Here is a 72,089-nt window from a genome sequence, read left to right as displayed (position 1 = left end):
AAGGACATTTTTCGTGAGAAGTGTGAGAAGGCATAAAAATTGACATGTAGGCATCATGTTTTGAACTTAGGCATGATGATGTTTTGGTTTGTTTTGGCAAGAAAAACACCAAACATAACAATTTAAAACACAACGCAACATATTATGGACGTGAAATTTAAAACACACTATTTAACACTTAAAACACACTACTTAACGTTCTTGGCATTGTGTTTTAAGTTTTAAGCCTAGAATTCATTGCACTATGTCTTAAATTGTTATGTTTAGTGTTTTTCTTGCCAAAACAACACAAAACATTATACTCAAGTCCAAAACATCTTGTCTACATATGAAATTTTATGCGTTCTCACAATTCTCACGAAAAATGTCCTTTTTATAGGATCCTAAGACATTTTGACTATTATATTTAAAGTTCGGTTTATTTTTTCTAATGATATTATGTCTTATTTTAGGAATGGATTGTTTCTTTGAAAACAAATTAGAATAGCTTGTGGGATTAGTTTGTTTTGATTTGTATGATTTAATTGTTTCATCACCTAGACCAATAGCTTCAACTTTGTAAATATGAAAACATGCATATTTTTTTTATTATCATAGAAGACTATATAGATCCTTATTTAAATGATCAGATATGATAACAAAGAATTCCAAGTCTAGAAAAGAGTATACACATGTCAACAATAACTGACTACCTCGTTTGCACATATGTTATGATTGCTATTAATAGAAGATTATCTTTATAATATCAAGGCTATCTATTTAAACCTACTATTATGTATCAAACTAACATATATTCAAATTAACCGAACATATAATCAAAGCAATACAATGTCAAACCCATAGTTATCAATTGCGACCATTGCGGACGCAATAGCGAATAGCGATGCGAATAGGTAGATGAGCGCTAAGTTGCTGTAGCGCCTGAAAAGCGGGAAAATAGCGTCATTGTAGCAGGATTCCGACCACAAATTCCGGCTCCGGTGCTGTAATTTCTGCCGGAAACCTACCGGAAGTCAGGAAGAAGAAGAGAAGAAGAATAAGAGCGGCTGCAGTCTCAAGTCAGGAAGAAGAAGAGAAGAAGAATAAGAGCGGCGCTTTTTAGGGTTAAATAATCTTTTGGATTTTAACCTTTAACCCCTCTATCTTTTCACTAGTTAACATATAGTCCCTAAAACTTGTAAAAAATTACATAAAAGTGTAAAAATACTTTGTGTATTTTAACATTTAACCCCCTCTATCATCACTAATTTACATTTGATCCTTAAACTTCAAAATCTATACATAAAAAGTATAAAATTAACATTATATATATATAAAAAAAAATTACAGTTAGCTATTTTTTATTTCTTAAATTTTTAACTACCTTATCGCTAAACACAAAATAGCGGGCGCTATTTCGTCGCTATCGCTACGTAGCATATAGGTATCTCGTCGCTATTTGTCGCTATTCGCTATCGATAACTATGGTCAAACCAATGCATAAGTAGACTGATACGTGCTAGCCACGCATGTTTCAAACACCATCCATGCTAACATACATCTGCACATGGGGTTGATCTCACACATTTGTTTACTGCATTTCTTCCATGTTTCCCAATTGCTAGCAAATTTAGAGTAGTCGGTTAGTGGCCTTGTTTGGGTTGGTTTTTTTATTATTTCTTTATTTTGTAAGCCTAAAGGGCTCGTAAGTTTTATGAAAGTAAAGAGAAAATTTGCAAAAAAAATCTGGTTTCCCTATCTTAATCTTCTATGGAGACTAACCCGCTCTAAGGGTCTTATCATTTGATTCTTTCATCACCGAACTACAATGCCTCCCCGTGCCTCACATTTTAAAGAAGGTGTCGCTGCCTTGGTTGACAAAATCGACTGACTATTGTCACCCACCAAGAAACCATTACCGCCCAATAAGCCGCCCTAGCCAAGTTTCACATTGACTCACTCACTGCCACCATGAACAATATCACTGCTAACCTTTTCACCGCCCCTAACAAAATCCCCAACACCTCCTCCACGTTGAACAAACCCAACCCAACCCAACCCACTCTTGCTTGCACCTACACCAACCTCGAAGCCGCCCCGCCACTGTAGTCACTCATTTTCCCACAACCACCACCATCGAAACTGACAACAAAACGAACCCTATCTTCTGTCTTGAATGAAACGGTGTCACTTAGTAACATGAGAGAATTTAATTACTCATCAAATAATAGTGCAGTGCACAAAATTTCCTCCATGGTTGTCATGGACAAGAAGCGTTTCTGCCGCACATGAGGTTGATCTCACACATTTGTTTACTGCATTTCTTCCATGTTTCCAATTATTAGTTAAGGCTCAATCTATTTGGACACCCTCCCTGCCTATTTGGACACTTTTTGTGCACTAGACGCCTCGTATAGGGCTATACGAGGCGTCTAAGCACTGAATTCAAGGGGGTCTCAGAGGGTGTCAGACACAAAGTTTAAGAAACCCTATACGAAGAGTAGAGCCCTATACAAGGCGTCTTAGGCTTAGGTTTTTTTTTTTTTTTTTTTTTTTTTTTTTTTTTTTTTTTTTTTGGCTGAAATAAGCACTACTAGAAAACTGCTACTATTCCTACCAAAATTTCCTACACATTCCCTACGAACGAAAATACCGACACTTTTCCCACGAAATACCGACAAACAAGAAAGGGTCTTAGTTTTGTGACAAAAAAAGCTACAAAAAAGCCACTAATTGTTATGCGTAGGAAAAGTGTCAGACATTTCCCACGGATTTTCGACGAAATTCGTTTCCATTTTAACTGTTAGTCGGAAATTTGTAGTAATCGATATGCGTAAGAAATGTGTCGGAAATTTTCGACGGAATTTGTTTTTATTTTAACGATTAGTAGGAAATGTGTAGGAATCCAATATATCATAAAAAATTAATGATATTAAAATATAAATTTTATTATTTAACAAAAATATGTTATTTTCTAAATTGATTCCGTAGGATGCGTGTTGGAAATTCCGACAGATTACTCACGGAATGGATAATTTTTTTTAATACACATATATGTTATTTTTAAAACACATTTATATATATCCGTAGGAAATGTGTAGGAAAATACCGACGCAATTACTACGAAATTCGTTTTCATTTTAATCATTAGTAGGAAATGCGTAGCAATCCAATTTATCATAAAAAATATTTATAATAAATAAATTAACGATATTAAAATATAAAGTTTTATTATTTAATAAAAATATATGTTTTTTCTAAACTAATTCCGTAGGAAGTGTGTTGGAAATTCCGACAGATTACTCACGGAATAGATAATTTTTTTTGTAATACACATATATGTTATTTTTAAAACAAAATTATATATATATATATATAGGAAATGTGTAGGAAAATACTGACGCAATTCCTACAAAATACGTTTCCTCTTAAAAATTCGTCATATATCCGTAGGAAAATAATGAATGTAATAGTTCCGTGGAAAAATCGTAGGAATCCATACAGGCCTTAATACGGTCTATTAGAGCATTATGACTCATATTCTTGGCAACCATATAATAGCACCCAATACAATGTGATGTAACCCTTCAATATCGAATGTTACATAATAAAGGTCTCAGCAGACCTTTAAGATATATTAAGGTCCAACACGTTCTATTAGGGCATGTATGACTTGTAAATCTTCGTTACGATATAATAGCACTCAATACAATGTACTGTAACCCTTCAACATCGAATGTTTCATAATAAAGGCCTGAATGATCCATTAAGATATATCGAGGTTTAGCATAGTCTATTAGGGCATGTATGACTTGTAAATCTTCGTTACGATATAATAGCACTCAATACAACGTGTTGTAACCCTTCAACATCGAATGTTTCAAAATAAAGGCCTGAATGAGCCATTAAGATATATCGAGGCTTAACACAGTCTATTAGGGCATATATGACTTGTAATTGTTCGTTACAATATAATATCACTCAATACAACATTGTATAACCCTTCAACGTCCAATTTTACACAATAAAGGCCTTAATTGGGACATTAAGATATATCAAGGCCCACACGGTCTATTAGGGCTTGTATGACCTGTTATTGTCCATTACGATACAAGATTACTCAACATGACATGATATATCTCTTCAACATCGAACGTTACATAATAAGGCCTTAACGGGCCATTAAGATATATCAAGGCCCAACACGTTCTATTAGGGCATATATGACTTGTAATTTTTCGTTACTAAATAATAGTACTCAATATAACGTGATGTAATCCTTCAACATCGAATGTTACATAATGAAGGTCTTAATGGGCTTTTAATATATATCAAGGCCCAACATTTTATTAAGGCATGCGTGACTTGTAATTCTTCGTTACTATTTAATAGCACTCAATACAACGTGATGTAATCCTTCAACATCGAATGTTACATAATGAAGGTCTTAATGGGCTTTTAAGATATATCAAGGCCCAACATGGTTTATTAGGGCATGCATGACTTGTAATTCTTTGTTACGATGTAATAACACTCAATACAACGTGATGTAACCCTTCAACATCCAAAGTTACCTAATAAAGGCCTTAACGGGCCTTTAAGATATATCAAGGCCCAACATGTTCTATTAGGGCATGTATGACTTATAATTCTTCATCATGACATATAATGCAGGGTTTATCTTTTAGGGTTTAGAGTTTAACTTTTAGTGTTTAGCCTTGTATTTTAGTTTTAAGGTTTAGGGTTTAGCTTTAAAATTTTGCTTAGGTTTTAGCCATTAGGATTTAGTTTTTAGGGTTTAGCTTTAGGGTTTAGAATTATGGTTTAGGGTTAATGGGTTAAGGTTTCTGATTAGTGTTCGACGAGCAAGTTCCAACGTTGTTGGAATGAGCTCAATTAGAGTTCGTTCGTTTGACCCACTTTCCTACACTTCCTAGGTTAAGGACATTTTGTACCGGACTCTTACCCTACGTAACTCTTTTTGTGCATACGTATAATTATTATTATTGTTGTCGTTGTCGTTGTCGTTGTCGTTGTCGTCGTCGTCGTCGTCGTTGTCGTCGTCGTCGTCGTCGTTGTCGTTGTCGTTGTCGTTGTCGTTGTCGTTGTCGTTGTTGTTGTTGTTGTTGTTGTTGTTGTTGTTGAAACTATGTATGCATATTAATTATTCTTAATATTAGAAATTAGTTTTATTGTTAGTACCGTAGTAACCACATGGGTTTGTGTTGGTTTTGTTTATAATTGGATACCTGTGATATAATTTTGATTAAATATCTTATGAAACCATTGATAAATATATAAAGAAAGTTAAGTCTTCCATGAGATGATTTTTAATGTTAAGTTCAATCTAGTAAATAAAATATGTAATTAGAGTGATTATATTAAAGATAAGATACTCTTTCTTGATTGGTGCACATTGGTGCACTTTAGAAAGCTCGGCTCGAATCGGGCTTTGTTTCGAAAGCTCAGCTCGGCTCGTAGGTAAATAACAAACTACTATAATCTCACTTAACTATCACACGTTATAATAGTTTAATTAATAGGCTGCTAATCTTGTGACTGTCGTTATCAGATTGTTAAGTATATTAGGGCGATTTGAAAGGGACTGATAAAGTTTGACAAGCCAAAAGAAGAACCCTGTTTTTATAACTTATGGGGCGATGAAACTGAAGAATCAAGACATGGATTATCATATATACCCGCACCCAAAGCTAAATTTCCAGGTTTGACTTGCTATCGTCTAAAAGTTTGAATTCTTATAACCATTTCTTTTACAATCCTACTGTTTACATGCACATTGCATAATGAATCTTATAATCCTTCTCTGGAATACATTCCAACACAAGAAGAGATTAGCGCTTATCAGCTTATGTTTGAGGAGGACCGACCTAAGTTCATTCCAAAACGGTAATGTCAATAGTAATTTTTTATTCCCATTTTTTATTATTGCTTTAGTTCTAGCTATGAAGATACTAATATATCTATACATGTCAATCTTGTAGATTCGCATCTTTGAGAAGTGTTCCAGCATATGAAAAGAGTGTTCGAGAAACCTTTGGTCGATGTCTGGATCTGTACTTGTTCCCCAGAGCAAGAAAGAAGCACGTAAGTGTTGTACTACTGCACAAGAACTTGTTACATTAGCTTTGTTCAACATTAATCTACAATTTTATATTAACTTTGTGAACCCAATTTGACTCGTAGATTAGTTTTTGCGTCTTTTAAGTGACCCGATCTAACCCTTGACTATAAAAGGGTTACCCAAAACCACCCATAACAGTTTATAAAAGACCCATATTGATGCATTGGGGTCAAGATTGCCCCCTAATTATCCTTGTTTCTTGATATAAACTTTTAAGGCATAAATATTTAAGAACCTATGCAAATATAAACCAAAATAGAGCACATTGGGTAATAGCATGTTTGAGATAAGTACAGATTGGAATGGTTTTTACATAGTTATTTTTAACAGGTAGCTACAGTCCTGGATCAAGTCGAGGAAACGCTCTCTCACAACAATAGTTCAGATCACGGGCCGAAGACCCAGCTCCAAAAGCCAATACAATCTTGTCTTTTTCTCCATTTCCAGCTGGCAGTCATGCAGCCACCCCTGTTGCTGCTGCTGCTGCTTCTTCAATCCTTACAGGTAATTCGCTTTTAAAGATAGAAAACAATTTGATACTGATATGTTATCTTGGACACTAATTTTAAGTTGTTAAAACTCTACATGCTATATTAAAGAATTGCACCGATCTTGAGACAACGCTGGCAACGACCCTTGTTGCACTGGCCACCGTGGTGTCTGTTACAATTGTTGCACCATGGGTGAATTCCTCGATATCTTTTCTGCCCATGACTACTAGAAAACTGCTGTCTGGGGCTCTGGTAGTCATCTATCTCTTGCTGCTGCGCCAGAGGCTGGACCAAAATTAATTCCTTGCTCAGGCTTTCATCCCACTTGCGTTTGTTATCACTAGAAGCACATGGAGTATCAGTTTTGACACGTTTTGGTAGTTTGTTCTGTCCTACAGCCTGGTCTGTGAGACGATGAGCAAGCCTAGTGACTTGCTGGATAGTGCCAAGACTAGCTGCGGTCATATGACTCTAGATTTCGGGCACCAGACCCTTGAGATACAGTTCGATGCGTTTGGTGGGAGGGTCTACCATAGTGGAACAAAATGTGGCTAATTCGTTTGATCTCCTCGTATAAGCTTCAATTTCAGACCCCACCATCTGTAGGTTGAGGAACTCTACCTCTAGTTTGTGGATGTCTTCTCGACTGTAAAACTCTTCCTTAATTAGGTCCTTGAACTCGTTCCAGGGAGTGGCATTAGCAGCTGCCAGTCCTAACATTTGAACCTGTGCTTCCCACCAGGTTAATGCAGCACCTTCGAGTGTTCTAGTAGCAAACTTTACTCTACGTGACTCAGGGCAATCATGCACCTCGAAGTCAGTTTCGAGCCTCTCGAACCAATGGAGGAGGTCTTCAACTCCCTCAGTTCCACTGAAAGTACTAGGTCGACATTCCTTGAGGTTTTTGAAGGTGTAAACAGGTGACTGAGCGTGTTGACCTATTGTGTATAAGAATAGGACAAGGTTAAACACAAGAGTTGGTTTAGGAGTGTAGGATCTAAAGATCCTAGTTACGACTGCAGGGTTTACCTCCTGCTTGTATGGCTGCAAGTGCCGCAGCAATTCGTTCGTTAATGAGAGCCGTCAACTGGGCTTGTGTCATGTTGATATATCCGGCCATGATCTTCATAGCAAATGTAACGTAAGTGAGAATGGTTCGCGAGTAGTGCGATGACAGAAGAGTGTAAGCACATAAGTGTTCTCAAGCAATAACATATAGTGAGCAATGTGATCTAAACATACCACGAGCAAAGTTCTATGTAATTCTAGCATGTAGGCAATAAACAATAACCTTATTACCTAGGAGGTTGAGTCTTGCACGTGGAGCGAAGCGTCGTTGTGGATCGTTGAGAGCACTGTTCTGGTTATAGTCTAGTTTTAATAAAAACGTTTTCCCATATTAAAACCAAGTTCTCTAAAACCTGGCTCTGATACCAATCTGTCACACCCCCAAAATCCACCTGCGGAGTATCACCGCCTGGGAGCGTGACATGACCAGGATCAAGCCACCAATCATATTGAACATGTAATTAATATCAAGTAGAATAAATGCAAACCAATCATTCAATACGATAGGTGTTCAAAACGTAATTATAGTTTCAAAGTGTAGCGGAAGCATAAGTATGAAAACCCAATGTAAGTAATAAGTTCAAGTGTTATAAAGTTTAACATCACATCCACGATCCATGCTCCACAACGACATGCTCCTTCCTGTGCAAGCTCCATAAGTACCTAAGGTCCTGCAAGGCATGCAGCAGAGAGTCAACAACTAGTTGAGCGAGTTCACAGTTAATAGTTCAGTAATTGTAGTAGTATAGTAAGCCCTGTGTTCGTTCCTTAAGTCATGTATCGTATTAGTTCTTATCGCAGCCCTCTAGGCATGTATGCGAAGATTAGGGAAAATTCTCAAGTATTCTAGACTAGGTATGTTTGTATCGCGGCCACCCGGCACCTGTGCGAAGTTTTAGTGTATAGTTCGCAGCCTTCCTAGGCATGTGTGCGAAGATTAGTCATATTATCGCAGCCAACCCTGGCATGTGTGCGAAGATCAGTCATATTATCGCAGCCAATCCCGGCGTGTGTGCGAAGATCAGTTCTATAAGCATCACTGGTCTAGCAGTATCTTAACCAATCACCTTCCTCACCCGAGGATCATATCACTACGTTCCATTATCTAGAGAAGTACAAATAAATAAATCAATCCCATTCCTACCCTGGGAACCCCATGCCTTGGCTGTGTGAACTCACCTTGGTTTGCTCGGTATGTTATTGCTTCTAGGGTTTAGTAACTGTCTAAGTCCGTTACACATGACCTAGGACATATTGCACATGATACGATGTAAGTGTTTGCCTCAAATTAGGGTTTGCGAGTCATTGATAATCAAGCAACTGTGTTTTGTGTGCTTATTGTGTACAGGATGATATCACATAGACCGATTCATACATGCAAGATCATACAGTTGCATTCAGTATCATACGATTATATACAGAATCATACATCACGTAAACAGTTAATCGTATTCACATAATTCATGCGTCGCGTCTTTGATTACACAGTTTAATCTAACGTGGATGTTAACCTAATTGCCATTGTTAACATACTTAACATGTTAACATCGTTAATAAGCTTAACAGGTTTAACAGAGTTTGCGGCTTCAATTAAATCATACACACCTTAACAGATTCACATCACTTAACATACAACTCATTAATCCACAGAAATCATTACACACCCTCGGACAGGGCCTTGCCCTTTGTAAAACTCGGACAAGTGTGTGTGGGGGGGGGGGGCTTCCCCTGTTTAAAAGTCGGATATGGGGGGGGGGGTAACCCCTTTAAAAATTCGGACAAGATTCATGGGGGGTTAAAAGTCGGACCATGGGAATGTGGCCAAGAAACTCGGACCAACACATGTGGTTATGAAACTCGGACCATGTAAGGGGTCACAAAGGTCGGACATCATCAACATTACAAAAACTCGGACCACTCTAATGATCACTAAAGGTCGGACACATGGTTGGGGATTAAAACTCGGACCCCTTGTTGATTAACAAAGTCGGACTAGGTTACCTCTCATGAAACTCGGACCCTTAGTCATTGAATAAAACTCGGACAACACTTAACAACATAAAAGATCGGACCTTTTGTGGTTTGTAAAGATCGGACACTTAATCAACATAAAAGATCAGACCTCTAGCAATCATATTAAAGCTCGGACTCCATGTTATATATACAAAACTCGGACAATCAATCATGCGTGAATTCCAATCATTGCACAGAATCAAAAGAATCAAATCAGTTACGTTCTTGTTTTCATACGAACAGAAAACCCTAATTACAAACACTGGCAACCATTGTAATCCAATTATCAATCACAATTCTAGCATATCGTGTATCTTGATAACAATCAAACCATTACACAACTAATCACCATCATATTTCAATAATCAGAATCAATTAAACAAAGAATAGCATAAGAAGAACTAGGGTTTTCAAGTATTACAAGATTCAAGAATTGATAATAATCAAGCAATCAATAATCAATTACCTTGTACTGATTCTAGAGGAAATGTGGAATCAAGAGTGATGAATATCTTGCCAATGATGATGGTGATGATTGCCAGAGAGAACCAAAGAAAGTGAAAGTACGTGCTTGGATTTTTGTGTGAGGTTTAGTGAATGATTTAGGGTTAAGTATCATATAAGTTTCACTAATAACTCTACACACCCTTAATTATTATATTTTACAATAGTACACCATCTCAAACAGTTTCACAGTTTCACCACCAAGTTCATATATTTACATGTCTTTCACAATTAACACATAACCGTGCACAATTACACAATACACTTCATTGTATCAAAACATATACATTTCCATAGCAACTAATTGTGCAAATAAACAACTAAACAATACATGAACGTGCAATAAATGCGAGATAGGAATCTTGGAAATTCGAGTTGTCACAGTATTGGTCCCTCGTACAGGCCTAGACTCTCCGTCTAATGTGACTGATGTGACGTTGTACGAGGTGCAGAAGCTGGTCGGGAAAAGCAACCCTATACGCCTCGTATAGCCCTATACGAGGCGCCTAGAAAGGTGTGGAAATAGGCATTAAGGTGTGTGAATATGTCAACCCTTAGTTAATTTAGAGTAGTGGGTTTGTGACCATGTTTGGGTTGGTTATTTCATTGTTTCTTTGTTTTGTAAGCCTTTAAAAAGGTCTCAGAAGCTTCATGCATGAAAGCAATGAGAAAATTTGCAGAAAATGTGGTTTCCCTGTCTTAATATTCTATGGAGTCTAAGCCGCTCTAAAGGTGATCTTATCACATACCAATACATTATCAAACTAGTACTTTCCAACACATAATCATTCCAAACACAATCAAACCAATACGAAATCAATCTAACACTTAAGCAATCAAATACACTGTTAATTCAACACATAACCTATATAGTCAAATTAGAACTATAGCGACCTACCCATAAGAATAAACTACATTCAGTTCCACATGTTAGAAATAAGTTACATTACATTTAGATCACATGCACCAATCTAACGGCTAGACGTGGGCAATCCATACAAATAAACTACATTATGATTCGAAATCTTTTAGATTAACTATTGTGCATTATCATATCTTACAAATTACAATATAGAGATATTAAATAAAAAAAATACATTTACATGTGTGTCCACAACAGGACATGTATGCATGTGAAATAAACTCCCCGAACTAGTAAGCCTTTAATCATAACTTGGGCGAATCCAATCTTATTTTCACATAGATTCCGATCCATATATATCTAGGATTGTGTTCTAAGCTAGGTTGATATGATTGACGATGACGAAGTACTAAATTCTAAAAACACTAATTCCAACAAACTAGCTGTCATCGTATTAATTCATCCAATAAACCACACACAAACAGAGTACTAAATTCTAAAAACACTAATTTCAACAAACTAGCTGTCATCGTATTAACTCATCCCATAAACCACACCCAAACACTACTAAAAAGCTAGCTAATTCCAACCGGGATTCACGGCCGAAAACAATCAAATTTAAGGAACCAAGATAATAACAGTTGCAAAATTAGTGACCACACGAGATTCGGTCGCAAATAAGTCACAAATATTCCGACCTACAATTTTACTTGGAATTAGGTGATAAACACTATGAAAATAGTCAATCTAAATCAAATTGAAAATATTGGTTGCAAATATGTGAGATTAAAAAATAGAATATAAATGGTCGCAAATCGATTTAAAAGTTGCAACGCTGTTAGGACGTTTGCAAAACCTCACTATAGATGATAAAAAAAAGTAGGAACTTAAAATTCAAATTGAAGTATCAATCGCAACATTTGTGACTGGTTGTCTACTACTGGAAAAGAGAAAAAAAAAAACTAAAACAAAATTTTTCAATCCGGTAGAAAATTGTGAAAGTAAAATAAATGCCGTCGATAACAACCCCCCCCCCCTCCCCACAATTTTTTTTTGTTTTGTCAAGATCCGTGAGAGTTCTATTTGTAATTTCAAAAGAAGACATCTGTCTGTAATAGCCATTGAAGCTCATTTGTTTTATAATGTCTGGCCAGAATACAACCCAGATAAGTTATACTAATCATCCTGTGTTTGTTTCTAATACCATAAATTTTATTTTTGGATCTTTATAAAATTTTCAGTGTTCAAGGATATATAGTCTATTTAAGTGCCCATGCTAAAAGATAATGCAAAACTTAGAATGTTATTTTAGCCATTATTCCATTTATTTTCCTTTTTATCATATGCGAAGTCGGTTAGTATTCCATAAAACATTAATAAATAATATTAAATTGATTGCATTCGGCTCATAAGAATTTGTCATTTTGGAGCTCATCAACGACACCTCAATTTTTTAAAGAGATCGGATTTCCGCGTTCATCAAACGACGCTTTAGTTATTTAAAAAGGATTACTGACAGTAAATTGTATTCCAGTTTAAAATCATGTATTTTTCATATAAAGTACTTTCTTTGCATACGATAATTACAAAGCATAATTAGATAACCAGGTTTATAAACGAACCTATGTTAAAGTTTAAAGTTTCCTGTAGTGGTAACAAATTTATTATATTGTCCTTAAGACATTGCACAAGTTGATTAATTTCTCAAAATTTATCACTGACATTGATGTTCCAAAGAGAAACATTATCAAACACCTTCTACAAAACCAAAGGTTTCCGAACATCTTTCATGCCAATCTAGTTGTATGTCATCTTTCATATCGATCTTCTGTTTATTCCATGTGTCCAGTTATCATAACATATACTTTAAAAACTCAATACTTGTTCAAATTTGTCTTCTTTGACAGCAATTTCTATGATAATCTTCGGCAGTGTATCTCATCGCAAACAAAATATCAATATGTAAATTTTACATTATTATTTTTAACAAAGCATCGTTCATGATGATTCAATGGTGTACGAGAAATACACCATGACCTTTCAGTATATTCATAAATTACTGTATAATATCGTCTTTCTATTTTCCATTTGATTTATCTTCATATTATTCGCAATAGACTTCTTGAAAGTGTTGTCATCTTCTTTATCAAACTTCATCTGTGTCACTACCTCCATGTTACCCCTCAAAAATCTATCTTTAGCAAGCCATCGTTGTATCTTCCCCGATGTCGTTTTGGGAATACTTCCACTCTTCACTAGGGTAATTACCATTTCCACCTGAATATCCTGTTCCTTCAACACAAACTCTCTTATTCCTTCACATATGCTCCTCAACATATTATCTTCTTTCTCACCACTCTTCTGCATCTCTGCAACAATTGCTGTCATACTCCCATCAATCTGAAATGCTGCAATGCACCCTCCTCGTAGAAACCTTGTACACGATTCGTATGCTGCTGTTTCGAGATAATGAGCATGTGTTTCAACCCCATTTTCGTGTTTAATAACGTCTGAGCATCGACCTGTTACAAAGAGGAATCTTTCGACACCTTTGATGATCCCTCGATCCCCAGTTCGAATGAATCGTTCATGGCTGAATCTTCCTCTTAATCTGCTATGAAAGATTTCTTGAGTTAAAGAAGGGTGGCTCAAGTAGCCTGAGGCGTTGCTTGGAGAAGAAGCAATCCATATCTCACCCTCGAATCCGTCTTCCACAAGCTCATTTGTGTCTTCATTGACGATTACAATGTTCATTTGATCTTCTTCATCATGTATATCATCGTAATGCAGCCGGGCACTTGGTAATAGCTTATTATGGATTGGGAAATTGCTATCTTGTGGTTTTGATCTCCATGCTGTGGAGACAAAAGTACAATTCTCAGCTAGCCCGTAAGAGGGCGAAATCGATGAAGGATTTAAACCTAATGGGCCGAGCACTTGGACAAACTGTTTAACGGATTCATGGTATATTGGTTCGTTGATGATTATTAGGTTTTTCATGGTGGTTAGATTTATAGACATGTGTCTTTTGTCAAAAACTTGTCCCCTTTTGATGACCAATGGCAGTGTGAAGGAGGGTACCGGAGTGCACGTTGCCTTGAATTTGGTTATCAACTCGAGCCAAATCCTAGGCCGGTTGATGAAAGCGTTTGGCGAGGTTAACACACATGTCGCACCAGAAACAATTGTCAATAAGAGAAACATAAGCCCGCAATCATGGTATTGGGGTAGCCACAACGTAATGATGCTATTTGGGTGAAGATCATAGGATTTTCTAGCAAGTCTGACGTTGTGAGCGGCTGCTCCTGCTGCCACCAAGACTGGCTTTGGTATCCCGGTTGCACCAGAGGTGTACTGGATCAAGTACACCTCGTCTGGCTTGCAACCTTGATACGATGAATGTAAGTTTGTGTTTGACGTTACATTCATCTCTATAAGATTTTCCATAGGTATCCAAGTGAGATTGCGCAAGATTTTATATAGGGGGGTTTCAGGACAAGAAAGTTTGATATATTTTTGGACCTTTTCAACATAATTACGATCTGCAACAGCCGCTTTTGGTCGTGTCTGAGACAAAACACGAATGAGATGGTGGTGATCGTCGTTTGAAAAAGTTGGGTTAGGAGGGATGATGGGTACTCCCATGAGTCCAGCTCGTTGACATCCAAATAGGATCTCAACGAGCTCAAGCCCAGGGGAGCATAAAATGATGATCGTGTCACCCCTCTGAAATGATTGTGAAAGTTGGGATGAAATGAAGTGAACCGAGTTGTTTAGCCCCTCGTAGGTGAGACTTGAGCATTTTAGCGAACCAGACAAACTGTCTTCTGCCCAGATGAAAGCCGGCTTGGACCGGAAGGAGGGAAGGTTAGCCCACACCGGGAGGTATTGATCAACTACCGGCTGGTCAGGGAAACAAGGGTCATAATTCTCAAAGCTCATAGTTTTCTTGTTAGTTTTCTTGTTAGTTATAGTGCATGTAAGTGTTTGTTTTGGCAGCTTTTATATAGAAACTGAAAGAGTAATTTTCTACTTTAGGACCTCTTACTATGCTTTAACTTCATTTGAACTCCTAGAGATTTATTATAATTTCTCAACCACCCTATTATGCTAGAATCTTATAATATGGTTATAGAAACATTAGAAACATTCACAATATCAAAGTGTTAATTTGTGATAATAATTAAGAAAACCGATTAATATAGTTAATTATAAATTTTCATTGACGATCATCAAATACACAGGGAAGAGGTCTTATATAAAGTATGTAAAAGTAAAAACAAGGTTGTCACTAGCTGCTCCACAAAGTGAAGTTTGTTATATTGGGATTGTGTTTGGTACAAAAAATAACATGGTACTTAGTTGTATTAGATTCTTATAAAAGTATTACCTAATAAGAAACAATTTAAATGATTTAAAGTATAGGCACTCATAATGTAACTTAGTTACCAACGACTATACTAGTATATTTAATGTTTAAGTAATTAGATCGATGTATAGTTGCTGTGATAATTGTACTGTGTTCAATACTATTATTATTTTTTTTTATTTGATGTTACTTTTATTAAGTAGTGAAAAAAAAAGGTTCATGATGGTCAAATTACCAATGTGACTTGTTATTCGACCTCTCTAGCTCACATATTTCAATACACATATATAGTGCATATTTTTTGCACATCACATATTTATTCCATGCAATTTAAAAGAGGACGTTGCTTAATATTTGTACTTAAGTTATTTTTTCAAGTGAGTAGGTGATAGTTTTACATGGTTATAGTTTTCAAAACCGCCACATTAGTTTCAGTATTCTAAACAACATATATATTTAAACACTTAATAAAACATTTTTTCAAGGGTTCAAAAAACAATTAGGCAAAAGTAAAGAGCCAAACAGTAACTATATATATCCAGTTTCAAGATTAAACGGTTTCATGGATAACTCACATGTACAAGACAAAATGCACATAAACAAAAAAAAGTAATAAGAAAAAAATGTCCGATCTTGACATCAGAATATTACTTGATCTATTAAATTTTTTAATAATTTGTTAAATAATATTCTCCAAGAATATCCACATATGACTGTGAATCTTCGTCGTGATGTTAACGTCGCATGCTCCAGGCGGCAAATCTTACGAACAAGTTAATTGTACTGGGTTAATGGTATAAACGAGACTAAAGTTGATAAATTTAATTTATAGAATCAATTTCGAACTTACTATAGGTTTCTAGGTATTGTTGTAAGCCTATTGGTTTCACCCATTTTTAGTCTCACATAATAAAGAAACTTTTCATGATTAATACCTAGGTATGAATATTTTTCTTTTGTATGTAATAGTTTTATAAATTTTACTATCGACAATTTATTAAAATAATATTTAAATAAAACTAGTTAATACCCTGCTCGCGTTGCGAGGCGATGGCCAAATAATGAGCGAGTGTTAGGCAGTTATTAACACGAAAAACAATTAAATCGAGTAAACCAATTAAAACAAAACACTTTTATAGTTTTGATAAAAAGAAAAATAAAACAATGACAATATTGTAACTTTTAACTGAAGGAAAGTTATATTTTTTTACTGGGGTAAAATCGTAATTTGTCAAAAGCTAAAGTGATGGTAGTGTTGTAAATTTGAACAAGGGGCAAAATTGTAAATTTTCACAGGGGCAATTTCATAATTTTGAACTTGGCGTAACAGCGTAATATAAATTTGAACTAATGGCATAATCGTAATTTTAAGCTTGAGACAAAATCACAATTTTATTTTGAACCGAGAACAAAATTGTAATTTTGAGTTGAGGACAAAAGCATAATTTTATTTTGAACTAGGGAAAAAACGTAATTTTAAACTGAGGGCGCAATCATAATTTTTTAAACGGGGAAAAATCACATTTTTGAACAGAGGGCAAAATCGTAATTTTTAGCTGGGGGCAAAAACAAAATTTTATTTTAAACTGGGGGCGAAAAGGTAATTCTGAGCTGAGGGCAAAACCACAATTTTATTTTGAATCGAGGGAAAAATCGTAATTTTGAGCTGGGGACAAAAGCGTAATTTTATTTTGAGCTGGGGGCATAACCGTAATTTTAAAGAGGGGCAAAAACGTAATTTTAAAATGGATATAAAATAATAAACCGGTTGGTCCAATAGAGGAGTGCTAGGCAAAATCGTAATTTTGAATTAAGGGCAAAATCGTAATTTTGAGATGGGGACGAAAGCGTAATTTTATTTTGAGCTGGGTGCAAAACTTAAATTTTAAACAGTGGCAAAAACGTAATTTAAAATTAATATAATGTAATAAACTGGTTGGTCAAATGGGGGAGTGCCAGCAGCTAATAAACTGGTTGGTCCAATAGGGGAGTGCTAGGCAAAATCGTAGTTTTGAATTAATGGCAAAATCGTAAATTTGAGATGGGGACGAAAGTGTAATTTTATTTTGAGCTGGGGCAAAAATTAAATTTTAAATAGGGCAAAAACATAATTTAAAATGGATATAATGTAATAAACTGGTTGGTCAAATGGAAGAGTGCCAGGCAACTGTCACTATTCCCCCATTTGATAAATGTATATATAGAAAATACATAAAGAAGAATGAACATGATTGGTTGGTTCTATGGGGCCATCACTCCTCCTTCACAATGCCCTCACCATCGTTGATCACGCCCCAAGCCCCCGAGGGGGGATTTTTCACCGGAGGTTCAAAAAAATCAATTGTGAAGGGTTTTTGGAAGCTGAGATGTGTGAAAATCAAGTGTTTTCGACGATGTATTTGAGAGAGGTAGACACTTTTGTTTTCAAGGTTTAGTTTCGTTCTTTAAAGGGTAGTTGTAGGGTGATTGATTTCATAACTTAACATCCTTGAAAGTTTGTGGTAACGCAAATAGTCAGATTGATACAGGTGGTTATCACAATGTTGATAACTTAATATGTTCATTTTCTAAACTTATAATTCTGTGGTCAAATCTTTTAATTAGCACCCTCCCACTAGGCCTTTGTTTATGCTTTAATTTTGATTATCGATATACATGTATAGAGGAAAAACGGATAGGGTTTTATTATAATGAAAAGTATGTAATATAAAGAAGACATGAAAGCTATATCTAGCCATAAACATAAACCCTAACTAAACGTAGAGAAGCCCGATAGAAGGCCCATAGTTACCAGGCTAATATCCCCCCTCAAACTCACAATGCAACAACAATAAGCATTGACAGTTTGTCACACAAGAAATGAAAACGAGGCGCCGACTGAGCCTTCATAAAAATATCAGCAATCTGCAAGGGCGATGGAACAAAGATGATCCTGAGCTATAGATGATGACAATAAAGTGACAATCAATCTCAATATGCTTTGTCCGGTCATGGATAATAGAATTCTTATGCAATTTGCATAGCACTTTTGTTATCATAATGTAGGGAGTAAGCTAAGAAATAGTGACCCCCATATCTATAAGAAGCAAACGTAACCATGCAATCTCACATGTCTTCACCGCCATAGCATGATCCTTAGCCTTAGTGGAAGATCTAGAAACAACATCTTGTTTCTTACTTTTCCATGAGATTAATCTTCAAGAAAAAACACAGAAACCAGTAGTGGATTTACGATCATTACGATCACCATCCCAATCAGCATCACTATAGGCTCTCAACTCGAGAGAGGATGTCGAGGAAAACAAGAGGCTCTGAAACTGAGTGTCACAGAGATATCTCAGAATACGAAGTAAAGCGCCCCAGTGAACAGAAGTAGGGGCAGTAACAAACTAACTAACCACATGTACAACGTGAGCTATATCTGGGCGACTAATTGTAAGATAAATCAAACTGCCCACAATAGTATGGTATAGACTCGGATATGCTAATGGAACAACATCACTAGGAGAATACTATGCATTGGTTTCAAGAAGAGTGTCTACAGTCTTGTTGTCAGAGAGTCGTGCCTAATGAAACAAATCAGATATATGTTTAGCCTGAGAAAGGAGATAACCTTTCTTAGACTAGCCACCTTAATACCCAGGAAATAACGTAACAATCCCAAATCCTTCATAGCAAACTGCTGAGCCGAATCACGCTTCAATGACTCAATACCATCATGATCATCACCAGTAATAACCATATCATCAACATATAAGGATCAAAGAATCCTTCATGCACTCGTACAACTAACAAACAATGCAGAGTCGTTATTACTTGGGGCAAAACCAAATGAAGTAATCAAAATGGGGAATTTCTTAAATACAAGCATGAGGGGCTTATTTGAGATCATATAAGACTTTCCGAAACCGACAAACTTCACCCGGTTGGTGAGCAATACCCGAAGGAGTAGTCATATAAACCTCCTAATGAAGGTCACCATTAAAGAATAAATTCTTGACATCCATTAGAAAAATCTTCCACTGACGAATGGATGCAATTGCAATCATAGTACGAGATGTTGTCATATTTTCCACTGGGGCAAAAGTTTCCTCATAATCCATACGATACTTTTGTAAGTACCCCTTTGCAAGAAGTCTAGCCTTGTATCTCTTAACAGACCCATCACACTTTGTTTTTATCTTATATACCCAACAATAACCAATTGCATGCTTACCAGGTGGTAATGGAACCAAATCCCATGTCTGTGTCTGATGAAGAGCAATGAGCTCTTTAGCCATAGCATTATGCCAAAGAGGATTAGTTACAACCTCTCTATACAATTGGGTTCAGATAGATGATGTATATTTGCAATAAAGGAAGCAAACGAAACTGAGTAACTAGAGTAGGAAAAATCTGATAACTTGGTGGACTTACATTCATGAGTGGACCTTCTCAGAGGTGGAGCTATCTCAGGCATAGCTGGACCTGAAGTTGTGTCTGATGATGTCTTGAACTGACCCATCAACAATTATTGGGCCATCAAGTTCTACTGGCCCATCCACGTTAATCGCATCAATGTTAGGTGAAGTTGATGCATTAACATCACAAGTAAAAGGATCGATGTTCAGGAGATCTGACTTAGTTACATTTTACGACTTGGATGGAATCGAGTAGAAAGAATGCTCCAAGAAGAAAACATGCCTTGAAACATACAACTTCTTACTTACAGGATCAAAACAACGATATCCTTTCTTTCCAGTACCATAACCTTTCAGACTACTAGCATAACCCAATAATACCTATAAGGCTGACTTATTTGACAATTTGTTTCTTTTAACAGGAGGACGAATAACAAAACAAGTACATCAAAAAGAGATATCCTGGAATTATGAGAAGTTAGGATTCGATTAATAACATGTTGGGCTGTTAGAAGAGCTTCCCAAAAAAAAAAAAACATTTGGAACATTAGCGAATAGAAAAAATGAGTGAGCAGTATCCATAAAGTAACAATGTTTCCTTTCAGCAACACCATTCTGTTGAGGGGTGTCGGTACAAGACGCCTGGTTTATTGTACCATCCGATGTAAGTAACTGGGTAAAATCATTGGAGGTATATTCACCCCCTAAATCACAACGGAAGCACGTATCACAAGCGAATGTTGTGTCTTAATATAGGCTCTAAAGTCTTTAAATGCAGAACTCGGATCTACGTTTCATAAGATACACCCATCTATACCAAGTATAGTCATCTATAAAAGATACATGATAAATCGGCTCACCCTTAGTGGCGATTGGTGACGGCCCACACATCCGAATGCACAAGATCAAATGGAGCAACGTAACGAGAGATACTTTTCTCAAAAGGCAAAGCACAACATTTAGCAATTTTGCGACAACTACAATCAGAAATATCACAAGTGTTCAATTAACCTAGGGCACCTATAGAGGCCAAAAACTATAACGTGATGTTGACACATGTCCCAAAAGATAATGTCACAGATAAAAATCAAGGGATGAACGATTCAAATAAAAGGAAGGCAAATCAACACTAGAAGCAGAAACATCAATTTCCTGAGAATATCCAAGACATAAAGTTCATCTACCTTACGGCGAGTCCTAATCACCCTCATAGAAAGTGATTCCACTACACAAAATACATAATCAGAAAAGTGCAAGGTTTGGAATATAGTAGACATTATTGAGAGAAATATGAGGGGTAACAACAGATCCAACACTCTCTACTGGCATTGATGTAGCATTATGATGGAGAGGATGAAACCCGAGTGTTAAAGTGCTTATCTTAGGTGTTTTACTTTGTTTTAGGCGATTATGCATTGTGAATGTGATAACTATGAGTGTTTGTGGTATTGCGGGTAATTTCTTAATTCGGTAAAGTTAGAGTGCTTAGTGATGAAACGGAACAAACAAGGAAGATAATCAAGACACTTCACATTGTTCGGAAGTTGTTTCGGGTCAAAAAGTAACTTGGATGCTCAAGGAATGTACACGAACGAAGTCTAGGTGCCGTTTAGTAATTTAGTGAAAGTTGGGATGTAACTAAACCAAAAGCTAGAGAATGCGACGTAAGCTACAGTTTGAGAACCGTAGCCTACAGTTTTAGAACCGCAGCTTACGATTGATGTATGCTAGATAAAGGTTTCTACTAGGGATAGCAAAATGAGTGGGTTGGGTAGGTTTGGGTAATGCGTTAAGATGGGTTTGGGTTAGGATGAGTTTGGGTTAGAATGGGTTTATTAAGAAATGGGTTAGAATGAGTTTAGGATAAAATGGGTTTTTGTTAAAATTGATTTGGGCATGATAAAAAATCCAAAAAATTATAAAAAATCCAAAAAAATATAAAAAATCCAAAAAAATATAAAAAATCCAAAAAAATATAAAAAATCCAAAAAAATATAAAAAATCCAAAAAATTCTAAAAAATGAAAAAAATTATAAAAAATCAAAAAATTACATAAAATCAAGAAAATTCTAAAAAATCAACAAAATAATAAAAAATTCAAAAAATTATAAAAAATCCAAAAAATTTATAAAAAATCCAAAAAATTCTAAAAAAATATATATAAAAAATCAAAAAAAATATAAAAAATAAAAAATATATAAAAAATCAAGAGAATTTTAAAAAATAAAAAAATTATACAAAATCCAAAAAAATCAAAAAAATCCTAAAAAATCAAAAAATTCTAAAAACAAAAAACAAAAAAATAATAATAAATCCAAAAAATTCTAAAAAATCAACAAAATAATAAAAAATCCAAAGTATTATAAAAAATCCAAAAAATCATAAAAAATCCAAAAAACCATAAAAAATACAAAAAATTCTAAAAAAATAAAAAATATATATATAAAAAATAAAAATTATAAAACATCAAAAAAATATAAAAAAGAAAGAAAAATTTAAAAAATCAAAAAGTAAAAAAAATCCAAAAAATCCTAAAAAATCCATAAAACTCTAAAAAATAAAAAAAAAATCCTAAAAAACCAAAAAATTCTAAAAAACAAAAAAAGTCTAAAAAATCAAAAAAAATAATAACAAATCCTAAAAATTCTAAAAAACCAAAAAAAATTCTATGAAATCTAAAAAATAAAAAAAAGTCTAAAAAATAAAAAAATAATAAAAAATTTAAAAAATTTCTAAAAACTTTTTTTTTTTGAATTCTTTTGATTTTTTAGAATTTATTGATTTTTTATTATTTTTTTTAATTTTCAGATTTTTTATATTTTTATATTCTTTTTTATTTTTTAGAATTTTTTGGATTTATTATTATTTTATTGATTTTTTTGATGTTTTTAGAATTTTTTGCATTTTATATAATTTTTTTGATTTTTTAGAATTTCTTGGATTTTTTATAATTTTTAGAATTTTTTGGATTTTTTATTATTTTTTTTATTTTTTGAATTTTTTTGATTTTTAGAATTTATAGAATTTTTTATAATTTTTATGATTTATTAGAATTTTTTGGATTTTTTATAATGTTTTTGATCTTTTAGAATTTTTTTTTTGATTTTTTAGAGATTCTTGGATATTTTATAATTTTTTTTTTCTTTTTTAGAATTTATTTTATTTTTATTTTTTTGTTTTTTTGATTTTTTATAATTTTGCTATTTTTAGTATTTTTTTGGATTTTTTTATTATTTTTTTGATTTTTTAGAATTTTTTAGAATTTTTTAGATTTTTTATTATTTTTTGGTTTTTTTTTTATTTTTTAGAATTCTTTGGATTTTTTATAATTTTTTGGATTTTTTTTATAATTTTTTGGATTTTTTTATAACGAACTAGTTAGCAGACCTGACCGATTTACGTCTAAGTTTTTCTTTTTGATTAAATCGCCGTCGTACTTCTGTGTTATCTTAACGAAGGTATAGAGTTCTGGGTTGTCGGCGTTACTGTCTCCTGTAATTGTGATAAGTGCTCTATATGTTTCGGACGGATTCATGGGGTAGGGTTTGCTAGATTAGGGTTTTCTGTTTTTCTGTTTTTCTTAGGTTTTTTTTTTTTTTATTTTTTAGAATTTTTTGGATTTTTAATAATTTTTTTGATTTTTTATAACTTTTTTTTTTGATTTTTTATAATTCTTTGGATTTTTTTATATTTTTTTTGATTTTTTACAATTTTTATAATTTTTTTATTATTTTTTAGAATTTCTTAGATTTTTTATTTTTTTATGATTTTTTATTATTTTTTGGTTTTTTAGAATTTTTTGGATTTTTTGGATTTTTTAGAATTTTTTTATTTTTTATTATTTTTTTATTTTTTAGAATTTTTCTATTTTTTAGAAATTTTTTATTATTTTAAAATTTTTTATTATTTGTGAAGCCAACGTTTACGAACACTAGTGTTCGGATGAAGAATCTGCCTGTGATGCTATTTTTTAAGTTACCCTTTTACCCAACATAATACCCATCTTGACCCACGAATTATTTTAAATAGATATCATATAACCCATCCTGACCCATCCTTAATTATTTATTAACCCATCCTAACCCATCCTCATTTTTAAAATGACCCAAAATAACCCAAAAAACCCAAATGGGTTTTTATTGCCAGGCCTAGTTTCTGCAACAAGAGATCGTAAGTTACAGAGTATTCCCGTATGCTACGGTTTGGAAGTTCTATTGTTTTCAGCTCATACGGACCGTAAGCTACGGTTTCATGACCGTAGCCTACGACGGCAATAATTGGCAGCGCGTGGGTATTTGTTCAAAGAGGTTTATAAGGGTTTGGTAACCTTAATACATATACAGTGACTTTATGGATTAATTGAGGAGAACAATATACCATTGTTGCACTAAAATTCACTCATCATCATCGTTATTCTCATCAAGTACACAAGATCAAAGATGGTTTCAGTTGTGATTCGAGCTATTGAAGATCATTCAACCTAGATGAGCAGCTAGACTTTTTGTGGTTTCCTCCGGGTGGAGGATTCTTGTAAGTTAATGACTTTTATGTGCTTAAACTTATTCGTGAACATGGTAATGTAAGCATTCAATGCTTTTTACCATTGGATTTGATTGTTTGAATTGTAAACGATTGGATTTTCTTTAACCTCAATTTTGATTCACTAGATTCCTAAGAGTTCTAGTAATCGGGATATATTTATAGGGGTTAGGGTTGGTAATTTCAATTGATCGCTTATACGATAACCTTCCGTTGATTTACAATCGAAGTAAGTAGTCTTTAGGTAATCACAACCAGTTAATCGAATTTAACAATCATGTCTATGTGATTGTCATGATTAAACACGTAACTGAAGTTGGCTTTGAATCTAAAATTTGGAGGAACCATTGTTTTCTCTATCTGTTTACAACCTTGTCTAGTAATCATTAGTTTAATCAAACAAACAAACAACCATTTTTACATTTTTGCAAGTAGTTAATCAGTGCTTAATCCATAACAGTTTCCACCAGACTCCTCTGGATTCGATACCCTGCTTATCCTAGCTACCTAGGTTAATTAGGTTTTTGCATGACCCTTTCGACAGTCATCACCTTAGCAGACATAATAGGCACAAATGAAGTAGATGTCAAAGATACAAGTGAGGATAAACATGGTTACATGTGATGAGATATATGTAACATCTGCCAAAAACGGATCTCGGAATCGGCCCGTTTTGAAAACCGGATCCTACGTGTAATAAATGGAAATTAGAATTTTTGTTATACTTATTGTTGTATCGATTTCGTATATTGAAATTAATTCATATAGTTAAGTTCGGTTTAGACATTTAATTTTTAAATAAATTTCCGTTAGACCATTAGATAATATAAAAGAAATGGAGCTTCCATTAAATATTGTTCTATGATAATTTTATATGGTAATTTAATTAACCTAAATACTTTCGGACTGAAAATGTTAAGTTTCTAAAGCAACCCCGTTGGTTCGATTAGATTTAAGTAAGAGAAGCACTAACGAAGTTAGATTGGCTAGTTAAATAAAGTTATAAATTAAGGGGGTTTATTTTGTAACTAATGGAAACTATACTTTAAGGGTTACTTGGATCAAGGTTGTTTTGGATAAGGCTCCAAAGAAGGTGATTAAGCATCTTGAGTCGGTTAGACTCCAAAGAACGTGATTAAGCATCTTGAGTCAATTAGATGGTCTTTTCTATTGGAAGGAAACATAGAAAACATGAAAAATCAACCGGGTATCATGGAAACGAGTAATAGCTCTAAAAACTTCTAGTTTCCTAGGGTTAGGTTCGTTACACAAGTCAAACCTGACTCTCCTATCAAAGTGGTGGTGGAAGGTAAGAACCGAATATGCAAGCCTTTGGTTCCAAGTTATCTTCGCAATCCATTATTTGTCATCAATTAGGTAATTTCCTTCCTTTTAAAGCATTTGTTCCCGGTTCTTGGAGCGGTATCGTCAAGATTGGAAATGATTTTGAAGACCTCAATGTGAATCTTTCCCATTTGAAGGATATACGTTTCTGGGTTGACACGTGGACTGCCCATATCCCTTTTAAAAACTGTTTCTAGAGGTAGTTAAGGATTACTCTATTCATGACTACTATTTGGTGAATGATGGATCTATTTCTTGGCATTGGCGTTTGTAACACCTCGAAATTTTGTGTCCAATAATGTATTGACACGTGTCTTGAGTTTACACGTGGCATTTAATATTTAATAAAGGGCTAATGTTGACAAACCTTGAAAGTGTGTGAATTCGAGGGTTATAAATGTCAAACAAGGGTAAGTATACTGTATAGTAACCCTAAACGATGCTCGTACCTTCAAATGAATAAATCATGGATCGTACGGAAGCGAAACGCGGAAGAAAGTGAGAGATTACGAGTTGCGGGGGTTAACTGTGTCAACATGTTTAATTATACCTCTGAGTGACCCTTTGACATACCCGAGGCTTTGTAACAGTAAAATACGCTCACTAGAATTATAAATTCCGCGAAGTTCCGTTTTAAAACGAGAAGTAATGATCAAATTCGTACGAGAAGGGTTAAAAGCGTCAACAATGAAAGTCAAGGCTTTCCGAATAATTAACGAGATAACCGGGGACTTAACAATGTGGGTAAATAACACGAGGCCCTTAGTTGTAAATAATCAAGGGCCAAATCGCAAAGTTACCCCTTCAAACCCGAAAGGTCAGGTTAATAATTACAGAAGATTTCGTTATTAATTACCAGATTCTAGTCATGATTACAAAAGATTTAAAATTCCTGAAAAACCAACCTCTCGCGGGCCGCGTAAAGGTTTGGGTTAAGTTGAGGTGGGCCGCTAGCCTCCTGGTTGAACGCGTCTGATTTTAAACTTCAGGCGGCCCGCGTAAAATATGCATGGTTCTTCCATGCGGGCCGCGTGAGACGCCCAGATGCAGAATGTTTGGACAGACTTGCCTTTTGAGCTAGTGAACGACCAAATGAGCAATAAGTGAAGCATGAGTGCCCTCTACTTGCCTCCTAGCATCAAGGGCCACCTGCCCATCATCCATACTCACTTGTAGACTGATGTGTGATGATCTAGAGGCCTTTCTTGCACTATAAATAAGCATGCTTGGTTCACAACTAAATCACACTTCAAAACACACCTTTTGCTCATTTCTCAAGCTCCCAAGCTTTCTTCTAACATTCCCAAGTCGTGCACAAGTCTCTGTAAGTATGCCAAACCTTCTATGGCCTTGTTTTTGCTTAGTTTAGCCTAAAAGTCAATCCGTCGTAACTAACGATTGACTTTGCGATAAATCACGAATGGTTCAGTGAATTGTCGAATCAAAAGTAGTTATGTGTTGGTATTTATGTGGGTAATAAACCTCTAAAAGGGTTCCCCCTGATCACCACCCTAACTAGTTCAAATGTTGAGTCAAACGCATGCTTAAAAAGTCAACAGAAAGTCGTTTTTGCGAATCTTGCATAATCTGTAATATAGATGCTATGCAACCTGTTTAGACACTCATAAAACATGATATTAAATATATAAACTTGTCCAAACTTGTTTGATTCGGCCATTTGCTATATGGACCCGGTTCGGAGCTGAATGTCGCAAAAGTTTGACTTTTGCTTTGACTTCAATTCTGACCCGTGTTAGTACAATGTAGATATGCCTTAGGACTCTCTTAGGACCAGGTCACGTGATGGTATCACCCTCTGTGACCGGTTCGTTGTTTGTCCAAGTCTTTTACGCATTTCCGTTAAATACTTAAAAGTTGACCGTAACGCGCTTTTTAAAATAAAACGAGTATTTCGGACACGTGAGGGGACCATAACCTTGATTACTAAATTCTAAGCATGTCCCTAAAGTTTCACGCCAATCCGAGGTCTAGAATGGGAGTTATGCTAAATAGCGCATTTATAAGAAACTTTTGTAATAAACGGCGCAATTAGCATAACGCCTACCTAAACCAAGATTTCGTCACCAAAACTTTTACCCACTGTAGTAAAATAATATTTTGGGATTTTTAAAGATTTTTAATTAATTTTAACCTGCTCATAACCTGCGGTTATGGCTACGGTTCGGTAAATACCGAATATGCCCTTTTCGGCCAAAACTTGAGTTCTACAAGGTCTTTTGACCCGATTCCAGTTGCTACTGATTTTAATTAATAAATAAAGTATTTTACACTTATTAAACTGATCCGGAAACTCAGGTTTCCTGTAGAACTCAGAAATCCCTTTTAAAAGTCTTTAAAATGACCGGAAAACCCCTACGGGGCGTATAATGAACTAAAACTCGTTACGGGCATTATGGAAGGTATCCTACTGATACCACAACCTCTTTAAAGTATATTGACATAGGAAAACAGTGTAGGACTCCTACGGTTACCCGTTGCGCCTATTGCGCGCACGGTTCGGCTTATGTAACTAGTTTACATAAACTAGCCGATACGGGTCAAACCATATCATTTTGACCCCAAAATCCAGAGTGTGAATATTAAACCCATATAAAACAAGTCTCCGAACTTGTTGGGTCAGAATCACATTCCATTCTCGGTTTTCGCCTTTCACGCGATTAAACCGTATCTATCCCTCGAAAACTAACCGGTCTAGGCTACGACTAATATAAAGACCCGTTAGGATTCTAATAGGTTATTTTAAAACCCTCGTTCCAGAATAAGGAGCCCCAGTAAAAGATATCTGTGATTTAACTGATTAAGGACAATACTTGCAAAGGTAAATACTTTTAACTTATTTTCCCTTATTCGGGCTTGGGTTACGGTATATAAAATACCGCTTGATTGAGCATCAAATCTTCCATCGCTTAGGTGGTTAATTGAATAGTTTGATCGGCTCATTTAAACAGTCTTGTTACTTAAAAGCCTTTGGGGGGTTAATGACCATGTCCCGGATATCCTTGGCATCATTTTACGAAATGGCCACGACCTCGACACCCGGGTGTAGGCGTACACCCGGTATGATGTCTATACTATTAAAAGACGTAGCCGATGGTTTACCCACCTCGGTTTTACGCAATGTGGTGTGTCTATTGATCTTTAACCCGGACAGGATCCGGGCTACTGAACGCATAGAAGGAACATGTAATTCGTTCACAAGATTATAATTTTAAATAATTTTCCCAAGTTATAAAAGAATTTGTGCCTCGTGCATTCAAATCAATTTTAATAAACATTTTACAAAAGTGTCGGTTGAATGTATTTACCAGTGTAAACTGACGTGTTTTCCCAAAAAGATTAAGTGCAGGTACTACACGTAATCGGCTGGCAATAGCTCCTTAGCATCTTAAGAAGTCTCGCAAGCTTGATGTCTTATCTGTTGAACAATATTTTTGTTTATTTTTTATCCCTCCTGTGGATACTATTCAACTACTTGTGATACATTTGATATTACAGTAAATGGTTGAATCATATTTATCTTTATGCTTCCGCTGTGCATTCATATATTGTGGTTTGACTATATTGTTGCCAACTACGTCACTAATCCCCCACCGGGCCCACCGGTGATACACCTGGAAATCGGGGTGTGACAGGTTGGTATCAGAGCCAACATTGAGTGAATTAAACACTATCCTAATGTGTTTAATCTCAGTGACACAATTGCACATACTTGAGTCTAGACAAGAACATAGGACAAATTCGAATTGTTATTCCAAGTTTGTCTTTTCCTTTTATTATGGTATTTAAAGTGTTAAAAAGCAGGAAATATGCCGCCAGTGATATTCCGAGGAAGAGGAAGGGGAAGAAGAGGCAGAGGAGAGATCGTTACTCATCACGATCACGAAGCCGGACCTTCAAATACGCGAGCTCCTTCGACCACAATGAGTGAAGAACCGCAAAGGCGAAGAGACCTTTATGAACCTGCGAGGCATTCCACCTCGCATAGCTCGACGCCATCATACCGGCACTCATTCGGGCCAAATTCCGAGAATGATCCCAACAACCCGCAACCCTCCTACATACCTCTACAGCGTTCGGTTTCGCACCGAAATTTTGACGACCCTACTCCATACTTCAGAGGTCAGTTTAATCCAGCTGACTACATCCAGGAACCCTCAGGCTTTGTTCCGTTAGGACCACAAGATCACTTCTCCGAAGATCATATGGACGAGGATACTGATCCGACAGAACCTGCTCGTGGTACGCCCACGCATCCAATAGAAATCTCTGATGGGTCATCCTTTCATGGTACACCCAATCAGGGACCAGATAGTTTCATGGCGTTGTTTAATCAACACGAGTGGTACCACACGCTACAGACATCACAACAGCCGCAACATCCGCGAGATCCCTCCGAGGATCCACGTTTCGTGGCAGTTACGCCACCACCTCCGCCACCGGTACAGCCAGTAATGCCTGATCCGCCAAGGCGTAAGAGGACAAATGCCCGTATGTCCACACGAGGAGGAGGGGATTTCCACTTCAGCACCCCTCGACACTCTAGTAGTAGCCACTACCCGCCACTACAAGAAGAAGGACCTTCAAGTCCTGTACAGGAGGCGAACTCCGCACCAGCTGCACCAACTTCGCCACCATTTGGGTATGACCACCCAATACCTGCGTACACGGGCCCAACGGCTTACAACCCGTTCGAACCGTCATCACAGGCACATTACAACTACAACTATGAGCGCGACCCATATGTGGTAGCGGCTAGGTATAATGCACGCTATCCCGACGGAGCTCATGGGAACATGGGAGTACCGGACTACTCAGCTCATGGGTATCCAGCACCTCCCAGACCTCCAGTTCCGCAACAAGCGCCACAACCACGTTTCTCTCCTCCTGAACAAGAAGAAATACTCCACCGTTTGAGCCGTGTGGAAAGAGACTTCGAGGAAGAGCGTAAGAGCCACCGAGGATTCCTCAAGGGCTTAGCAAACCTACTGATGGGCAAGAAGAAGAAACGTGACCATTAGTCCTTATGTATGTTCTAATGTAATGTTTATTTTAAATAAGTCCCTGCGTGGACGTTTATCGTATTTCAGTCCCTACGTGGACTTATCTTTAGTCCCTGCGTGGACACTTGTCTTGTAATAGTCCCTGCGTGGACTTGCCTCTTATTTTAAACCTCTATGTAGGTATGTACTATTTAAAAGTCTCGTTTAGGGCGGTGTGTAATCGTATTAAAACTTTGGAATGTTATATTATGAATTTCATGTTGTTATTACTATATATGAAATAAATCAAAACCATTCCTTTTAATTTGATCTGCCTAAATAAAGAATCTTTAGAGCGAAACCTAGCCAGGTGTCTTTTAAGATCCGGCCAAGATGGTAAGACCTAAGTAAAAGATTCCGATTCCCTGTTAACCTCTGTAAGCATGTTAACAATCATGACAGATGTGATTCGTTAAAGTCGCACACGTCATTCTTATACAAGAATCCTTTAAAGGATTCCAAAGCCCAAATTAATGATATAATAAATCATGGGTTAAATCATCAATAAAGATGATCACTTGTTAAACATCCATTAACGATGTAGCGCCTACGGGCCGAACTATCAAACATCCGTTAGTGATGTAAAGCCTACGGGCAATACATATTGTCATAATAAGGCAAAAGACAGTGGTGGTCTATGACTCCCTGTCAAGAGAAGGTAAAAGGACTACGGTTCAAACCTTCATACCTTGATTCTCCGTAATCTCGACTATGTATTATAATAACGTCCTCGTGACTAGGCTTTTATGCCACTAGCAATATTAATTGTGATTAGGATAAGTATGTTCAAATCCTAAATAAAAAGTGAGTAACAAATTAACCGGATATGGTCTTCATTACCATGGTTAATGAATTGCCATAAAAGACAATTCAATAATAAACTCCTAAATAGAATTTTCATTATCTTCTGCAGCAGATACAAGCTACTATGGCGAATCCAAATGGAGGAAGTAGTCATACAAATGAAGATGATTATGATAATGCCCAAATAAATTTAACGGGTGCTCAACTCAAGGATCTTGTCGACAACGCTGTGCAAGCAGCTCTGGATCGACAATATACAGAATCTCGAAGCAGAACAGTTTCCAAACCACCATCAAAGCCAAAGACACAATAAAAATCCCACAGCAAACCACTATCCAAACCCAAGAAGGACGACGATAACCACTCGTCCAAGCCCAAGAAGGACGACGACAATCACTCGTCGAACGAAAATAGTGTTCGTCGCGAAAGGGAGTATACTGATGCTTCCCGTGCCAGGGGCTGCACATACAAGTACTTCGTATCTTGTAAACCCCGAGACTTTACGGGGGAGAAGGGTGCCGTCGAATGTATGACATGGTTGGATGAGATGGACACAGTGGTGGACATTAGTGGCTGCGCGGAGAGGGATGTAGTGAAGTTTGTGTCGCAGTCGTTTAAGGGCGGGGCCCTAGCTTGGTGGAGGGCGCTGGTTCAGGCCTCGGGAAAAGCTGTGCTTTACAGCATGACGTGGGAGGAATTCGTTTCTCTCATCAAAGAAAATTACTGCCCTCAGCATGAGGTGGAGAAGATAGAGTCCGATTTTGTGTCATTGGTGATGACAAATCTGGACTGCCAGGCCTACTTGACGAGCTTCAACACGATGTCTCGCTTGGTTCCATATCTAGTCACCCCGGAACCAAGGAGGATTGCTTGTTTTATCGGGGGGTTAGAACCCGCGATAAAGGCTAGTGTGAAGGCCTCTCGGCCAACGACCTTCAGGTCTGTGACTGACCTCTCTTTGTCCCTCACGATGGACGCGGTCCGAGTGAGATCGCAGAGGAACAAAGAGGCCGAAAAGAGGAAGCGTGAGGATCATACCTCGCGAAGGTCGGGAAAGAAGCACCGTGGGAACGGTGATGGCAAGAGAGGAATGGAGGCGAGAAAAGAAGGGCAACAAACCGGAGAGAAGCCCAAGTGCAAGAACTGCCAAAAATTCCACTTTGGGAAATGCAGGTTTGGGCCGAACTCACAGTCCCAGTCAAAGACGCATACTTGTGGGCTGTGCAAATCCAAAGACCACAAGACTGTGGACTGTAAGAAGATTAAGGACGCGACCTGCTACAACTGTAGTGAGAAGGGGCACATCAGGAGCAACTGCCCCAAGCTCGCCAAGAAGACCGAGGAAACCAAAAAGAATAACGCTAGAGTCTTCAAAATGGATGTGAAGGAAGCATTGCAGGACGACAACGTAATCACATGTACTTTTCTCGTGAATAATATATTTGTAAGAGTACTTTTCGATTCAGGCGCTGATAAATCCTTCGTAGACCAAAAATTTTGTAAACTGTTGAATATGCCTATCAAAACCCTAAATGTGAAATACGAGGTAGAGCTAGTAGACGGCACAGTAGAAACCGTCTCCACTATATTAGAGGGATGTATGATATCCATTAAGAACCATTCTTTTCCTCTATCTCTACTTCCCTTTAATCTAGCTGGTTTTGACGTCGTTCTGGGCATGGACTGGTTAGCGCACAACCAGGCCCAGATAGTCTGCAATAGAAAACAAATTGTGCTAAAGACCCCGACTGGTGAATCGCTCACCATTCGAGGGGATTCACAGTATGGATTGCCCGAGAACGTAACTATGCTCAAAGCTTCAAGATGCTTAAAAAGAGGCTGTGTCATCTACATGGCACAAGTGATCATGGAAGAGCCCAAATCAAGGATAGAAGACATTCCTGTCATTGCGGAGTATCCAGAAGTTTTCCCCGAAGATCTACCTGGATTGCCACCAGATAGGCAAGTGGAATTCAGAATAGATATCATCCCTGGAGCAGCTCCCATTGCTAGAGCACCCTACAGGCTAGCACCGACTGAAATGAAGGAATTGAGGACCCAGCTGGATGAACTGTTAGCAAAAGGTTTCATCAAGCCTAGTTCGTCTACCTGGGGAGCACCTGTCCTGTTTGTGAAGAAAAAGGACGGATCGATGCGTCTGTGCATCGATTATCGTGAACTTAATAAAGTCACGATAAAGAATAGATACCCATTGCCAAGGATCGACGATTTGTTTGATCAATTGCAAGGGGCTAGCTATTTCTCGAAGATCGACTTAAGGTCGGGCTACCATCAGCTGAAGGTCAGAGATGAAGACGTGCATAAAACAGCATTTAGGACTCGCTACGGTCACTACGAGTTCCTAGTGATGCCTTTTGGGCTCACAAATGCACCGGCTGCGTTCATGGATCTCATGAATCGCGTCTGTAAGCCGTACTTGGACAAATTTGTCATCGTATTCATCGACGGCATTCTTATCTATTCAAAGAATAAAGCCGACCATGAGAAACACCTACGATGTATTCTCGAATTGCTGCATCGCGAGAAACTCTATGCCAAATTCTCTAAATGTGAATTCTGGCTACGAGAAGTCCAATTTCTTGGACACGTCGTAAGTGAGAGTGGTATCTAGGTGGATCCCGCTAAGGTAGAGGCGGTCATGAATTGGCAAGAGCCAAAGACGCCCACAGAGATCCGTAGTTTCCTGGGATTGGCAGGATACTACAGGAGATTCATTGAGAATTTCTCAAGGATTGCTGCGCCCTTAACTTCTCTAACCAAGAAGAAGGAAAAGTTTATTTGGGGCCCTAAGCAGCAAGAATCCTTTGATATTTTGAAACAAAGGCTGAGCAACGCTCCTGTGTTGACGCTACCAGAAGGTACCGAAGAATTCGTAGTTTACTGCGACGCGTCACACACTGGCATGGGGTGTGTGCTCATGCAGAAAGGCAAGGTGATTGCCTATGCTTCAAGACAGTTGAAGGTGCACGAAAAGAATTACACCACCCATGACTTGGAGCTGGGTGCCGTTGTATTCGCACTAAAACTGTGGAGGCATTATCTATATGGAATCAAGTTTGTGATCTATTCAGATCACAAAAGCCTTCAACATTTGTTCAATCAGAAGGAGCTAAACATGAGGCAACGCCGTTGGATGGAGACCTTGAATGATTATGATTTTGAGATCAGGTACCATCCCGGCAAGGTGAATGTAGTCGCTGATGCCCTGAGCCGGAAAGAAAGGATGAAACCCATCCGAATCAATGCTAGGAGAATGGAAGTAAAGAATAACTTGATTGAAAAGATATTAGCTGCACAGCGAGAGGCTATGTTGGAAGCTAATTATCATAAGGAAAAGTTAGGAGTAACTGAGGAGCAGTTAACTCTTCACAAGGATGGACTTTTCAGATTGAATGGACGGATATGGGTTCCTATTTATGGAGGACTACGAGATGTTATCCTCCAGGAAGCCCATAGTTCCAAATATTCTGTCCATCCTGGAACAGACAAAATGTATCAGGATTTAAAGGCAAACTATTGGTGGATAGGCTTGAAAAGTCTGTAGCCGCCTATGTAGCCAAATGCTTAACTTGTGCGCAAGTCAAGGCTGAGCATCAAAAGCCATCTGGCTTGCTACAGCAGCCTGAACTTCCTGAATGGAAATGGGAATGCGTAACTATGGATTTTATCACCAAGTTACCAAAAACGAGCAAAGGAAACGACACAATATGGGTTATAGTCGATAGACTGACTAAGTCAGCTCATTTCTTACCCATTAAGGAGACTTATAGCTCCGATACTTTAGCCCAGCTGTATGTTGATAAGATTGTGGCCTTACATGGCATACCTGTATCTATTATCTCTGATAGGGATACTAGGTACACGTCACATTTCTGGAAGAGTTTCCAACAATCTTTGGGCACACGTTTGAACTTCAGTACGGCTTACCATCCTCAGACAGACGGTCAGAGTGAGCTTACTATTCAAACGTTAGAAGACATGCTGCGAGCATGTGCTATCGATTTAGGTGGTAGTTGGGATAAGAACCTACCCCTAATCGAATTCTCCTACAACAATAGCTATCATACCAGCATAAAGGCTGCGGCTTTCGAGGCATTATACGGTAGGAAGTGTAGATCGCCTGTTTGTTGGGCGGAAGTGGGAGAGGTCCAATTATCAGGACCAGAGATAGTTTTCGAGACAACGGACAAGATTGTCCAGATTCGGGAACGTCTCAAAGCTGCCCGTGATAGGCAGAAAAGTTACGCTGATCCGAAGCGTAAGGATTTTCACTTTGAGGTAGGTGAAAAAGTGTTACTAAAGGTATCACCCTGGAAGGGGGTGATGCGTTTCGGTAAGAAGGGTAAACTGAGCCCGCGATACATAGGACCTTTTGAGGTTATCGAACGGGTCGGGTCAGTTGCCTATAAATTGAACTTACCAGAAGAGCTCAATGGAATTCATAATGTGTTCCACATCTGCAATCTAAAAAAGTGTTTCGCTGATGAATCATTAGTGATCCCACACACAGATGTGCATATAGATGAGAGCTTGAAGTTTGTGGAGAAGCCTTTATCGATTGAAGACCGACAGGTGAAAAAGCTCCGAAGAAAACATGTGCCAATAGTTAAGGTTAAATGGGATGCCCGGAGAGGTCCCGAATTCACGTGGGAAGTTGAATCCACGATGAAAGAGAAATATCCCTATTTGTTTGAGTAAATCTCGGGTCGAGATTTATTTTAAGGGGGTGAGGATGTAACACCTCGAAATTTTGTGTCCAATAATGTATTGACACGTGTCTTGAGTTTACACGTGGCATTTAATATTTAATAAAGGACTAATGTTGACAGACCTTGAAAGTGTGTGAATTCGAGGGTTATAAATGTCAAACAAGGGTAAGTATACTGTATAGTAACCCTAAACGATGCTCGTACCTTCAAACGAATAAATCATGGATCGTACGGAAGCGAAACGCGGAAGAAAGTGAGAGATTACGAGTTGCGGGGGTTAACTGTGTCAACATGTTTAATTATACCTCTGAGTGACCCTTTGACATACCCGAGGCTTTGTAACAGTAAAATACGCTCACTAGAATTATAAATTCCGCAAAGTTCCGTTTTAAAACGAGAAAGTAATGATCAAATTCGTACGAGAAGGGTTAAAAGCGTCAACAATGAAAGTCAAGGCTTTCCGAATAATTAACGAGATAACCGGGGACTTAACAATGCGGGTAAATAACACGAGGCCCTTAGTTGTAAATAATCAAGGGCCAAATCGCAAAGTTACCCCTTCAAACCCGAAAGGCAGGTTAATAATTACAGAAGATTTCGTTATTAATTACCAGATTCTAGTCATGATTACAAAAGATTTAAAATTCCTGAAAAACCAACCTCTCGCGGGCCGCGTAAAGGTTTGGGTTAAGTTGAGGCGGGCCGCGAGCCTCCTGGTTGAACGCGTCTGATTTTAAACTTCAGGCGGCCCGCGTAAAATGTGCATGGTTCTTCCATGCGGGCCGCGTGAGACGCCCAGATGCAGAATGTTTGGACAGACTTGCCTTTTGAGCTAGTGAACGACCAAATGAGCAATAAGTGAAGCATGGGTGCCCTCTACTTGCCTCCTAGCATCAAGGGCCACCTGCCCATCATCCATACTCACTTGTAGACTGATGTGTGATGATCTAGAGGCCTTTCTTGCACTATAAATAAGCATGCTTGGTTCACAACTAAATCACACTTCAAAACACACCTTCTGCTCATTTCTCAAGCTCCCAAGCTTTCTTCTAACATTCCCAAGTCGTGCACAAGTCTCTGTAAGTATGCCAAACCTTCTATGGCCTTGTTTTTGCTTAGTTTAGCCTAAAAGTCAATCCGTCGTAACTAACGATTGACTTTGCGATAAATCACGAATGGTTCAGTGAATTGTCGAATCAAAAGTAGTTATGTGCTGGTATTTATGTGGGTAATAAACCTCTAAAAGGGTTCCCCTGATCACCACCCTAACTAGTTCAAATGTTGAGTCAAACGCATGCTTAAAAAGTCAACAGAAAGTCGTTTTTGCGAATCTTGCATAATCTGTAATATAGATGTTATGCAACCTGTTTAGACACTCATAAAACATGATATTAAATATATAAACTTGTCCAAACTCGTTTGATTCGGCCATTTGCTATATGGACCCGGTTCGGAGCCGAATGTCGCAAAAGTTTGACTTTTGCTTTGACTTCAGTTCTGACCCGTGTTAGTACAATGTAGATATGCCTTAGGACTCTCTTAGGACCAGGTCACGTGATGGTATCACCCTCTGTGACCGGTTCGTTGTTTGTCCGAGTCTTTTACGCATTTCCGTTAAATACTTAAAAGTTGACCGTAACGCCCTTTTTAAAATAAAACGAGTATTTCGGACACGTGAGGGGACCATAACCTTGATTACTAAATTCTAAGCATGTCTCTAAAGTTTCACGCCAATCCGAGGTCTAGAATGGGAGTTATGCTAAATAGCGCATTTATAAGAAACTTTTGTAATAAACGGCGCAATTAGCATAACGCCTACCTAAACCAAGATTTCGTCACCAAAACTTTTACCCACTGTAGTAAAATAATATTTTGGGATTTTTAAAGATTTTTAATTAATTTTAACCTGCTCATAACCTGCGGTTATGGCTACGGTTCGGTAAATACCGAATATGCCCTTTTCGGCCAAAACTTGAGTTCTACAAGGTCTTTTGACCCGATTCCAGTTGCTACTGATTTTAATTAATAAATAAAGTGTTTTACACTTATTAAACTGATCGGGAAACTCAGGTTTCCTGTAGAACTCAGAAATCCCTTTTAAAAGTCTTTAAAATGACCGGAAAACCCCTACGGGGCGTATAATGAACTAAAACTCGTTACGGGCATTATGGAAGGTATCCTACTGATACCACAACCTCTTTAAAGTATATTGACATAGGAAAACAGTGTAGGACTCCTACGGTTACCCGTTGCGCCTATTGCGCGCACGGTTCGGCTTATGTAACTAGTTTACATAAACTAGCCGATACGGGTCAAACCATATCATTTTGACCCCAAAATCCAGAGTGTGAATATTAAACCCATATAAAACAAGTCTCCGAACTTGTTGGGTCAGAATCACATTCCATTCTCGGTTTTCGCCTTTCACGCGATTAAACCGTATCTATCCCTCGAAAACTAACCGGTCTAGGCTACGGCTAATATAAAGACCCGTTAGGATTCTAATAGGTTATTTTAAAACCCTCGTTCCAGAATAAGGAGCCCCAGTAAAAGATATCTGTGATTTAACTGATTAAGGACAATACTTGCAAAGGTAAATACTTTTAACTTATTTTCCCTTATACGGGCTTGGGTTACGGTATATAAAATACCGCTTGATTGAGCATCAAATCTTCCATCGCTTAGGTGGTTAATTGAATAGTTTGATCGGCTCATTTAAACAGTCTTGTTACTTAAAAGCCTTTGGGGGGTTAATGACCATGTCCCGGATATCCTTGGCATCATTTTACGAAATGGCCACGACCTCGACACCCGGGTGTAGGCGTACACCCGGTATGATGTCTATATTATTAAAAGACGTAGCCGATGGTTTACCCACCTCGGTTTTACGCAATGTGGTGTGTCTATTGATCTTTAACCCGGACAGGATCCGGGCTACTGAACGCATAGAAGGAACATGTAATTCGTTCACAAGATTATAATTTTAAATAATTTTCCCAAGTTATAAAAGAATTTGTGCCTCGTGCATTCAAATCAATTTTAATAAACATTTTACAAAAGTGTCGGTTGAATGTATTTACCAGCGTAAACTGACGTGTTTTCCCAAAAAGATTAAGTGCAGGTACTACACGTAATCGGCTGGCAATAGCTCCTTAGCATCTTAAGAAGTCTCGCAAGCTTGATGTCTTATCTGTTGAACAATATTTTTGTTTATTTTTGATCCCTCCTGTGGATACTATTCAACTACTTGTGATACATTTGATATTACAGTAAATGGTTGAATCATATTTATCTTTATGCTTCCGTTGTGCATTCATATATTGTGGTTTGACTATATTGTTGCCAACTACGTCACGATAATCCCCCACCAGGCCCACCGGTGATACACCTGGAAATCGGGGTGTGACGACGTTGGATGCACGACCCGGTTGGCATGAAGGAATTGTAGGAGTTGGATGGTATTTTAGGGATTCTTTCTCAAGTTTGAATATCTGATGATAAAGTTAGATAGATGTAGGCTGCAGAGGAGGATGGTTGTAACTCTGTAAAATCGATTAAACAAGCACTAATATCCCCGCAACCGATGTGCTAGTTCGTAATGAATTGGAATAGATGGCAGCCCTTAAAGGTGAATTTGTTTGGGTGGCGGGCTGAAATAGACATGTATTCTACCCCATCGGCCATGTCAAAAAGGAATGTGCAGTTGGGATTTATTGAATGTCGTTTATGTGGGGACTCGTCTGAACCAATGGAGCATCTTTTAACCTCATGTTACGTGATGGCGAGGGATTGCGACGATTTGGCATTGGGTTGTTTCGTGGCTGCGAGGGTTTGGAATGTTTTAAACTTGTGTTACATGGTTGCGAGGGACTCTTCTATTCAAGACTTACCGAAATATTATAAAGACAAAATTGCATAAAACAACCTTTATGTTTGCCTCAAACTGCACTTTATACCTTTCACTATGAAATCGGCAAAAACCAACCTTTATGTTCATGTTTTATTACACCCTATAACCTTTAGCACTAACCACGTCAAAAAATTCAGTTAAATAGACTCGCATGCCTTGCACGTGAGGGCATTTAAGTCTTTTACTTTTAAATTAAAACAATATTTATTTTATTATAAAAACCCACTTCTTCATCACTATAACCTGCATAAGAACTCCACCGCCACCATGATCAGAAACCCCCGCCGCCACCACTGCATCTCCACCTTGTTCGGAAACCACCACCATCTTCATCACTGTTCTACAAGTGGTACTAGAAAAAACACCTTTCTTGACATGCATTGCATGTCATAAAAGGGTCTTTATGACACGCAAATGCTAGTCGTTGATTGAGGAGTCATAAAATTAACATGACATGCATTTGTGTGTCATGTTTTTATGACACACATTTAATGACACGCATTCATGACACTCATTTTATGACATCTTTTAATGACACACATTCATGACACTTTTTAATGACACACTTTTTAATGACACACGTTCATGACAAACATTTATGACACATACGTATGACATTCATTTACGCGTGTCATGCTTTTAATTCTTTATAAAATGTTTTTTTATAAAATTATTGATTTACTCTGGATACATATATAATATCAAAAACAATAAATGTATTTCATAAAAAATATATATATATACACCAAAACAACCCTTTACATAATCATATGTCAAGTATGTTACAAATATGTTAACGTTAACAAAAAAAAAAAAAAATAGTTTGTCAATACATTCGTCAACACCTAAATATGGTTTCACTTAACAATAGAGATAGCCGCATAAGTCGACCAATCTTCGCGAATGCCATCCACCTCTGCAGCCGAGTATTCCTCTACTCTTCCTCCAACCAAAACCAAATGTGACACCTTGTGGCAAAACTTTTTTAATTTCTTTGAAGCAATTTCCCACAGCAAGGCCCATGTTAGCAACAAACCAAGCCAGACTTCTCGAGTAGCCATGTGAAAAAAACAAATCTTAAAATCAGTATTTTAAATCTTAATCTAGAAATTTAAATATTAATTTCAAGACTAAATCTAAATCTATGAATTTAAGCATTTGTTTGAACATGAAAGTACATATTTCTCTAATAGGCAAGCTAAAATTTGCCTAAACTTACATTGTCATTGTCAAGTATTTCAACAACCTTTATAAGCTATCTCCATGAACTTCATCACATAGTAGCCACATGGTGACATGGACAATACACAATTAAAAATATAAAGAAGTGTGAAATCGATACGGTTTAAATTTAAAGTAAAGGGTTCTTATGTTTAGATATCATTCCAGCAACAATTTAAATATGGAATTAAGTGCTCACCCTAGCGTTGACCAAGTTGAGTTTAACCCTTATGCTGGCACCACTTCGTGTAGCATACACAACCATTGCCCTATAAAAAAAATAAAAAATATATCAAAGCATATTCCAACTCTCTTATCATAGATGATATGTAATATTAAAAAATATTAATAATTTGTCTCAACCACTCAAATAAAAGAAAAAAAAAACATTAAAATTGTAGTTATGGACTTGTTATTGTATCACCTTTAAAGCTTCAGTTGTGCAATCTGAGAAAGCCCAACCTTGATTTTGATCTCTCTCTATCGTTATCTCTGCCTTTCCTCTCCCTTTCCTCTCCCTTTCTCTATCTCTCGAACTCTGGTCCTGGTCTCTGTCTCCATCCCTGCTGGACAGCTTGAAAGTGTAATCATGCAAAACTAAAAACAAGAATGATAAAATTTCCGATTTATAAAGAGAAGTAGAAACAGAAAGGTAAAACTGATGTAGCTTTTCGTGAGGAGTCAGACATGGCGCAATGGAGAATTAAGAAGGATGAGGCAGGGGTAGCGCTATATGACATGTACCCATAAGGCGGTTTCCAAATGTTTCCTGATTCCAGCAGCCAACGATTCTCTTAGCTGGTCTTGTGTAAGCTTAATTTTTGAAAGAAAATTAAGGGTGACCCTATTATCCTTATTAAAACCATAACCATTTTCAGTTTGAGAAAAACATTCAGCAAAGAAAATGCAAAATGCGAGCTGGAATGCCTCATGGCTGGAGTTCTACACAATTGCAGAAATGTAATAAAATTTCCACACAATTACCAATACAAAGATGCACATACATCTACACAGGGCTGGCTATCCACATGTGCAGGATGGGCCTGCGATCAGGGCCCAAACCATTATAGGGCCTGAAAAATTTTAAATTTATATATATAAATCTTGATGTTTTTATAAATAAGGGCCTACTTAAAAGACCCAAAGTTTTATATATAAGGGCCAAAATCATTATATAACACAGTTTTAAAACCAAATTAACAAGCCCAATGACTAATCAACAAAATTATAATCCAATTGGCTATGCGAATAGGGCCAAAATTTTTTATCTCAAACAGGGCCAAAAAATTTTTGCGATTTTCGGAGACGGCCTACATCTACATACAAAGATACACATACATAAGTACATAACAAGTCTACAAGATATCGGACCATACTGCAATATTTGAGAAACAATTCTCATAAAACAAGACTTTTGGATCAAACAATCTCAAATCTTGAGTGTCAAACATCAACATTTTAACATTCCTGTGTACTACCCTTTTGCTTCATCCACGATTAGCATGAGCTTTTTTCTTAGGTAAAAAAAACCAAAATCTCATTTTCCAATACAAAATATCTGATATGAATGCCTTGTATTCTTACACATTCCCCTGGGTTATCCATTATACGTATGAGATTCATATGATAATAATGTTATAAACTTATAATGGATCAAAAACCTTATAAAGATTATAAGCAAAGAAAAATATATGGACTAAAAAGAAGACCTAATGAAATATGAGTCTAACCAAAGAGGAGAAAACATTGACTATGATTATAATAATAATCAACAGTAAACTATTACAAAACTCGAACCTTTACACATCTAAAAAGTATACAAACATCATTAATCAATTTCATGTAACTAACATCAAAACAATCACTCTAAAAAGGAAAGGACGTAAACAAGAAAATCAAGTGCAAAATTGCTTCGAAATTGGGGGCAATTAATTGGAATCTAATGAACAATAAAAATCAACCGAAAATGAGATGAATTGTGAGGATATATACCATTGATTGATCGATTTATGACCTTTTTCTGCTTTCCAGCGCCGGATTTAGCCGGTTGAGATGACGGAACTGTCATATTCTTTCACAAAATCGAACTGAAACACAATGACGCAAAACAAACATTTAAGACTTCAATAGGAAGAACATACCATACCGTCAATCACCGCTGAGTCGTCTGAAACCCACCCGCTATTGTTCGTTGTAGAACATCGTCAACCAACGTTAAAGAGAGAGAGAGAGAGAGAGAGAGAGAGAGAGTTATCTTTCGAAGCACTCGAAATGCATAGAAAGAAAGTCTGCTTAGATTATTGGAGAGGCAGTTTAGAAATTAGGGCAGGGGATCACATTTTGAGCGGGAATAAATTTTAGGAGGGGGAATGTTTAAAATGAAAATTTAAATGTTATATTGTAATCTTTGAGCGGGATCCAAATGGCCCGGACTATGATGAGCTCGAGCACGAACCTAAAACTAAGCTTTTAAGCAACGACATGACCTTGAGCTTTACTTAGTACTGGTGCTTGTTTTCTCATGCATTTCAAAACACCAGTTTCGGATAAAATTTAATTGACCCACCTCTTTAATTTATCCAAAAACCACTTTTAAGAATCAAAAACCAAATTGAATTGATCCAAGTTTGAAACAGAACACATGAACAATCACCAATTTGGAATTAAAAAAACAATTGAATTGAAAACAATTGAAGATTTTAATGCGACATGTGTCTTCTTTGAAGAACTCCTATGTTAACTTTACACAAGCCTCTTCTACCGGTTCTAACCATTTATCTCCGTAAAGAACTATCCTCAGTTCAAGAATGACTTTTCTTAGTTCACAAATCTTTTCACGGTGTTTGGATTATGAACATCTGGAATAACGGCGGTGAAGGGTAGGAGGTCACGGAGGTGATGAACAAGCTCCACAGGTGTGTGAGGCTTCGATTTGAAAAGCCCCTTCATTGGTGTTGAAATACATGGCACAACCACAATCCCCATTGTGTTTCCGACGATGAATAAGAATAATGGTTTCGAGCGATTAGGGTTTTGCAATTGATATATGAAGAGAGATCAGAGGCTTGGGCTAACAATCATGATCGGATAAGTTTGAGTTTAAAAGATAGAATTGGGGATTTATGAGTGATTTTAAATAAAATAAATATTGTTTTAGTTTAAAAGTAAAAGACTTAAATGCCCTCATGTGCAAGGCATGTGAGTCCATTTAACTGATTTTTTTGACGTGGTTAGTGCTAAAGGTTATAGGGTGTAATAAAGCATGAATATAAAGGTTGATTTTTACTGATTTCACAGTGAAAGGTATAAAGTGCAGTTTGAGACAAACATAAAGGTTGTTTTCTGCAATTTTGTATATTATAAATATGCAAAGTTCCCAAGGAAAAAGAGAAGATGGTGCATGCGGTCATTCTAACAGCATGTTGCGAGATTTGGAAAGTATGAAATAATCAAGTCATTGCAACCAAACTAGTTGTTTCAGAGAAGCTTATTGAAGAGATTCGGTCTTTGTCTTTTCTTTGAGTGAAGAAACAAGCGAAAAAGCAGGAACTAGAATGGGATAACTGGGTTAAATTTAAGATGCTAATTATGTTTTTCACTTTGTACTCGCCTCGAGTTATGTAACTTGTGCGTCGTCTGTACTTATTGAAGTATGGACTTTAGCATCTTGCTAAGTCTGCTACTTTTGGCTGATTAAAGTATGATTTTGCTGTAAAAAAAGAACTAGTTCATAAAGCTTTTATTGATTTAAATGAGACTCGATAGCCAGTAGGACACATAAAATAGGGATTTTAGTTTGATACATCATGTACTTTAAAAGTTTACATGACTAACTGTAAACAACAATTTACATAAAGTTGAACTGCAGTTTACAGTGCTTTATTAGTTTTTGTGGCACCAATTGTAAACTACACTTTCCAAGTACCTAAACTATAGTTTACAGTGTTTTATTGGTTTTTTGTATGAGAAAAGATACACTATAGTTTAACTAAATAAATAAAACTAATAATAAAATCAATTTTTATATACCTGGTTATGTATTTTTTTTTAATTTTTTTTGTTTATTATTTTTGTATACTTTTGGTTGTATCATTTTATAAAATACTTTTATAAAGTTTAACCTTCAGTTTACAATTTAACATAAAGTGTAGTTTAGTTTAAATTGTAGTTTACATGGTGAAAGGCGGTGGTGGTTGATCGTTTTTCAGAGAGAAGAGAACGAGGGAAAAATAGGTGGGGGCCAGTGGGGTGGGTCAGTTGATGTAAAAATCCCAAGTCTAATCACTTGTGTATTAAAACAAGATTCCCACAAAATAGTAAGTTGTATGTCTTATTGAAAAGAAATAATAAAAATTATATTCATGTTCTACATGGTTAAAACTTCTTATCTTTTTGTAAATTTTATGTTTGTTCAGTTTTATTATATAGCATGGGTTATCACTCGTGTTTCCTTATAGGTTCAAAGCGTTGAAAAAATATGCAGACCATCAACGTGACTATAAAAAAACCACATAGTGACGGCATATTTGAAACTCACAAAAAAATTACATTGTTGTTGTATACGAAAGTCAAGTTATTTAGCAAAATTTACACCAAGCATATATAAATAATAATACGACGATCGCTGTGTATAGCGGAGTCGATTTAAACATAGTATTAAAATGCGTCGATTTAAAACCAACATTACAAAAATTCACGTAAACACGTAGATAAAAATAATTCGCATGGGCTATTGATATATATATATATATATATATATATATATATATATATATATATTATACACTTATACAATTACCAACTTGAGTTATGTCCAAAAGACATCTATATATATTCTAAAGTTTAGTTATATGTTATATTTTAAAACCAAAATTTATGGTTGTTTTAAATGCATCATCCTATAAAAATCCTATTAATTGCATTTAATTTATATTAAATAAATAAGAGATAAGATAAAAAATAAAATAAAATAAAATAATTATATATCAATAATCATTAAAATTAATATCATCAATAACATATTATACTAAATAATATATTATAGATAAAGGTAGATTAGTTTAAAGTTAACTTTGATCTTAATTTGTTTTAATAATTGGTTTAAAGATAATTATTCCAAACTTATGATTATTCTATAAAATGATCTTTGACAAGGTAACCATAAATTTAAATTTCGAAGTAACTAATATATTAAAAGTAGCTCAAATATAATTCGTAATAAAAACACAACAATATATTTTCAAAGAAAACATATAATAAAAAAATCTATATATATTCTAAAGTTTAGTTATATGTTATATTTTAAAACCAAAATTTATGGTTGTTTTAAATGCATCATCCTATAAAAATCCTATTAATTGCATTTAATTTATATTAAATAAATAAGAGATAAGATAAAAAATAAAATAAAATAATTATATATCAATAATCATTAAAATTAATATCATCAATAACACATTATACTAAATAATATATTATAGATAAAGGTAGATTAGTTTAAAGTTAACTTTGATCTTAATTTGTTTTAATAATTGGTTTAAATATAATTATTCCAAACTTATGATTATTCTATAAAATGATCTTTGACAAGGTAACCATAAATTTAAATTTCGAAGTAACTAATATATTAAAAGTAGCTCAAATATAATTCGTAATAAAAACACAACAATATATTTTCAAAGAAAACATATAATAAAAAAAATAGGTAAAGGGATCCAAATGATATCAAATATTAAGAACTTATCCATGATATTAGTATCAGAATTTAATAGATTAAGATAAAATTTAAACCGAAAGATCATAAGTATCATAAAAATATCATTAAATTAAAGTTTAAAAGTAAAGAAAAGAATTATTATTATAATATTAAAATAATAAAAAATATATAAAAAACTATATATATTATTAAAATATTAAAATTACTATTTGTACCGATACCAAACAAGACCGTACCGGTATTTTCGATACCAGTACCGGTTGACACCAAGCTTATCCCACCCCGTGATACTAAAAAATCATTAAATTAAAGTTAAACAGTAAAAAAAAGGAATTATTATTATAATATTAAAATAATAAAAGTATTAAAATAACTATATATATATATATATATATTCTAATATATTATTAACAAGATTTTGGCTAAATTAATTAGATTATTATAAATAATAATAATAATTTACAAATAAAACAACACAATTTGCAACAAAGCAATGCATGAAACACCATATTAACATATAGTACAGTACATTAATGCTAGAACCAAATCTATATCTATACTATATTATAAAGCATTTCATAAGGATACCAACCAAATTTAAGTAATTACAATCTTTTATACTTATGGTACAACAACTTAATGATGTTAGTAAGGGGTGAAATGGTCTTTCTACATTAATATTAAAAAATAAAAAAAATAATTATCTATATCTATATCTATCTATCTATACTATATTATAAAGCATTTCATAAGGATACCAACCAAATTTAAGTAATTACAATCTTTTATACTTATGGTACAACAACTTAATGATGTTAGTAAGGGGTGAAATGGTCTTTCTACATTAATATTAAAAAATAAAAAAATAATTAAATGAGAATATAATCACAATTAATTATAATAATACAATAATAAGTTCGGTTCTTAAATGCAATTAATAAACGAAACCTATTGGGATAAACCGCAAAAGCACTCCAAAGGTCCAATTTCAATCAATATGTAATAAATTTGACCGATTAAGGAATCTCCTATCATTGCTATAAATTCACCATTTCACTCAACATCAACTCCTTTGTCTACTATTGTGCGAGTTAGAGTCGAAAAGAAAGAGATAAGTTGATATGAAATTTATTTATCTTGGTGGAAAGGTGTGTTCTTTTATACCCATTTCAACATTTATTCGAAAAAACTTTGGTTTGTTTCTTAAAATATTCAAATGGGATAACAGTTTTCTTTTACATAATCTATGAGTTTATATTGATGTTTTATTATGTTTTTGGTGATTTAGTGGTTTTTTTTTCAAATTATTATTTTGATATTACATATAAAGTATACACACAGGTTATTGGATACAAAAAGACAAACACTTCATACTTCATCAAGGTACCCTTGCATGACTATAGTATCTGGAACCATTTACCAATGTATTGTTTAATTGTTCATAAATTTATAGTCTTTTTCCTTTTTGCAGCTTCATGTATATGGAGGTGTAAAAGGGTGGGTATGAGAAAAGTTATTCATTTGGAGATAGACATTTATTTGGCCTATTGGTATTTCCTTTTTTAATTTCTACTTTACTATTTTTTTAAACATATGATGCTTTTGTGTGATTTAATTGATACTATATATAGGCAATATAGATGCAGAGGAAATATTTGAGTAGGTATTGTTTGACAGGATTGGGCAGCAAACTTTAAGGGCTCGGATGTTTTCAACCCGCGCAAAAGATTTAAATTGATTGCGTTTATCTATACTATCGTATAAAGCATTTCACAAGGGTTCCAACCAAATTTAAATAATTGCAACATATTATGCTTATAGTACAACAACTCAATGAAGTTAGTAAAGGGAATTAGTCTTTCTACATGAGTATAAATTGATAAATACAATTAAATTGATAACTTTATAATTAAGTATTGTTAAATACTTGATAAAGAATTAAATCATTTGACTTAGTTGAACATCATCACCTTCCTCATATTTACATTGCTTTTCCATTTCAAATTCTCCGTAACCGATTACTTGATTGAATTTTATAATTAAGTCATTATTATTTGGTTTAGTAATTGCTAAACATCATACAAATAAGGTTACAACCTTTTTTGCAATTTTATCAGATAGATAGTTGATGAACATCATATGAAATAAAAATAAAAATAAATAATAATAATAATAATAATAATTATAATAATAATAATTAAATATAAAAAAACTTAATCAACGTTATTCTGAATTTAATTATAACTATAAATGGTTTTAAAACTTAAAAGATGCTAACCAATTAGAAACGAAAATTACTAAAAGGTAATTTCATGGGGTATTATTATCTATAATACCTAATAATTGCAACAATAATGATTAAATAATGAACTTAATTACAGATGGTTTAAAACTCAAAAGAATGCTCTTTGCATCTTACCTCAAGTCTCATGGAATAAGGTTCAAATGATAACCATTGCATAATTAGGAACCACTTTTTAGCCCTTGGATCGTATTTTGATGGTTGAGACCTTTAAGTGCAATATCTATATCTCTAAGATGAAGATAATGTATGGTAATGAAGATTTGGAGCAGCAAGAGGTAAAAACAGCCCGAATTTTTCCTTTTATAAATTCGATTCGATTCGTGAGTGTTAGTGTGTGTGTTTATATTGATAAGGGTTTCATCAAATGCAATGTGAGGGTTTCCAATCGGTGTTTATACAAATAATATAGAACCCAATTTTTATGTATGTGTATGTAGTGTGTAGTATGGGGTCTTGCTTACCTCATTCAAGGAATAACAATGAAAGACAGGGGTCATTGATTTCGAAAAACTCCGCCCCTTTGTTCGCCTTCTTCCTGATTTTAAGTTATGGTGAGTCAATTTCCTTTTTTCTGATTCTAATCGATTAAGAACTATACGTGATTAACCAACGAATTGTGGTAGATTTTATGTTTCTATTGCAGTATTTGGATTGAATTGACTGTTGCAATTTAATAATCGTCAGTTATAGTTCGTTTTTTGAATATAGAGAAACACTGACTTATTTAAGGTGCTTGATTTGGGTGAATAGTAGCAATATAAACTGCTATTGTAATTTGGTGTGATATTCAATTCAATATCAGCAACCTAATCAAATTGTTCCCTAAACATAGAGTAAATGTGTTCACCAGCAAGGTAATAATATGTACTAATTTTCAATTATAAGAGACTTCTAATAAGGAAATATAGCTATTAGGTTATGTCAAGGTAAGCATAGTTTATAAAGAATATGTTGCAGAATAAAGTTAATACAACATTTTAGTAATAAATAATAAACTGCTTTCTTATCTATAAAAGGGAACAAAACCTGCAATTTGACTTTTAGATGTCAAAACTGAATTTATATGTATATGTGTATGTAGTATAATATATATATTTAACATCTATTTTACACCATCTAAAACAATGAAAAAGAAAAAATAAAAAATAAAAAAATTTGAAAACTGTGACGTCTTTTGAAGAGGGTTGAGAAACCACACGTCCATAGAATTGAAGTTTTGTGAGACCACATGTGGTGGGGCGCAAACCTCTCTCAAAGCGTCTTAAAAACGCGGGGGAACACTGTACCCTCGGGTGTTTTGGGCCTTTTTTTGACTGGTAGTGCTACCACAAAGTGCCGAACGAGGAGTGGACTTTGGTCAAAATAACCATGGTCAAACGGCTAACTTTAAAAAAAAACGGTTTTTGTTTTAAAAATCTATACTATATTCGCACTTTCGTACCGTGTCACGCACTATCTATATCAGTCGTCGTTCCAGGAAAAAACAATAACTATTATGCATGTCGTGCATCGCACGGGTGTTCCCCCTAGTATCTTTCTAAAATAAAAGGGGGTCTATCTCTTCTAATACCCTTTTGTTGAAACGTTCCATAGCAACTTAAGTTACATCGCTTGGCATCGTTGCACCGATTCATTCAAAATATGTAAAAGTCAAATAGAATAGCATGAAACGGTGTGATTAATAATATGCACTTAATATACCTTATTAAATATTTACCTTAAGATACAAGAAAACTACGATACAACGCTCACCAACCCAAATTTACTTCCGTTCGCCGTAACCGTTTTGAACAAATTTTGCATAGAATCAAAATTAATCTCAAGCATACACCAGAATACCAATTGCGTATTTCTTCTCCGTCGTTTCCGGTTGGCGTAGCGTAGAATCGGCAAGTTTTGAATCGGTTACTGGAGAACCGATGTTTTCTGGCGTAGCGCAGAATCGGCGATGTATGCATCAGTTAGCAGAGATCCGGCTTTTTCAAACACATCGAAGATTTGACGATGCCTCCAAGGAAGAGACCTGATTCACGCGTTGAATTTTCAAACCCTTCGTCATGGGAAATAGGAAGTATTCACACAGATTACCGTCACGTTTCCAAATCTTGTACGTGACCGACGGAGCGATTTTACCGGCAAACGGAACGGCGAACAGTGAGAAGTCAAGGAAGACGGGGACGCCACTTCGACAAAACGTAGACGTGGTGTTACTGCACAAATATCGCAACAATTTCCGATGACTTACCATTCCCATTAACGTGTTCCGTCTGTCTGCATTCTGTAGCAATACGTCAGAACCAGCTTTGGCAAGGGCACATGCTAAGAATGTGTCGTTTGTCCTCACGACGGTTTCTCTCTTCGGATTGTTATGGTGTTCAAATACGGCAACCATTTGTCCATAAAGTTCCGCTTTATTTCAGGAGTAGGATTCCAAGTGGATCCCTTTGGATCGGCTAACCATGGTAAAGTGGCTACAATGCATGAGAGAGTCGTGTGATCACGTACCGCAACAACGTAGAGAACCGGACTGTGCCGGAAATCGTTAGGATTAATCTTTTCCAGTAAAGGTTTTTCGTCTTTTTGGCCACCAGGCATGATGGCGGATATTTTGACAAAAAAGTTTGGTTTAGACCCTTTGATGTTTAAAATGTAAAATGATCTCAGAATCTGAATGAGATAATGAATGAACTATGACATCATTCCTTTGATTTTAGTCTACCCACCATTGTAGACTTGAATCTCATTACGAATCTTTCATTAATCTACCATTTAATCTTCATCTTTCGCTCTTAAAATGTATCGATTTTCTTTTATCATTTGATGTTTGGTTCTTTTTTTGGTTTAATTTTGAATTGATTATCGCCAATTACGTGTTTCCAACACGTAAATTATGATTAGCCTTGCGTACATGAATCTTTTGTTCCCACGATTAGGTTTGCGAAATTGAGACTTGGTTTCCTCAATGTACAGATTTCCTTAGAAGCTTTTGTTCATTTTTGTTGTTTGAATCTTAATGTAAGATTTTCATTATAAGTCAGTCTATTAGTCATATAATTGATTTCTTTTCTGGAAATTCACAAAAAAAATGGTTTAGTTTAGTGTTACTAAAGACATTCATAATCACCATTCCGCAGCAACGCGCGGATTAACGTCAACTCGTATATATATATAAAAGAAACACATATAAAGTCATGTAACAGAAAATTGGTTAAAAACTCAAAATGATAACCTTATTAAAGTTCAAATGTTATAGTATAAATTGGTTAATAAAAGAAAAAATATTAATCAACCAACTAAACTATAAGGGGTGTAAAAAAGTTAAACTGTAGGAAGGAAAATAATTTTATTAAACTTGAGGTACCGAATGATTAATAAATATATATATATATATATATATATATATATATATATTAAAGGATAGGAGTATAACAGAGAATAAAACAGAAAGCCTAAATGAAATTAAAAAAAATATTCTACTGTTGCTAATTAGGGTTCAAGAATTCTTATTTATAATTATAATAACTAGGGAGGTTCTCCCGCACTTTGCGGCGGGTGCCGCTATCGTACTAAACCGAATTGAAACCGTTTGAACAACATATCTGTACGATACTGACACTCATTATAACAATTGAAAGGCAAAATCCAAAAATAAAGTCGTTTTATGCCCAAAAGGATATCGACGCATATTTTACATAAATCGAAAACCATAAAAACGAATATGAGCAATGTCTTCCGAAATGAATATCAGTATTCAGTATTCATTCTGATGGTACCGATACCGGTACTGATGTTCGATTGGAATTGACGTGGTACCAATACTCACTACAGTTTATGATAATTAAAAAAACTCTATGCTACCATTGAAGTTGTTCGCACGGTATCAATTCAATTCGTCATGGTAAAGAACAAATGGTATAAGTTCGGTTCATCAAGCTGCCCGTATGGTATTCATACTCGCTATAGTTTATAATATAAAAAAGATACTATATACCACTATCCAAGTTTCTCATGGTATTTGTCCGGTCGATCACGGTAAAGAACAAATAAAAATCAATTATATTGATCCGTTTGATTTTGAACAAAACTTTTAGCGGAACGAAGACAAAAATAAACATGTTGCATATGTTTAGAACTTTATAAAGTATTACATTATATTATTAGATTAATGAAAAAAGTAATGTCAATTTATATATAAAAAAATAAATGTGGGTTAGGTTTGATAACATGTATGTTTGTGCTTCGATTACTTAGGGTGTAAGGAGTGGTTAAACACTTTGAAGTGGCAAACCAAAAAACCGACCAATCAGAGCGCGCCATGTCAATCAGTCAAAAGTGTTTAAACTTTGGTGAAAAGTGTTGGCAATGGTTTAAACACTTGGTGAAGTGGTAAACTATTTTTTTTTTAAAAAAGGAAAAAATTGTGATTGGTTGAGATAGGGATGGACCCCACCCACAATACCCCATCTCTCTCTCTCACTACCCTCACTCTCTCATGTTCCCGATCGGCAATATGTCACCGAGCAACAAACAAACCGACGCGGCAAAGGGGTTGGCGGCGGTGTTGCCGCGCGGCAAACCACTTTGCCACTTCCCTTTGCCGCACCACACCGTATACCCTTAAGATTTACCACTCACAACTCAGTTTCAGGAAAAAAATGTATTAATACATAGAAAAATTTAGGCACTTCGCAATAGTATATTCAAAATTATAAAATATTGTATCTTAATAGTTATAATAGAAAAATAAACACACAAAATCAATTAAAAAAGTTTAGTTATATGTTATATTTTAAAACCAAAATTTATGGTTGTTTTAAATGCATCATCCTATAAAAATCCTATTAATTGCATTTAATTTATATTAAATAAATAAGAGATAAGATAAAAAATAAAATAAAATAAAATAATTATATATCAATAATCATTAAAATTAATATCATCAATTACATATTATACTAAATAATATATTATAGATAAAGGTAGATTAGTTTAAAGTTAACTTTGATCTTAATTTGTTTTAATAATTGGTTTAAAGATAATTATTCCAAACTTATGATTATTCTATAAAATGATCTTTGACAAGGTAACCATAAATTTAAATTTCGAAGTAACTAATATATTAAAAGTAGCTCAAATATAATTCGTAATAAAAACACAACAATATATTTTCAAAGAAAACATATAATAAAAAAATCTATATATATTCTAAAGTTTAGTTATATGTTATATTTTAAAACCAAAATTTATGGTTGTTTTAAATGCATCATCCTATAAAAATCCTATTAATTGCATTTAATTTATATTAAATAAATAAGAGATAAGATAAAAAATAAAATAAAATAATTATATATCAATAATCATTAAAATTAATATCATCAATAACACATTATACTAAATAATATATTATAGATAAAGGTAGATTAGTTTAAAGTTAACTTTGATCTTAATTTGTTTTAATAATTGGTTTAAAGATAATTATTCCAAACTTATGATTATTCTATAAAATGATCTTTGACAAGGTAACCATAAATTTAAATTTCGAAGTAACTAATATATTAAAAGTAGCTCAAATATAATTCGTAATAAAAACACAACAATATATTTTCAAAGAAAACATATAATAAAAAAAATAGGTAAAGGGATCCAAATGATATCAAATATTAAGAACTTATCCATGATATTAGTATCAGAATTTAATAGATTAAGATAAAATTTAAACCGAAAGATCATAAGTATCATAAAAATATCATTAAATTAAAGTTTAAAAGTAAAGAAAAGAATTATTATAATATTAAAATAATAAAAAATATATAAAAAACTATATATATTATTAAAATATTAAAATTACTATTTGTACCGATACCAAACAAGACCGTACCGGTATTTTCGATACCAGTACCAGTTGACACCAAGCTTATCCCACCCCGTGATACTAAAAAATTATTAAATTAAAGTTAAACAGTAAAAAAAGGAATTATTATTATAATATTAAAATAATAAAAGTATTAAAATAACTATATATATATATATATATATTCTAATATATTATTAACAAGATTTTGGCTAAATTAATTAGATTATTATAAATAATAATAATAATTTACAAATAAAACAACACAATTTGCAACAAAGCAATGCATGAAACACCATATTAACATATAGTACAGTACATTAATGCTAGAACCTAATCTATATCTATACTATATTATAAAGCATTTCATAAGGATACCAACCAAATTTAAGTAATTACAATCTTTTATACTTATGGTACAACAACTTAATGATGTTAGTAAGGGGTGAAATGGTCTTTCTACATTAATATTAAAAAATAAAAAAAATAATTATCTATATCTATATCTATCTATCTATACTATATTATAAAGCATTTCATAAGGATACCAACCAAATTTAAGTAATTACAATCTTTTATACTTATGGTACAACAACTTAATGATGTTAGTAAGGGGTGAAATGGTCTTTCTACATTAATATTAAAAAATAAAAAAATAATTAAATGAGAATATAATCACAATTAATTATAATAATACAATAATAAGTTCGGTTCTTAAATGCAATTAATAAACGAAACCTATTGGGATAAACCGCAAAAGCACTCCAAAGGTCCAATTTCAATCAATATGTAATAAATTTGACCGATTAAGGAATCTCCTATCATTGCTATAAATTCACCATTTCACTCAACATCAACTCCTTTGTCTACTATTGTGCGAGTTAGAGTCGAAAAGAAAGAGATAAGTTGATATGAAATTTATTTATCTTGGTGGAAAGGTGTGTTCTTTTATACCTATTTCAACATTTATTCGAAAAAACTTTGGTTTGTTTCTTAAAATATTCAAATGGGATAACAGTTTTCTTTTACATAATCTATGAGTTTATATTGATGTTTTATTATGTTTTGGTGATTTAGTGGTTTTTTTTTTCAAATTATTATTTTGATATTACATATAAAGTATACACACAGGTTATTGGATACAAAAAGACAAACACTTCATACTTCATCAAGGTACCCTTGCATGACTATAGTATCTGGAACCATTTACCAATGTATTGTTTAATTGTTCATAAATTTATAGTCTTTTTCCTTTTTGCAGCTTCATGTATATGGAGGTGTAAAAGGGTGGGTACGAGAAAAGTTATTCATTTGGAGATAGACATTTATTTGGCCTATTGGTATTTCCTTTTTTAATTTCTACTTTACTATTTTTTTAAACATATGATACTTTTGTGTGATTTAATTGATACTATATATAGGCAATATAGATGCAGAGGAAATATTTGAGGAGGTATTGTTTGACAGGATTGGGCAGCAAACTTTAAGGGCTCGGATGTTTTCAACCCGCGCAAAAGATTTAAATTGATTGCGTTTATCTATACTATCGTATAAAGCATTTCACAAGGGTTCCAACCAAATTTAAATAATTGCAACATATTATGCTTATAGTACAACAACTCAATGAAGTTAGTAAAGGGAATTAGTCTTTCTACATGAGTATAAATTGATAAATACAATTAAATTGACAACTTTATAATTAAGTATTGTTAAATACTTGATAAAGAATTAAATCATTTGACTTAGTTGAACATCATCACCTTCCTCATATTTACATTGCTTTTCCATTTCAAATTCTCCGTAACCGATTACTTGATTGAATTTTATAATTAAGTCATTATTATTTGGTTTAGTAATTGCTAAACATCATACAAATAAGGTTACAACCTTTTTTGCAATTTTATCAGATAGATAGTTGATGAACATCATATGAAATAAAAATAAAAATAAATAATAATAATAATAATAATAATAATAATAATAATAATAATTAAATATAAAAAAACTTAATCAACGTTATTCTGAATTTAATTATAACTATAAATGGTTTTAAAACTTAAAAGATGCTAACCAATTAGAAACGAAAATTACTAAAAGGTAATTTCATGGGGTATTATTATCTATAATACCTAATAATTGCAACAATAATGATTAAATAATGAACTTAATTACAGATGGTTTAAAACTCAAAAGAATGCTCTTTGCATCTTACCTCAAGTCTCATGGAATAAGGTTCAAATGATAACCATTGCATAATTAGGAACCACTTTTTAGCCCTTGGATCGTATTTTGATGGTTGAGACCTTTAAGTGCAATATCTATATCTCTAAGATGAAGATAATGTATGGTAATGAAGATTTGGAGCAGCAAGAGGTAAAAACAGCCCGGATTTTTCCTTTTATAAATTCGATTCGATTCGTGAGTGTTAGTGTGTGTGTTTATATTGATTAGGGTTTCATCAAATGCAATGTGAGGGTTTCCAATCGGTGTTTATACAAATAATATGGAACCCAATTTTTATGTATGTGTATGTAGTGTGTAGTATGGGGTCTTGCTTACCTCATTCAAGGAATAACAATGAAAGACAGGGGTCATTGATTTCGAAAAACTCCGCCCCTTTGTTCGCCTTCTTCCTGATTTTAAGTTACGGTGAGTCAATTTCCTTTTTTCTGATTCTAATCGATTAAGAACTATACGTGATTAACCAAGGAATTGTGGTAGATTTTATGTTTCTATTGCAGTATTTGGATTGAATTGACTGTTGCAATTTAATAATCGTCAGTTATAGTTCGTTTTTTGAATATAGAGAAACACTGACTTATTTAAGGTGCTTGATTTGGGTGAATAGTAGCAATATAAACTGCTATTGTAATTTGGTGTGATATTCAATTCAATATCAGCAACCTAATCAAATTGTTCCCTAAACATAGAGTAAATGTGTTCACCAGCAAGGTAATAATATGTACTAATTTTCAATTATAAGAGACTTCTAATAAGGAAATATAGCTATTAGGTTATGTCAAGGTAAGCATAGTTTATAAAGAATATGTTGCAGAATAAAGTTAATACAACATTTTAGTAATAAATAATAAACTGCTTTCTTATCTATAAAAGGGAACAAAACCTGCAATTTGACTTTTAGATGTCAAAACTGAATTTATATGTATATGTGTATGTAGTATAATATATATATTTAACATCTATTTTACACCATCTAAAACAATGAAAAAGAAAAAATAAAAATAAAAAAATTTGAAAACTGTGACGTCTTTTGAAGAGGGTTGAGAAACCACACGTCCATAGAATTGAAGTTTTGTGAGACCACATGTGGTGGGGCGCAAACCTCTCTCAAAGCGTCTTAAAAACGCGGGGGAACACTGTACCCTCGGGTGTTTTGGGCCTTTTTTTGACTGGTAGTGCTACCACAAAGTGCCGAACGAGGAGTGGACTTTGGTCAAAATAACCATGGTCAAACGGCTAACTTTAAAAAAAAAACGGTTTTTGTTTTAAAAATCTATACTATATTCGCACTTTCGTACCGTGTCACGCACTATCTATATCAGTCGTCGTTCCAGGAAAAAACAATAACTATTATGCATGTCGTGCATCGCACGGGTGTTCCCCCTAGTATCTTTCTAAAATAAAAGGGGGTCTATCTCTTCTAATACCCTTTTGTTGAAACGTTCCATAGCAACTTAAGTTACATCGCTTGGCATCGTTGCACCGATTCATTCAAAATATGTAAAAGTCAAATAGAATAGCATGAAACGGTGTGATTAATAATATGCACTTAATATACCTTATTAAATATTTACCTTAAGATACAAGAAAACTACGATACAACGCTCACCAACCCAAATTTACTTCCGTTCGCCGTAACCGTTTTGAACAAATTTTGCATAGAATCAAAATTAATCTCAAGCATACACCAGAATACCAATTGCGTATTTCTTCTCCGTCGTTTCCGGTTGGCGTAGCGTAGAATCGGCAAGTTTTGAATCGGTTACTGGAGAACCGATGTTTTCTGGCGTAGCGCAGAATCGGCGATGTATGCATCAGTTAGCAGAGATCCGGCTTTTTCAAACACATCGAAGATTTGACGATGCCTCCAAGGAAGAGACCTGATTCACGCGTTGAATTTTCAAACCCTTCGTCATGGGAAATAGGAAGTATTCACACAGATTACCGTCACGTTTCCAAATCTTGTACGTGACCGACGGAGCGATTTTACCGGCAAACGGAACGGCGAACAGTGAGAAGTCAAGGAAGACGGGGACGCCACTTCGACAAAACGTAGACGTGGTGTTACTGCACAAATATCGCAACAATTTCCGATGACTTACCATTCCCATTAACGTGTTCCGTCTGTCTGCATTCTGTAGCAATACGTCAGAACCAGCTTTGGCAAGGGCACATGCTAAGAATGTGTCGTTTGTCCTCACGACGGTTTCTCTCTTCGGATTGTTATGGTGTTCAAATACGGCAACCATTTGTCCATAAAGTTCCGCTTTATTTCAGGAGTAGGATTCCAAGTGGATCCCTTTGGATCGGCTAACCATGGTAAAGTGGCTACAATGCATGAGAGAGTCGTGTGATCACGTACCGCAACAACGTAGAGAACCGGACTGTGCCGGAAATCGTTAGGATTAATCTTTTCCAGTAATGGTTTTTCGTCTTTTTGGCCACCAGACATGATGGCGGATATTTTGACAAAAAAGTTTGGTTTAGACCCTTTGATGTTTAAAATGTAAAATGATCTCAGAATCTGAATGAGATAATGAATGAACTATGACATCATTCCTTTGATTTTAGTCTACCCACCATTGTAGACTTGAATCTCATTACGAATCTTTCATTAATCTACCATTTAATCTTCATCTTTCGCTCTTAAAATGTATCGATTTTCTTTTATCATTTGATGTTTGGTTCTTTTTTTGGTTTAATTTTGAATTGATTATCGCCAATTACGTGTTTCCAACACGTAAATTATGATTAGCCTTGCGTACATGAATCTTTTGTTCCCACGATTAGGTTTGCGAAATTGAGACTTGGTTTCCTCAATGTACAGATTTCCTTAGAAGCTTTTGTTCATTTTTGTTGTTTGAATCTTAATGTAAGATTTTCATTATAAGTCAGTCTATTAGTCATATAATTGATTTCTTTTCTGGAAATTCACAAAAAAAATGGTTTAGTTTAGTGTTACTAAAGACATTCATAATCACCATTCCGCAGCAACGCGCGGATTAACGTCAACTCGTATATATATATAAAAGAAACACATATAAAGTCATGTAACAGAAAATTGGTTAAAAACTCAAAATGATAACCTTATTAAAGTTCAAATGTTATAGTATAAATTGGTTAATAAAAGAAAAAATATTAATCAACCAACTAAACTATAAGGGGTGTAAAAAAGTTAAACTGTAGGAAGGAAAATAATTTTATTAAACTTGAGGTACCGAATGATTAATAAATATATATATATATATATATATATATATATATATATATATATATTAAAGGATAGGAGTATAACAGAGAATAAAACAGAAAGCCTAAATGAAATTAAAAAAAATATTCTACTGTTGCTAATTAGGGTTCAAGAATTCTTATTTATAATTATAATAACTAGGGAGGTTCTCCCGCACTTTGCGGCGGGTGCCGCTATCGTACTAAACCGAATTGAAACCGTTTGAACAACATATCTGTACGATACTGACACTCATTATAACAATTGAAAGGCAAAATCCAAAAATAAAGTCGTTTTATGCCCAAAAGGATATCGACGCATATTTTACATAAATCGAAAACCATAAAAACGAATATGAGCAATGTCTTCCGAAATGAATATCAGTATTCAGTATTCATTCTGATGGTACCGATACCGGTACTGATGTTCGATTGGAATTGACGTGGTACCAATACTCACTACAGTTTATGATAATTAAAAAAACTCTATGCTACCATTGAAGTTGTTCGCACGGTATCAATTCAATTCGTCATGGTAAAGAACAAATGGTATAAGTTCGGTTCATCAAGCTGCCCGTATGGTATTCATACTCGCTATAGTTTATAATATAAAAAAGATACTATATACCACTATCCAAGTTTCTCATGGTATTTGTCCGGTCGATCACGGTAAAGAACAAATAAAAATCAATTATATTGATCCGTTTGATTTTGAACAAAACTTTTAGCGGAACGAAGACAAAAATAAACATGTTGCATATGTTTAGAACTTTATAAAGTATTACATTATATTATTAGATTAATGAAAAAAGTAATGTCAATTTATATATAAAAAAATAAATGTGGGTTAGGTTTGATAACATGTATGTTTGTGCTTCGATTACTTAGGGTGTAAGGAGTGGTTAAACACTTTGAAGTGGCAAACCAAAAAACCGACCAATCAGAGCGCGCCATGTCAATCAGTCAAAAGTGTTTAAACTTTGGTGAAAAGTGTTGGCAATGGTTTAAACACTTGGTGAAGTGGTAAACTATTTTTTTTTTTAAAAAAGGAAAAAATTGTGATTGGTTGAGATAGGAATGGACCCCACCCACAATACCCCATCTCTCTCTCTCACTACCCTCACTCTCTCATGTTCCCGATCGGCAATATGTCACCGAGCGACAAACAAACCGACGCGGCAAAGGGGTTGGCGGCGGTGTTGCCGCGCGGCAAACCACTTTACCACTTCCCTTTGCCGCACCACACCGTATACCCTTAAGATTTACCACTCACAACTCAGTTTCAGGAAAAAAATGTATTAATACATAGAAAAATTTAGGCACTTCGCAATAGTATATTCAAAATTATAAAATATTGTATCTTAATAGTTATAATAGAAAAATAAACACACAAAATCAATTAAAAATATATTAATAAAAAATTACTTATTAAAAACAAACAATATTAAAATAATTTTAAAACACTATTCATGGTGACTCTCTATTACTATATATAACTAGTTGATCAATTCTTCTGCGCGTTGCGGTGGGAAATCAGATAATCTCGATTTGATTAATTACGTTATCGGTAGGACATTGGCACTCGGTATAACAATTGAAAGACGAAACCCAAAAATAAAGTCATTGTATGCCAAAAAGGACAAGGACACATATTTTACAACAATCGAAAACATAAAAACGAATTTCAGTAATGGTTTCCGAAACGAATATAAATATTGATTCCAATGGTACCGATGTCGGTACCAATGTTGTTCGATTGGAGTTGACGTATTACCGATACTCGCTATAGTTTACGATATAAAAAATATGTTATATTACTATCGAAGTTGTTCACACGGTGTTAGTTCAATTCGTCATGGTAAAGAACAAACGGTATAAGTTGGGTTCGTCACAGTACCAATATGGTATTCATACTCGTTGTAGTTTACTATATGAAAAAGATACCATATATGCTACCGAAGTTTCGCATAATATCGGTTCAGTTAATCATGGTAAAGAATAAACAAACTCAATTATATTGATCTATTTGATTTTGAACAAAACTTTTAGCGAAACTGTAACGCCCAATTTTAAAAGAGAGGTCAAAACGGCATTTATAAACGACTAGCTTTCAAAAATTTCATGTCAACGTAAAATTTCGACCAAACTGAACTTTATACATTTTAAGAAAACATTGGTCACACCTAGAGTGATGACCATATTAGTCTAACAACCACTATTCGACATATACAAAAAATGTAACCATAAGTATTTAACAAAGTATATAAACAACTAGACATAATTTACTACATAACCAAAATGTTTTGACCCAATTGCATTCACTAGATTCGGAAGCGTGTCGAAGGCGTCGCGGTTCGTGTTCGTCCTGAGCAAGGCGTGGTCGTTTAAGTAGCTTCTTTACCTAACATTCAACAAAAATAAAAGCATTAAGAATTCTTACATAAAGCAATATTCAACTTCTAATAAACATAACCTTAAATTCGTTGCAATTCATTCTTTCATAATAAACTTATCACAAGTTCGTTGGCCCATAGCCAACGGTATCATATTACAATACTTTCTTTTGTCATTCTTTTCCCTTAGTACCAAACGACCCGTTTAGAAACGGTTCGGCAAAATACCATTCTTTTACATTTCCATTCCTTTCTAAGTAACCCATTCATAATGGGTTATCATGAAACCTTATCTTACACATTCTCAATCAAATCCCAATTGACCCGTTCGACACAAATCAATACGGAACCATACTTTCGCTTTCTCATTCAAAATATAAAATGTCTTCTATTAAATGACTAGTATCCAAAGGAACATACTATAACAATATTCATAGTTTTGATGATACTAATTTACAACTACCAATATTAAATAAACTTGTAAGTAATGAACTTACCTCGTTCTTGAGACTTTTGTTGTAACCCAGAACTTGCTCCTTCTTCTTTCAATCCCACATATAATCCATTCTTATTTAGATTATGTCATTTGTTTAGATGACACTTACATTCATGTACCATTCGTATTTTATATCACGGTTGACAATATATGAATTCCGTAATTTCCTTATGCAAAACATTAGTTCATATTTCATTTAAAACTACTTAGTTTGTCATTGAGGCATTTCATCAAACACATAGTATGCGTACAACATTTTATGCATTATGTATATGTGTCCTATGCACAATTTCACTAGTAAACTTCACAATTCATTCAATCAACTATCTTTGCATACTACTAGGACAAATGGGTTTCTACTCAAACCTTCAATCCAATCAATTTCAAGCATAAAACATCATCTATTTGATGATTCTAACTCATAAACAAGTCCAATTTCATATAATTTCACAGATTAATTAAAACCCACTTCATCAAAATGCATCAAGACATAAAATTTAACTTACCTTATGTTCAAATCACTTAGGTTATGGAGTAACTAAGCTCATGCATTCAATTTTGTGTTTAAAACCATCACCAATTGCTGAATTCTTGAGTTCAATTGAAGGAGAAGGGTTTTCTCCTTTCCCTGCCCGTAGTTCGCGACCCACAAACCCACCAAACACTGGGTTTTTATTTTTCTAATGCTTATTATCATATTTTACATGTTCAGCCCCTCAAGTTGCTTATGTTGTCATTCTTGTATATTTTCTAACTTTTTAAACTTCCTTTATTTATTTATCTATAACTTAACTAATCATATAAAACATTTAAACATTCAAATAATCTATTATGAAATTTTGGGGTGTTACAAGTCTATCCCCCTTAAAGGAGGTTTCGTCCCCGAAACCTTAATACATACCAAATAAAGCCGGGTAGTACTTCCGCATTTCATCCTCCAATTCCCATGTTAGATCCGATCCTTTCCGATGTTGCCATTGAACTAGAACTTGTCGAATAGCCTTATTTCGAAGATGCGTTATTTTGGAATCTTTGATAGCCACCGGCCTTTCAACATAATTCATTTTCTCATCCAGTTCAATATCGTCAAGTGACACGTAAGCTGTTTCATCCGCGAGACATCTTCTTAGTTGTGGCACGTGAAATGTGTTATGGATTCCATCTAAAACTGGAGGTAATTCCAACTGGTATGCCACCTTACCAACACGGGCTAAAATTTTAAATGGCCCAAAAAATCGAGGGCCCAACTTCCCTCGTTTACGGAACCGTATTATGCCCTTCCACGGCGAGACCTTTAAAAATACTTGATCCCCTTCTTGAACTTCAATAGGGCCCCTTCTTTTGTCCGCGTAAGATTTTTGTCGGTCTTGCGCTGCCTTCAAGCGAGCCCGCACTAGATCAATCTTTTCACTCGTTATTGCCACAACATCCTTAGGAGCGAGTTCTCGCTGTCCTACTTCTCCCCACCAGCACACAGGGGTTCTACACTTCCTACCATACAACATTTCATACGGCGCCATTTGAATACTACTTTGATAACTGTTATTATACGTGAACTTTACCAACGGCAAATGGTCGTCCCAATTTCCCCCAAAATCTATGACACAAGCCCTCAACATGTCTACTAACGTTTGTATAGTTCTTTCTGACTTCCCATCCGTCTGCGGATGGTACGCGGTACTCAACCGCAACTTAGTGCCCACAATTTCATGAAATCTATGCCAGAATCGAGATGTGAATCTTGTGTCGCGATCCGACACAATAGACACAGGTACTCCGTGACAAGATATTATTTCATTCATGTAAATTTCTGCCAACTTTTTGGAAGAAAAGGTTTCTCGTATAGGCAAAAAGTGAGCACGTTTCGTGAGACGGTCGACAATAACCCAAATAGCATCGTGCCCTCTTTTTGTTTTGGGGAGTTTTGTAACGAGATCCATGGTTATGTCTTCCCACTTCCAAACCAGTACTTCTAAGGGTTGTAATTTTCCATACGGTTTCTAGTGTTCCGCTTTCACTTGAGAACACGTCAAACACTTGGCGACATACTTAACAATGTCGCGTTTCATTTCGGGCCACCAATATTCCCTTTTTAGATCTTGATACATTTTTGTTGCTCCGGGGTGCACCGTATAACGAGATTTGTGAGCTTCCTCAAGTAAAAATGATTTTACTTCACATAACCAAGGTACCCGGATTCGGCCATACCTGGTCATGATGTCGTCAGCATTCTTTTCTAGCTCATCAATGAATCCCTTTGTTCTCTCTTTCCTCGGGTCATTTGCACTTAGAGACTTTATTTGGGCCTCTTTTATCAACTCTAATAGTTTAGGGGTGGCTGTCATTCTCATAGATTTAACTTGTATTGGAGGTGGGTAATCCTTCCGACTTAATGCATCTACTACAATATTGGCCTTCCCGGGGTGATAAAGGATTTCGCAGTCATAATCCTTAATTAGCTCCAACCACCTTCGTTGTCTCATATTTAAGTCTTTTTGTTCGAAGAAATACTTGAGACTTTTGTGGTCCGAGTATATCGTGCACAACTTTGGCTCAAATTTTCTTTCCGCATAAATACTTACTCGACTCCCACTAGGTGACAATACATGAATAACTTTTGCCTTGCATTGAATTTCCGCATGATAACGGGATAACCAATCCATACCCACCACTACTTTAAATTCCCCCAGAGCCATGGGAATAAGATCTATTTCGAAATCTTCGTTCTCTGTGGTGATCTTACAGTCTTTACACACTTCACATAACAAATAACTTTTGCTATCTGCTACTTCTACTTCTAAGGGTATAGACATTCGTTCTTTTCTAAAAGAGGGATGGCACATAAGTTCGTCTGACACAAAGGACCTACTAGCACCGGAATCAAATAGCACATTCACGGGTATTAGGTTGACCAAGAAAATACCTGATACGACATTTGGTAGAACCTTGGCTTCCTCGGTGGTAATTTGAAACATCCTTCCCCAAGCCTTCTGATTTTCATCCTTCTTTCCGTCTTTTTGCCCCTGTTGCTTGAGCTTCGGACATTCAGCTATGACATGACCAAGAGTGAAGCAATTGAAACACGTCCTTACGGGACTAGGGCATTTATAATAAGGATGCCCTTCTTGACCACAACTGTAGCATCCTTTCTTCCCCAGCAGATATTCTCGAGTGTGAAGTTTCCCACAATTTTTACATGGAGGAATGCTACTTCTCGATCCTCATTTGTTTCTATTATCGTGTTGCTTGGGCTTCTTGGATGGGCTAATGGTTGTAGGCTTTTCAGCCGCTCTTTTCTCCCCTCTTTCTACTTGTCGCTTCAACTCGATCTCTCTATCCCAAGCCCAGTTGATAAGTTTGTTCAAAGTTTCACACTTCGAGGGAGTGATAAACTCCCTAAACTCGGCCTTCAACATGCCGTGATATCGATTGATCTTCATTCTTTTAGACTTAACGAAGTCTTGACAAAACTTTAACTTCTCAAAGAATTCTTCTTGTATTCTATCGATTACCGACTGCGGGCAATGATACTTCAGAAACGGCTCCTTGAATTCTTACCAAGTTAAAGTTTGGAGTTTCTCTTCACCCAACTCCTTACATTGCGTATCCCACCAATCCTTGGCTTGTTGTTGAAGTTGACCCGTAGCAAACATTACTTGGTCTTCTTTCTCGCATCGGCTACGTATGAACACGGCTTCGATGTCAGCGATCCACCTTTGACACTTTATAGGATCAACCTCCCCGTTGTATGAAGAGGGATTGCACGCCATAAAATCTTTGTAAGTACATCTACGTTTTTCACTCTTTCTATGGGGTTCACCAAACATCTCCTAGAGTTTGTCTATCTTACTTGTCATGATAGCTTCCACCGTTTCCAGAACACGACTCTCAACCTCTTGAGCTAATTGAGGTAAATTAGATTGCATAACTTTAGTAACTTCTTCCGATATTCTTTCATTTATATCTTCTTGGCGTGCTTCGTCCGCCATTTACAAAATGTCAACTTTCATTATTCAAATTATTCATTCATTCTTTCTATCATGTAATCAAATAGTAATACATAGCTCTCATTCTTTTAATATGTAAAAAATACTTTCGACTAGCGCATCCTTAATCTTCCTTTGGAAACACGGCGTTTCCGATAACCAATATTATGGTATTCTTTCTTCTATATATCTTAGTGTCACTTTTCTTATCTTTTAGGATCTCATTATAACGTTTTTAGAACTTTTCGTGTGACAAAAACAACAAATACAACAACATATTTTATTTTAGCTGAAAATGGTCTCCACCGTAAGCTACGATGGCTACCGTAGCTTACGGTGGCGTTTATTTCCTTACGGCCACTCCCTACTATCTTACGTTGGTTAAAAGTCCCAGTGTTCACCATAGCTTACGGTGACCGCCGTAAGCTACGACGACGCCCAACATGGTATGGCTGATTTTTCACCTTTTTGTAGTCATTTTGACCCGTTTCATATATCACTCGCATAGACCAGCCCCAATACTTTCTAACACTCATTTCTCAGGTCTGTACTTTGCTTTCACTTCTCTTATTAACGTTAATAACTCTATCGAATTTCTAAATAATAATTTAAATTCTTACCTCCACCTTGCATCTTGGAACGAACACACGCATTCTTGTGAGCATTTGGTTTGAGTTCGAACACTTCCATTCGCGTTCGATTCTCTCAAACCTTGCTCTGAAACCAACTTGTAATGCCCAATTTTAAAAGAGAGGTCAAAATGGCATTTATAAACAACTAGCTTTCAAAAATTTCATGTCAATGTAAAATTTCGACCAAACTAAACTTTATACATTTTAAGAAAACATTGGTCACACCTAGAGTGATGACCATATTAGTCTAACAACCACTATTCGACATATACCAAAAGGGTAACCATAAGTCTTTAACAAAGTATTTAAACAACTAGACATAATTTATAACATAACCAAAATGTTTTGACCCAATTGCATTCACTAGATTCGGAAGCGTGTCGAAGGCGTCGCGGTTCGTGTTCGTCCCGAGCAAGGCGTGGTCGTTTAAGTAGGTTCTTTACCTAGCATTCAACAAAAATAAAAGCGTTAATATTTCTTACATAAAGCAATATTCAACTTCTAATAAACATAACCTTAAATTCGTTGCAATTCATTCTTTCATAATCAACTTATCATAAGTTCGTTGGCCCATAGTGTCACACCCCGAAAACACCAAATGCGGAATCCCCGCGAGGCATGTGACGTACCAGGATCTAGCCACCAATCACATTGAACTCATACAAGATTTTAAGTAAAGCCCTCGGGTAAAGACGATGCTCAATGCATTGTAGTAATTGGTTTCAAAAGCTGAAAAGACGCTCTCCTGTTTTGTCTCCCACGAATGCACAACGCCTTGCTGTGCTAAAAAGATTAAAGCTGCGTGATCTTCGAAAATCCCTTGATGAATCTGCGATAGTATCTAGCGTGACTAAGAAATTACTGTATCCCTGAAAGACTCTTTGGTGTCGATCAAGTTCTAATAAAATGGACCTTAGCGAAATCCACGTGTATCCCCACTTCGTTGACTACATGACCAAGAAAGTGTACCTCCCAAATCCTAAAGTCACACTTAGGTAGACTTCGTGTGGAGTTGCTCCTCCCCTAGGAGCTCTAGGACAAAATACAGGTGCCATTCATGGCGTTCCTTTCCCCTGATAGTGATTCTAAACAACATAGATAAATGTGGTCGATGAATCTGGCGAAACAAGGTTGACGCATACTACTCATGTGATCCCTGAGGCTGCTGGTGTGTTTGATATCTTGAATAACTTGAACATAAAATCGTAGTGGCCATGCTTGATCTGTAACATCGGGTTAGGAATCATCTTTCCCATGGTCTTCCATCAGATGACAGTCCGGTCTTAAGTCAGTTTCCGGATAGAATCTTGATTATTGCAACGGGTCAAGCCGGTCGTCGATACGTGACAGGGGGTGACGGTGTATGGTAGCCACCTCGTGGTAGTCTTTACACATACGAAAGGACTCGTCCTTCGTTTCCGCAATAGAGCGCGTTTCCCCAAAACGAGCAGCTAGATCTATAAAACCTCCATCCTGTAGTTTCCTGAAGTAGATTGGTCAGTTCTAGCAACTTTCCAGACGATAAGGAGTACGAGAAATCAAGGCTGCCTCTGGTCGTGAGATCAATCTGAGACTCTACCTAATCAGTTATGGAAGTAAACCTAAAAGTTCCTCAAGTAGCACGCTGAGTGGATTCACGAACAATTGGTGGATCCTCGATCCTCTTTCCTTAGCCCAAACATTAGTAACGGTTGCCAACATAGTGGGGTAGTCCCTTCGTAGACGCTCCTGGCTTTCATTGCTGAAATGATACTAACCTTTACATCACATTGATGCTTTAGGACAGACGACAATTCGCCACTAGGGAGAGGGATACTCAAAATTTTCTCCTCACAAGGTATATCCGCGCGTTATCTGGATAACCAATCCACACTAACTACTACGACAAAACTATCAAGTGTAGATGTCGAACACCTGTTCCACAAGGTCCAGTTTGCATCCCAACGAACATAGGAGGTTTCCATTGACTTGCCATGAGTTGGTTCCACAACAAGTTTGGTTTCAAGAAGCATCAGCGTTAGTCGGAACAGAGACGAAATGATTAGTTACCAAGAACGCGTAGGCCACCATGTTGCTATATTCCTGGCATCGCCCACGCCAAGTCTAAATGCCCTTCCACGAGCATCATTCCTAGTGTTGTTGTTACGATCACGTGGATTCCCAATTACTGTCATTGTTCCCTTGGTTGTTGACATTTTGACTTAACAACAGTCAATCCTTGTCGAAGTCACCTTCGTTTCCATACTGTAAGCTACGATTATGAGTACATTGATGTCGCCGCGACTGTTGCCTCTAATGCCGTTGCTTGTAATGGAGTCCTGCGACCTTTTACAAACAGGTTCCATCCTTTCACATACCGTGTCACGTCCTAAGGCACTACTCATTGTGCTGGCAGTTACACATTCCACTCTATAGTCGATTTTCATCGTTTACGTCCCGATTGATTCGTAAGAGTTGACTCCCATAAGTCGCTGTCTAGTGTTAAGGATTCGATTGAAGTCAATTTACTGGTGTTCATCACCGGTAACCAAGGTCATCCTAACACTGAGGTCGGTGAGGTACTACACTCATCCTTTGTCCATCGATCTTGCAAGTTGATTGAGTAATACACGGTATGTTGCTAAAGTGTTGCAGAAGTGATCGCACTTCGGGATCTATGGCGTCCATATGTTAAGTTCCAGCAAACGAAGAAAATTGAGAAAGGTATAGACCAATCATTCGACGCAGCGACATCCAACTCAGGGATGTTCGTACTAGCACCTAACATTCTATACAGTTCGCTAAACGTCCAGATGTGTGTTCAGGTAACACTCGATAGCTTCGAGATTCGTAAGGATTCAGTGAGGAGTGAAAAGATCATGTTTGAGTAGGGGACAATCACTGCTATGACCCCTATAGGTTCGTTATGTTTCTCATTGATCGAAATACGGAACATAACCCCTTTTTCACTCGTTAGGCCTCACTAGGACTTGCATGCACCCCACATTATTATTATGTGTGCACCCACAATAATATTGTGATTTGCATGCTCATCTCAGTTCCTCCTAACTCATGTCAAATGGTTCCTCCAACTCAAATGTCAAACGGAGGTTATCAAAACGATAAGATTCATAGAAATCTAAGGATTATGACAAACTATCAACGCATCATTATGTAAGCAAGCAATTCATGTAATCATGCTATAGTGACGAGTGTGTGTTCGTACGCTACATCATAAGCAAATGTGTACTAGCCATGTAATGTATGCAGCAGGCGAAAAAGACGAACCTTGCAATCTGGAGTTGAGTGTCCTGGTCGCATTCAGAACTTGTTTGGTTATATTCCGGTTTATATAACGTTTTAAAACCAAGTTCACTATAACCAGTGGCTCTGATACCAAACTGTCACACCCCCAAAACACCACATGCGGAATCCCCCGCGAGGTGTATGACGTACCAGGATCTAGCCACCAATCACATTGAACTCATACAAGATCTTGAGTAAAGCTTTCATTTATTAAGATAAGATGTTCTAAAACATTATTTACAACATGTTGTGTTCAGCGAAAGCATATTACAAAGTTTTATCAAACCCAAGTGCATTTAACCAACTAGTCTTGTTTCACGTTTCCATGTATCTCGACCCATGACCACTCCAGCATCCCAGACAGCAAGTTCCACATCCACATGTATCAATAACCTGCGAGCATGCACACACGTGTATCAGATGACGCTGGTGAGTTCATAGTTTTACGAAAACGTTAGTTACCAAGTGTTTAGTTCCGTTCATTGGTTACAATGTTGATAATACCTCGAATACAAGACGG

At 35.5% G+C, this 72,089-nt stretch overlaps 2 protein-coding genes and 1 long non-coding RNA gene across 18 annotated transcripts; 1 reads left to right on the top strand and 2 right to left on the bottom strand.

Annotated features, from left to right (window-relative positions):
* Positions 1–13,108: 13,108 nt before the first annotated feature.
* Positions 13,109–15,001, bottom strand: LOC110876748 (long-chain-fatty-acid--AMP ligase FadD26). The gene has a single exon (XM_022124907.1). The coding sequence runs from the start codon at positions 14,999–15,001 to the stop codon at positions 13,109–13,111; it is 1,893 nt and encodes a 630-aa protein (XP_021980599.1).
* Positions 15,002–40,959: 25,958 nt separating this feature from the next.
* Positions 40,960–43,786, bottom strand: LOC110879573. 16 transcript variants are annotated; one of them, XM_022128047.1, is made up of 5 exons: positions 43,578–43,786; positions 43,429–43,507; positions 41,861–42,033; positions 41,636–41,704; positions 40,960–41,260 (listed from the first exon to the last, which is right to left on the bottom strand). In XM_022128047.1, exons 1-5 carry the CDS (start codon positions 43,578–43,580, stop codon positions 41,240–41,242), a joined length of 345 nt encoding a protein of 114 aa, XP_021983739.1. In that variant the 5' UTR covers positions 43,581–43,786; the 3' UTR covers positions 40,960–41,239. The 16 variants fall into 16 exon arrangements, 5 of the variants coding, with proteins under 5 accessions (XP_021983739.1, XP_021983736.1, XP_021983737.1 ...); XM_022128044.1 differs by lacking the exon at positions 40,960–41,260 and adding an exon at positions 41,269–41,483; XM_022128045.1 differs by lacking the exon at positions 40,960–41,260 and adding an exon at positions 41,269–41,483 and having other exon boundaries at positions 43,583–43,786.
* A 12,799-nt stretch (positions 43,787–56,585) lies between these two features.
* LOC110874945 lies at positions 56,586–56,964 on the top strand. The gene is made up of 2 exons (XR_002556373.2): positions 56,586–56,648; positions 56,730–56,964. It is a non-coding gene; the product is annotated as an uncharacterized LOC110874945 (long non-coding RNA).
* Positions 56,965–72,089: the final 15,125 nt, after the last annotated feature.

The sequence above is a fragment of the Helianthus annuus genome, chromosome 9 (genome assembly GCF_002127325.2).
Source record: "Helianthus annuus cultivar XRQ/B chromosome 9, HanXRQr2.0-SUNRISE, whole genome shotgun sequence".
Classification (NCBI taxonomy): domain Eukaryota; kingdom Viridiplantae; phylum Streptophyta; class Magnoliopsida; order Asterales; family Asteraceae; genus Helianthus; species Helianthus annuus.
Note: the sequence above shows the minus strand (reverse complement) of the source record. Positions and strands in the feature narration are given on the sequence as shown.

Bases quoted from the DNA above. Each gene is read 5' to 3' on its own strand.
- LOC110876748 (XM_022124907.1), bottom strand. From the start codon at position 15,001: ATGAGCTTTGAGAATTATGACCCTTGTTTCCCTGACCAGCCGGTAGTT.
- LOC110879573 (XM_022128044.1), bottom strand. The intron at 41,705-41,860 runs GTGATACAATAA...TTTTTTTATAGG, and splicing joins GCACAACTGAAGCTTTAAAG to GCAATGGTTGTGTATGCTAC. The intron at 41,484-41,635 runs GTGAGCACTTAA...TATGTGATGAAG, and splicing joins TCAACTTGGTCAACGCTAGG to TTCATGGAGATAGCTTATAA.